This window comes from Selaginella moellendorffii, unplaced genomic scaffold, assembly GCF_000143415.4.
Source record: "Selaginella moellendorffii unplaced genomic scaffold, v1.0 SELMOscaffold_46, whole genome shotgun sequence".
NCBI classification, from domain to species: domain Eukaryota; kingdom Viridiplantae; phylum Streptophyta; class Lycopodiopsida; order Selaginellales; family Selaginellaceae; genus Selaginella; species Selaginella moellendorffii.
The window spans coordinates 758899-828121 of NW_003314307.1; the positions used below are offsets into that span (position 1 = coordinate 758899).

General features: G+C 40.8%; 9 protein-coding genes and 1 pseudogene across 11 annotated transcripts; 2 read left to right on the top strand and 8 right to left on the bottom strand.

The window, feature by feature from the left end:
* Positions 1–9384: 9384 nt before the first annotated feature.
* Positions 9385–10263, bottom strand: LOC9657001 (putative ribosome biogenesis protein slx9-like). Its single transcript, XM_024685939.1, has 7 exons — positions 10239–10263; positions 10136–10189; positions 10053–10084; positions 9916–9989; positions 9827–9864; positions 9634–9779; positions 9385–9575 (listed from the first exon to the last, which is right to left on the bottom strand). Exons 1-7 carry the CDS (start codon positions 10239–10241, stop codon positions 9449–9451), a joined length of 474 nt encoding a protein of 157 aa, XP_024541707.1. The 5' UTR covers positions 10242–10263; the 3' UTR covers positions 9385–9448.
* A 30-nt stretch (positions 10264–10293) lies between these two features.
* LOC112350142 (pentatricopeptide repeat-containing protein At3g09040, mitochondrial-like) lies at positions 10294–12507 on the bottom strand. The gene has a single exon (XM_024685822.1). The coding sequence runs from the start codon at positions 12505–12507 to the stop codon at positions 10294–10296; it is 2214 nt and encodes a 737-aa protein (XP_024541590.1).
* Positions 12508–13225: 718 nt separating this feature from the next.
* LOC9657344 lies at positions 13226–15196 on the top strand (annotated as a pseudogene).
* Positions 15197–19788: 4592 nt separating this feature from the next.
* On the bottom strand, positions 19789–20475 carry LOC9657002. The gene is made up of 5 exons (XM_024685947.1): positions 20387–20475; positions 20292–20332; positions 20141–20233; positions 19960–20081; positions 19789–19905 (listed from the first exon to the last, which is right to left on the bottom strand). The coding sequence occupies exons 1-5, from the start codon at positions 20457–20459 to the stop codon at positions 19842–19844; spliced, it is 393 nt and encodes a 130-aa protein (XP_024541715.1). The 5' UTR covers positions 20460–20475; the 3' UTR covers positions 19789–19841.
* A 4295-nt stretch (positions 20476–24770) lies between these two features.
* On the top strand, positions 24771–27162 carry LOC9657346 (protein G1-like1). The gene is given in 3 exon segments (XM_024685945.1): positions 24771–26348; positions 26351–26722; positions 26837–27162. Coding segments are annotated over 3 exon segments (942 nt in total). The 5' UTR covers positions 24771–25798; the 3' UTR covers positions 26857–27162.
* A 352-nt stretch (positions 27163–27514) lies between these two features.
* On the bottom strand, positions 27515–29430 carry LOC9657003 (peptide methionine sulfoxide reductase A1). Of its 3 annotated transcripts, none has more exons than XM_024685944.1 (3): positions 28195–29430; positions 27711–27966; positions 27515–27648 (listed from the first exon to the last, which is right to left on the bottom strand). In XM_024685944.1, the coding sequence occupies exons 1-2, from the start codon at positions 28933–28935 to the stop codon at positions 27715–27717; spliced, it is 993 nt and encodes a 330-aa protein (XP_024541712.1). In that variant the 5' UTR covers positions 28936–29430; the 3' UTR covers positions 27515–27648; positions 27711–27714. The 3 variants fall into 3 exon arrangements, with proteins under 3 accessions (XP_024541712.1, XP_002980919.2, XP_024541710.1); XM_002980873.2 differs by having other exon boundaries at positions 27515–27653; XM_024685942.1 differs by having other exon boundaries at positions 27515–27966.
* LOC9657347 (DExH-box ATP-dependent RNA helicase DExH3) lies at positions 28965–32135 on the bottom strand. Its single transcript, XM_024685823.1, has 9 exons — positions 32124–32135; positions 31808–31967; positions 31612–31724; positions 31166–31486; positions 30911–31105; positions 30574–30847; positions 29680–30521; positions 29194–29461; positions 28965–29023 (listed from the first exon to the last, which is right to left on the bottom strand). Exons 1-9 carry the CDS (start codon positions 32133–32135, stop codon positions 28965–28967), a joined length of 2244 nt encoding a protein of 747 aa, XP_024541591.1.
* Positions 32116–33906, bottom strand: LOC112350179 (DExH-box ATP-dependent RNA helicase DExH5, mitochondrial-like). Its single transcript, XM_024685946.1, has 8 exons — positions 33662–33906; positions 33523–33597; positions 33076–33461; positions 32865–33013; positions 32697–32784; positions 32429–32644; positions 32277–32372; positions 32116–32222 (listed from the first exon to the last, which is right to left on the bottom strand). The coding sequence occupies exons 3-8, from the start codon at positions 33340–33342 to the stop codon at positions 32199–32201; spliced, it is 840 nt and encodes a 279-aa protein (XP_024541714.1). The 5' UTR covers positions 33343–33461; positions 33523–33597; positions 33662–33906; the 3' UTR covers positions 32116–32198.
* Positions 33907–34019: 113 nt separating this feature from the next.
* Positions 34020–35812, bottom strand: LOC112350178 (R3H domain-containing protein 1-like). The gene is made up of 4 exons (XM_024685941.1): positions 35150–35812; positions 34396–35086; positions 34286–34338; positions 34020–34232 (listed from the first exon to the last, which is right to left on the bottom strand). The coding sequence occupies exons 1-4, from the start codon at positions 35370–35372 to the stop codon at positions 34123–34125; spliced, it is 1077 nt and encodes a 358-aa protein (XP_024541709.1). The 5' UTR covers positions 35373–35812; the 3' UTR covers positions 34020–34122.
* A 99-nt stretch (positions 35813–35911) lies between these two features.
* LOC9657348 (probable xyloglucan endotransglucosylase/hydrolase protein 7) lies at positions 35912–37552 on the bottom strand. Its single transcript, XM_002980875.2, has 4 exons — positions 37282–37552; positions 37098–37198; positions 36828–37024; positions 35912–36544 (listed from the first exon to the last, which is right to left on the bottom strand). Exons 1-4 carry the CDS (start codon positions 37433–37435, stop codon positions 36160–36162), a joined length of 837 nt encoding a protein of 278 aa, XP_002980921.1. The 5' UTR covers positions 37436–37552; the 3' UTR covers positions 35912–36159.
* Between the last annotated feature and the right edge of the window lie 31671 nt (positions 37553–69223).

Sequence of the window (69223 nt, forward strand, 5' to 3'; positions counted from 1 at the left end):
GGAGGAAGTGGTCCGTGGCACATCTATAAAGTACACTCCTTGAGCTTCTATTGGTGACATGAAGACTGTCCGCTCAAAACATTGCTTTTCCTTTGTTGGTGAAGATGTTGGCACAAATCTTGGAGCAAAAAGCTCTCACATGCATGATGTTAAGTATCATTCTACTCCAAGATATCGCCTCTGAATTGAGCCACCTCAAATGGTTGATGAAAAAAGTGCATCACAACAGGTTGAAATTGTTTATCGTAGTGTGGAACCGAAACAATGGGCAATCTATCAAGTGCAAGCAAAATCAAATATAAAGTGTGTGGGAATGCTTCTGAAGGGTAAATGTTGGGCTTGGATCTGTGGTGACAAGTTTACTTCTGTTCCAGCTCCATGTTTCCATGGGGAACGAAAGCAAATAGGATTTTCAAGATGGTGTTGGCTATATTGCTACAACATTAATGTCAACCATACAAAGCGGCTTGAAGACACTATAGTGACTAAACCTGATGCAATACCTAAAGAATGGCCGATTGTTAATGGGGTTGCGCTCACCTCAGATGAGATTGGAAACCTTGAGAAATCTAGTTTCAATCTTGAAAAGAGAGTTGGAAACATGAGTGATAAAACTAGAACTATTCCTACAGAGATGCATAGGAGGCCAGCAAGAAAAGGTAAGGTAGTTAAATTTATTGGTACCGTCTCCAAGCAGAAGCAAGGTAAAATAAACTTGGCTCAAACACTTGAGTGTGAGATTCTCTCCACGAAGTACATCACTATGCTTATAAAGGAGTATATAGTCAAAACAAAAGCTAAAGAGTACACAATTGTTATTTAAGACTTTGTTTTGCACATGTCTAAACTTTACGAAGTGTAAGGAACATGGGAAGGCATATGCTCCTTGCAAGCATATATATTACATCTTCATCAACATCTTGCACCAAGATCCTAAAGTGGATATTCATATACACCAAGCAAGCTTTACTATTGCCAAGTTGCAGAAAACTTTTGGAGCTAATTAGATTTTCCAACACTATTGATGTTTATTCTCTATCAATAATATAAACTTATTATACCTTATATAATTAATAAATATTTTATTATTTCACTTTTCATTTCATATACTTACGAGTGTTCTTTTCACAATACTGCCCATAGTATTCATGAGTCTCCATTTTTATCTTTACCATCTCAAAAAATATTTCATGGTAGTCTTTCAGGTGCGTGATATTGCAATGTGTTGCAAGAGCATATATACCATCATAGTTGTTTTTTTTTTCCTTCAAATGGTTATATGGCCTTATATAGAATCTTAATTCAAATTTAATAATTTTAAAATTTTGACAAACCTGACATTTACTAGCCAGAAAGCACAGAGTACAAATTTAAAGAAGTGATAAGAATATTCTTTTTGAAAACATTTTATTTTATGTTCTAACAAACGTCCCTATCATTGCATGTAGTAAATATTTAAATTATTAGAACAAGAAGTGTCCTTTAGAACATTTTTATCTATATAATATATAGAGAGTTATGAAATTATTAGGTTCGCCATAACCTTAAAATTTCAAAGTTTATAATGTTTGTACTAAATTACAATTAAAAATTGAGCTCAACTCGTGAGCTCAAGTATGGTCTACACTCCCTTGAGAGCTTTGCTGTACTTAGAGTATTGCAAGGCTGCCATCATCTCCTTGCTCGCTCCCTTTGCCATGGCCATAAAATCTCTCTCTTTAGTGACACTCTGTGATGTTTAAAACTTACATCTCGTCCTTCTCCTTCTTATACTACAAGAGCTCATGGCAAAGAGCCACTAGATTCACTAGAACCCCAACTACATAAGTGATTTGTAGCAGGAGTTCATTGGATTGTCGAGACAATGTGTCCTCACTCCATTCTGTATCATCCTCCCCAACAAGAGTTGCCTTGAACTGAGTGCTTTGCAAGAGTTGCCTGAGCCTGGTGCCAATGGCAAGCATGAAAGTGGGATGAGCTTAGAGCTGTAATGTGCGATGAGCTCCTGCAACTTCCTCATCTCCTTGCCCAGGATCTCGGCAATTTCAAGATTTCTTACCATTGCTCTATGCTGGCATTGGAGATTCTTGAGCTATAGCAACCGACCTGACACCGCTGTGGCTAAGGCAATGAGAAACCTTGATGCCTCATGATGCTGTGGAAATCCTAATCTCCAAAATCTGTATTCAGCACGTCACAATTTTTTAGCTCTTGCTTCACATAACCCTAAATCTCATGATCAGGTTTTGGACTACTAAACTTGCAGTAAAGGTTAGTCTTTCTTCTTAATTTGTGGTACACCCTTCTCCAGCAAGCAATTGGAAAACCCTAGACAAGCACACAGAACCAAGCATACACCATGTCTGTGTTTGTTTATATCCTTAGTCTCCATCACATACTAAACACTGTTTCAGATTTCTATTACAAATTCAAGTCTATTTATAAATATAAACCTGCATAAGTTATAGTTTTCTAGATTTGTACTTGAAATTTTCAAATTATGCCTTGCTTTCATCATCTTCTTAGAACTATAAGAAAAACCAATCATTTTGATAAGAATTTCAATCCTAATAATTCTGATAAACATCCTAAGCCACTTCAAATTACTTCAGATTAAAAATGAAATATATACACATCAAGCAATATCCACTATACCATCTCCACCTTCACACACCACACTAGCAAGTCACACTATTTACAAAGATTCACAAATTTTAAATTTTGAAATTGATTTCTTATCATCTATTTGTGTTTTTTGTAATGCATCACATTTTAAAGATGAGAACATTGCTATATGTTGTCAACATGGTCAAGTGATATTGCCACTTGTATTACCATTGCCAAATACTTTACTTACGCTTTACAAGCAAAACAAAAACTCTAATTTCAAAATTAATATTAGACACTACAATAGGGCCCTTGCATTTGCATCAATGGCTGTTAATATTGAAACTTTAAGGGGTAGTGGTCCTTATTGCTTTAGAATTCATAGACAGATTTACTATAATGTCATGTTGTCACACTCTTCTGGAAATCAAAATCCATTTTATGGGCAACTTTATATGCTAGATACACAAGAAGCCAAAAATATAAGGCATCAAAACCTATTTAATACAAGTTGTGAGAGAGATTTATTATTACATCTTGATATACCCCTCCATAAAATTAATCCATATGCACATGCTTATAAAATGATGTATGAAATGGAACAAAAAGAACTTCGTGAAATAGCAATTACAGGCCATCCTTTACATGATGTTTAAATGTTACTAAGGAATAAAGGAAGTAATCATTGACACTATAATATACTATATTGCTATCGTTTTTGTGAGTGAAAATGGAAAACCCTTATATAGACATGAAATTTGTATATAACCTATGGTAAATCTTTCCAGAAAGATTTTCAACACTTGATGCTAATTGTGATCCTATGGTTTATCCCTTGATATTTCCTTTTTGTGATAAAGGATGGCATGCAAATATTTTGAATACACAATGATATTAAAGTACATTACTTCTATATTATAAATATTGTTTATCTAAAAGAGACACACTACAATTAGGTTTTGACCAAATCTTACATGTTGGCAAGCTTACTCAACAATACATTGTTGATACTTATTGTAATAACTTACAATATTATCATATCCACTTAAAAAAATTATGAGTAGAAATGTATATTGGTCTTATTGATTATATTGCAAATTTTGCTTTAAATGAAAATATGAACCCTGGTAAAATTGTTATACTACCTTCAAGTTTTGATGGTGGATCTAGAGTAATGTAACAAAATTATCAAAATGCAATGGCAATTGTTACTCATTACTCAAACTAGATATTTTCATTACTTTCACTTGCAACTATAAATAGCTAGAAATTATAAAAAACTTACATCCAAATGAGGGTTCAAAACAGTGTTCTGATTTGGTTTCTAGAGTTTCCCATATTAACTTAAAGAATTGTTGAAAAATATAACAAAAAGACATGTATTTGGAAAATGTATAGCATATATATGTATGTAATTAAATTCCAGAAAAAAGGTCTCTCATATTATCATTTTCTAGGAATTTTATCTCATGAAAATAAAATTAAAAATTGTAATACAATTAATCAATATATCATGGCTGGATTATCAGATCCTTATGATGAGCCTAAACTCTTTGAAATCATTACATTGCATATGATGCATAAACCATGTGGAATTTTTTTATCTTAATAGTCTTTATATGGAAAATTGTTCTTGCTCGAAAGGATTTCCAATACATTTAATTATGAAAACACATTTTCTATTAATGGATTTCCAGATTATCATAGACTAGATAATGAATGTATAGTTTTTAGAAATAATTGTCATATGGATAACCATTAGGTTATGCCTTATAACAAGTACCTTTATAAAAAATATAAAGCTCATATAAATATTGAGATATGTGCAATTATAAATAACTATGTGACAATTGAAATCTATTCAGCAACTCAACAACATAATAATAGCTTAAAATAGGATGAAATTTCAAGTTTTTTAAACACCTATTATGTTTTTGCTCCTAAAGCTATATGAAGATTTTTTCAATTTAAAATGGCCATTTAACACTTAAAAATTCATCTTTTTATTCATCTTGAAAATTTTCAGAATGTTTATTTTATCGAAGGTAATAAGAAAATTGCACTTCAAAGAGGTACTTCTTAAAATGGTATTATATTAATAAAATGGTTTGAATTAAATATGCATGATCCAAATGCAAGGCAATATATATATCCTAAAATTATTTTACATTATACATATAATAAATGCATTCACCGTTGGCAGATTATATACCAATGAAATATTATCTCATAAATATATTATGTTTCCCCTATCTAATACCGAACTTTATCATTTATGCTTTATATTGTTTCATAGAAAAGGGGCTACTTCTTTTAATGATATTAAAATAGTTAATATAATTTATTTTGAAACATTTCAACTTATTGCATCTACTATGGGACCTTTAGTAGACAATACAGAATGTGAAAAATGTTTAAAAGATGCTTGCTCTTTCAAAATTTTATCACAATTAAGATAACTATTTATGTTTTTATATGTGTTTTGCAGTCTAAAAAAATTTTATTCCTTATGGGAAAACTTATTTTAAAAAAATCTGAAGATTATATGCTAACAGATCTATTACTTTGTTATGAATGCATTTTACATTATATAAATAGCAAATTCAATCTATATGGAAAATCTAATCAAGACTATAAATTGACTTTATCTTATACAAATTTTGATACAAATAGTATTATTAATTCAATACAACTAAAGTATTTTTTAGAACAAAATTTATTTTGATTTAATGATAAACAAAAAGTTATATATTATAATATTCTCAACACAATTAATAACACAACTGAACAAAATTGATGTTTTTTCATCAGTGGTTCTTGTGGTACTAGTAAAAATTTTCTCCTCACACTCTTATATATATATTTCAACTTTTAAATAAAAATGTAGTTAGTATAGCCTAGACAAGTATTGCAAGCACTTTACTACATAATTATCAGACATTGTGTATAACATTTAAACTTTTTGTTCCAATAAATGAAATTTCTACTTCTATTATTACTACTAATAGTGAAGCAAGCCATAAAATTAGGAATGCATGTGTGTTAATATGGGATGAAATTAGCACATTTTTTGCAATTAATTTAAAAATTAAAAGATATAAAAAAATGTATTACCTTTCAGAGGAATTGTTATTATTACAAGTGGTGACTTTAAACAAACATTACCAGTTATTCCATATAGTCATTGAGTATAAATTATTTTATATTCAGTAAAAATAAATAAATTATAGAAATGTTTTAAAACACTTCCATTAAAAAAGAATATGAGACTAATTTAAAACAACTCTTCATGGGCTGATTGGCTTCTATAAATTGGAAATGGTGTTAATTATGTGAATTTACCAATATTGCCTATAAATTTACCAATCTATTATATTACTTTACACACAAATAATAATATCCTCTATTGTTGATTTTATTTTCCCATCTTTATAAGATATTTCAAACCCCCACATTGCATCTACTAGTCATACTTACCCCACTCAATGATGATATTTTTCCCATTAATAACACTATACTTCGTAATATACACATTTATGTTAATACTAAATTATACAGCCCAATACTATTCAAACCCAAAGACATTTAATCCCAAATATCCCAAGACCTTTAACCAATTGGAAAAGGGGGTGCACTTTTGTTCATGGGTCCTTTCCTTCTATATTTAAACCCCTATGAATTGTCTTTCGAGTCGTTCCCTTTAGTTGCTTACAATCCACCACGCTTCCCTGCAAGTTCATGCCCACGTGAACGGAAGCTGAGAGCCGCAACTCTCTTGAGAGCCCCACTCTCTTGACACCCTACCCCTCGGATCAAGCCCAGTGGGAATAAACTGGACCCTTGCCAGATGTCAATTAACATGTCGTGTGATTCCTCTAGCCAACTAACAGAGTCGGACTCAAGACTAACTTCAATACCAAATGTAAGCTCCTGACTTTAGATTTCTTGAGAGGTCACCCAGCCCAATACTATTCAAACCCAAAGACGCTTAACCCTAAATATCCCAAGACCCTTAACTGATTGGAAAAAAGGGTGCACTTTTATTCATGGGTCATTTCCCTATATATTTAAACCCCTATAAATCATCTCTCAAGCCGTTCTTTTTGTGTAGCACATGTGATTATGGGATGAGATTTGGATATATTATCACCGTGGATCCTTGGAACCTTGGGGGATAAATGGGGATAAAATAGCCACTAAGGGTTCTCTCATCAAACAATTGCCTCTTTTCCAGTTGGCTTAAGAGGAGAGAGATAAAGTGTGCTACAATTAGTATCGGAGCAAATGGCACGAATTCGATTCTCATTGATTAGTGGCTACTTAAAAATATAATATACCTTTGAACAAGGTATATTCCTACCCCTAAATTTGAAATTATACGTATTGGGCATCCATGCGTACATCCTTCCTCTTGTGTGAAGTATCCACGGACGAAGATATCCACTATGGGACTCGTACGTATTGGGCATCCATGCGTACATCCTTCCTCTTGTGTGGAGTATCCACGGACGAAGGTATCCACTGTGGGACTACGGTACGGGTGGATGACTAGTTGCTTCACATGGAATAGCTGATCTACACAATGGAAGGATTAGTAAATTTAGTGCGGAAATGAAAGTGTTGATTCCCTTTGGCTCAGTAGGGGTTGTTAGGCAATAGTCAATAAGGACATTGACATCTTTGAAGGGGGGGTGAGTGTAGCATATGTGATTATGGGATGAAATTTGGATATACTATCACCGTGGCTTCTTAAAACTTTGGGGGATAAATGGGGATAAAATAGCCATTAAGGGCTCTCTCATCAAGTAATTGCCCCTTTTTTAGTTGGCTTAAGAGGAGAGAGATAAAGTGCGCTACACTTTGGTTGCTTGCATAAACATCCAAAAGATCTTTTAATTGAATTTCTAAATTCCATTACTTCTTTTAGTCTTCCACTTCATAAACTTTTGCTTAAAAAAGGTGTTATCCTTATTCTATAAAAGAATATATGTCCATCAAGTGGACTATATAATGGTACACACCTCATCCTTAAACATCCTTATTAACAGTTGTAAACTATGAAATTGTATTAAGCCAATTCAAAGGTATGTGAGCTTTCATCCCTCAAATCACACTCATATGTTTAAACAGAAATTCCATTTAAAATGTCTAGAAGACAATTTCCAATTATTTCCTTACTATCTCTAATTGTAAGGGCTAAACATTTGATCGAGTCAGAATACACTGGCCATATCCAGTTTTCACCCATGGCTGGCTTTATCAAGATGCACATCACCAACAAGACTAGGTATTAAAGTACGAAACACATCACTCCAAGGACATTAAGTCTTTTTACTTTCACTATCGATATAGTATATAAAGAGGTTTTATCTTAAATATTTTCACCTCCACCAATTTCCTCTTGAGTTTGATTCTTGCTCCATACATTATTTGTGCATTGAAAGCAATTCTTGATATAAGTCTTATGAACAAACAAAAAGGCCTATCTAGAATACTCCAATTCTGATTCCAAAAAATAGTCTTAAAAGGTTTGTATTATAACTATAATATTCAAAACAGTATTTGCTAACAAGATAGCATATGTTGGCAAGTATTAGTCTATGAATAATTTCATGTGTGTTGCATGTATGAATGCTTGGTTTGCTTAATGTTTTGTATTATTTATTAATCCAATTGATCAATTGGAAGTTCATAATTATAACATGTTTATAATTTTTAAACACAAAACTAATCATATTCCATATCGACCATGATATGGTAGAATAAACTTGAATATACTAGAAAGTGTTTATAAAAGCTTATAAATTATAAACATGTTTATAAATTAAAAATACAAGATTAAAGAATAACAACTATTAAATAGTAAATATCCCAGAATATCAAAGAATATCTACCACCCCAGTCCCCTTTCAAGTTATGCTTAAACAAACCAATACCTTTAGAATTTTCATTATTTTATATATGAATATGTTTATAAAATAAAGTTAACAGAGCTTTAGCTAACTACAACTCACATTTTGTACAAGTTAATATAAATATATTTAAAAATTATAATTCAATATTTTATTACTAGAAACACCATTCATCCAATGTTTTATTAAAAAGATTTTAATAATTTTAATATCTCTTTTGAAATGATACATATAATTTCTATTAACTTTTAAAATATTTAACTTTTATTGTAACTTTATAGAAATAGACTAGTAAAACTTTATTGTATAATGAACTCTAACAAATTTAAAAAAAATTCAACAATTTGATTGTTTATACATTTCCAAGTTCCAATAAATGCCCAATTTTGCTATTCATACCATCCATCAGTTTGAAAATATCTATATCCATTAAAAGTAACTCCTATAAAATATCTATTATGCAATTTAAAACTACATTCATCATAGAAAAGATGACTATATCCTTTACTTTTAAAAACATTACCATAGCGCCATACAATTGCATTTCCAAATTTATTGCATCTTTCAACTTCACCTATCATTTGAGGAGCCCAATCATAATCATTAATATAATCTGTTTGATTTGTACTAATTGAGTTATTCATTTCTTTATATGTATTTAAAGAATGCTCTACAGGAAAATAGCAATTTACATGTGATAAAACTAGAAACAGAGAAATATAAAATGCTGCCATATTGAATAACTGGATAAATATTGTTCTCTTTATATTGCATTTTTATTATTGTTTAATATTAAGCTTCATTATTATTTGTTGACTATAAACATAATTTGGTATGAATAAGGACAAGGAATGTTTTGTTTGAATTTGATTAAATCTAGGTTATCGGGTTTAGGGCCTTCGTTTCTTTTAAGAAAGAGAATAATGCTGCTACTTTGCTTTTTTGTGATCATATTCTGGAACTGTGTTCACAAGATGCTGGTGCACTGCTGCATAGGGATCTTGTTGAAACTGTGGATGTGATAAGACAGCTGCCAGCTGCTTGGTTTCTCTGATTCTGTGTGGTAACGTATCTGATCAGAAATTGAGAAAAGTGCAGAGAAATGACTGCTTACATGAGCTGTTGTCGATGCTTTTGTTTCATGTTAGATTTCTTGGTGCAAACTCGGTGCTGGTTTGGAACGTCAGGGAGAAACTCTCCCAGTGAAGATAAATCCTGCAGAGTTGTTCTTGTGTTTCTTCGTTTTGGCTTTGATTTCTTCTGGAAGTCCGGACTGTTAAAACTTCACACAAGAATGAGCTCGGTACCTTTGCCTTGGCCAACGCAGTCTGTGTCTCTCGCAATTCTGAAAGAAAAGAGAAGTAAAACAAGCATTTGCAGAAAGAAGTACACTCACTTGCTAGAAACCGCTCTTGTTTCGCCAGTTTCCTCCTGACACTCGGCTTGATTTCTCTTTCAGCTTCCACATTCCTAAAACAAGAAAAGAAGTAAAGAGTTACAAGATAAACCAGATCACATCCATGCAGTGTCTACTTTGTCTCGTTCTCTTCTTCGGTTTTCTTTTCCTGAAAATCAAAATCGAAACCGCAAACCCAAAAACACAAAGAAAAACGGACCTGGACTTTTGCGGATTTCTCACGCACTTTCTGCCGAATCGTCTTCTTCTTAACCTGCACAAGGGAATAATCGCTGAATGCACACACACGCACAGCGCTTTACCATTTCTTCCCCAAAGCTAAAACCCCTGCCCTAGCTCCAAATACCCGGATATTCTCTACCACCTTTTGTGCGTTTGGACGTACAAGTTGGACAGCAACAAGTATGGCATCTTGTCTCCGGGCAGCGAATTCACCGCGAGCTCTGCTGCTCGCTCCCCTCGCTCGCCATCACCTTGCTCCTTGCAGGAATTGAGGAAAATCTTCCACGACGCCGGGACTTCCATGACCGGTGGGAGCTTCCGGATGAGCTCCTCGGCCTCACTCAGCCTGCTCGATCGTCCCAGCAAATCAATCATGCACCCAAGATGCGTGGCTGCTCGCCGGAGACAGTGATCCGTGGCCATGGACACGAACAGCTCGATCGCCTCATCCAGGAACCCTGCATGGCTGCAAGCCGCCATGGTGACGAGAAAGGAGATTCCATCGGGCTTGACACCCTCTTGCTGCATCCTCCAGAGAAGCTGGAGCGTTTGTTCTCCATGTCCGTGCTGGGCAAACGCGGCGATCACCGCGTTCCACGAGACAAAGTCTCGGCGGTTTCTCATCGACTGGAAGATCTTCCAGGCGAGCTCCAAGCCGCCGCATTTGCCATACATGTTGACGAGCGCCGTCTCGGTGACGAGATCGGGCGTGATTCCACTCGCTTTCATGCTCTCGTGGATTGCTTTGCCGGAAGTGAGAGCTGAGAGGTTCGAGCAAGCGTCGAGAACATTTGCGTAGGAGATGTTGTTCGGCCTCACGCCTTGGAGCTGCATCCCATGGAATGTTTTCACGCAATCACTGTCAAGACCCAACTGGGCGTAGATTCCCATCAAGGTGTTGAAAGAAACCACGTCTTTGTTCTTCATTCTCTCGAACAGGCACTTCGCGGCGTCCAGGTCGCGTGACTTTGCGTAGACGTTGAGGAGAGAGTTTCCAATCTGGATATCAAAGTCCCCGTAGGAAAATCCCTCGCCGAGCTCCTCTGCGAGAGCTAGAGTTTGGGAGGTTTCTCCACAGGCATCCAAAACCCGAGCAATGGTGAGGCCGTCGACTTTCTCTCCTTCCAAGTCCATGCAAAGAAAGAGATGGATCGCGTCCAGAGCCCGTCCATTGTGAGCGTAGGACGAGAGCATCGCGTTCCAGGCCACCGAGTCTTTGGCTTTCATCGAATCAAAGAGGTTCCGAGCTTGCTGGAGCTGGCCACACTTACCGTACATGTTGATCAGCGCTGTCCTGAGGAACAACTCGTGCTCGAGGCCAAGCTCCACAATGCAGGCGTGGACGATCTCCCCGAGCTTGAGATTCGAGAGAGTTACGCAAGAATCCAAGGTCGAGATGAGTGTCAGCTTGTCCGATTTCACTCCCTCGAGTTGCATCTGAATGAATACTCTGGCAGCCGAGCGATCGTCGTCGCAGCAAGAGAAAGAAGACAGCAGCCCATTCCAGAGAAGCGCACTGTAGCCACCGGAAGAGAAAGAGACTTGATCGAAAACTTGTCTCACTTCGTCCAGGCTTCCACAGGCCCTGTAAGCGTTCATGAGAGCTCTCCCCAAGACCTCGTCGATCTCCAGGCCACTATCTCTCACGGCTTCGTGGATCACTCTCGTCTGATCCAGCTTCCAGCAAGCATCTAGCGTCGTCACAAAGGTCACCTTCGTCGCTCCAACGCCCTCTAGATCCATCAACTTAAAGAGCTCCAGAGCCTCGACGTTGTGGTTGTGGAGGACGTAACCAGCGATCATGGTGTTCCAGGACACTGCGTCTCTGTCCGGCATTCCCTCGAAGAAATCCCTCCCAAGCTCGACTTTTCCACACTTTCCATACATGTTGACAAGAGTGTTGCCGACGACTCGATTGGATTCCAATCCCTGGCTGGATGCTTGCCTATGAGCGAGAACTCCTTCGTCAAGAGCGGCTAAGTTGGCACAAGCATCGATGAAGGTCACGAAGCTTACCTTGTCCGGTTTGAATCCCTCGAGCAGCATCGTCTTCCAGAGGACAACGATGGCCTCGCCACGCTCGTTGTGGACGAGCGCGGAGATCATCACATTCCAGGAGATCAAGTTCTTATCCCAGATGGAATCAAACACAGACTGTGCATCATCGATGCTTCCACACTTTCCATACATGTTTACCAGATTGTTTTTCACCATGGAATCGACCAGGAATCCATGGCTGGCGATGGCGCTGTGGAGAGCGCGGCCCTCCCGCAGCGACTTTTGATTCGTGCATGCCTCGAGGGCGGCCGAGATGGTGATCGTGTCGGCCGTGACGCCTTCTAGATCCATAGAGCGAAAGAAATGTAATGCCTCATCACAATGCCCATTATGGGCATTTGCTGTAATAAGCACTGTCCAAGAGATAGTGTTCGGACTTGCAATATTTTTGAAGACCCTGAGCGCTTCTTGCAGCTCCCCGCACTTGCCATAGAATACGATGAGGAGGTTTGCCAGCAGCCTGTCGTGGATCCATCCGAATTTCTCCAGGAACGCATGGATTGCTTTGCCTCGATCGAGGGCCTTGTGCGCAGCGCAGCGCCGGAGGAGGTCGGCCAATGTCGAGGCTGTGAGATTTGCACACCCAATGCCGTCGACCAGTTCGTCTTCTTTGCACTGATTTCTTGAGCCTGATTCCTTTGGTCTTGTCACAAGAATTGTAGAGATCGATCGAGAAGCCTTTTTTGGTGCTACTACTACATTGATCCATCTCCCTTGAAGCATGAGCCATGCAAAGTTAGATCTTAGCTACATGCTTCTTTCGATGCAATCTTGAAGCCATGCATGCCTTTTGACCTTGCCGGTCTAATCGTTCTTGGAACCACCATGGTTGTAGCAAGTGCTGTAATGTTTTTGGCATATCCATATTATGGTGGATTGCAAGATAAGTTAAAGCTTGGATTTCCCTCCTCCTCTACAGTGCATTCCATCAATGGGCATTTGCTCTTAGCAAACACTACAACATGGCCCAAAAACCCTAAAACTTTGATTTTGGCGCGAAAAGTTTAGGGCTCTTGAGCAGATTGGTAGGTCTAGGTTTCGTGACACAGCGCTGCCGGTGGTGCAATGCGAGAGGAAGAATGCGCACGGCCCGGCCAGGAAGCAGCTCCACAAGCAGTGGGATCGGCAGTGGCGGGGCAATTCCAAGCAAGTCTCTCGCCAGTGGAATCAACAGGTGCGTGATGTAACGACATTGCCCGATGTGCTTTTAGCTGAGGAGTCGGTCAGGTAACGTCGGCGCAGGCGAATTTCATGACTGCCGTGGTGGAACGAGCTGGAGCGCTCGACGATGGCTTGCAAGAGGATGGCTTTAGAGCAGAGGGATGAAGCTTCTTTGCGTGGTGAGAGCGCTTCTCAAGAAGATCAGGAGAAGAGTCATGGTCGGTGATATTGGACAGACAAACGTGGGATGATTGAAGATGTTCTACCACAGAGCCGATCGGAGACTTCAGATCCAGCAGTGGCCAATGTCGATTTGTTACTGGTGTTGTTCTCACTCGATAGGCCGCGCTTGGATCCTGTGATACTGAATAATAGTCCTGGAATACCTCTAGCAGTGGTGCTCAACAAGGCGGATCGTGTTACTCAGGAGGTACCCGTTTTGTTTCTTTCTTTTCGCTTTTGCAAAGCTGACAGAAGGATCATTTTTAGTTTTCAGATGAAAGATAGTGGCTGATGGAGTCGGGATATAAACCATACATATGCAGTGAAGAGTTTGGTATGGGGCTTCATGGCATGGCTGCTCTCCTCGAAGATAAAACATCAGTCGTTTTTGGCCCAAGTCGTGTCAGAATTCGAGCTTGATAAACTTTCTACACGGAAGTCTTGCCTTCCACCCGATGACATCCAGGTCTGCATACCTTCGAAGTTCGTCTAGAACTAACTTCAATTGTCGTGTGTAGAGGCACTAGACGAAGTCGACGATCAAGTCATTCACATAAATGAGGTGTGGTATCGGACTGGATCGGCACGTTCCTCTCTTGCATCTGCCATTAGAGGGGCTATGCTCGCTGATACTCCAGGTTTCAGAGACAAGTAGCTCATTAGCATTGCTTTTCCCCGAGGTATGTTTTGTCAGCTTCTGATCGCGATGCAAGTAGGTACGGGCACAGAGCGAGGGATTTGCAGATTGCCAGCATATATCGGAACCGGACTGTGGTGGGTGGTGACTGGGAAAGATATCCATACTACGTTTCATTGTGGAATGAAGTTCATAAACGAGAAGAACACGTCTTTGGCACAAAGCAAGAAAATGACATGAGGTAAACTTGTTTTCGATGGTTTTTGAACTCTGTAATTTGTCTGGTTGGAGGTTCAAGGTATAAGCTATTGCTTTTCAGGGCGGAGTATGCACATGACCAATGGCGAACTAGGCCACACCAGCACCAGAGAGCCCAGGTCGAAGCTATTCTTTGCTGCATTTCCAAGATTGCTAAGCTTTTATTCTTTCAGGGCCGAGCACTCAGCGAGCTTATAGCCAGGTCGAAGCTTATTCTATACTGCTTTTCTTAGATTCGTAAGCATTTTTTTCTTTCATGGCCGAGCATGGACGTGAGCCATGGCGAGACGAGGACCAGCCAGCTTATGCACCAAGGTCGAAGCTTATCGAAGCTTACATTCTCTGTACCTCTTTGGAGCTATGCACGTGGGAATGGTACTTTCATGTGTTTTTCTTCCTGGAAGACTGGTTTTTTCTTTTTTTCTTTTTTTGTTCTAGATTGCATGAGGGAAGAACACCTGGAACTTTGATTGACACCACTGGAGTCTAGAGCAGTGGCAAGACATTCTCTTGTGACTACTCTCGTCAGGCTGCTGCTTTACCAGTGGCTAAAGTTAACAAGAGCATCGATCTCTAGACATGGTTGCGAGTTCCTCCTTTTGAGATCGGGCTGGCATAACTAGAAGGCAATGTTCCTTTGCACGAAATCTTGCATGTAACGGAGCAGTTTTAATTCATTTTCCATACAAATAATCAGATAAATGCCAAGGGCATTTAGCAAGAAGAAGAGTGAAAAGAACGAAAGATTGACACCACTGGATTCAGCACTTAGGCTGTCAAAAGACGGGGGCTATGCAGCACACAAGCCTTGTCCTTTGGAGAATCAAGCTATGAAGTCTCTTCTCTATAAAACTCTCCAAAAACACTAAAAGAATTCTGGTGGTTATCCCATAGAAGTGTTTCCCTTTGAAACTCTAGAATCAAAGTTAGTGAACTGTGATAGTTCTAGCAGTTTCTCCTCAATGCAAACATGGCCATGATGATCTCTCTGAGCAGCATTTTTAAAATTGTCACTGCATCAATGATGGAACAACTACTCTGTTGTGTCTCTGCCAACTGCTGAGTTGTTGTTGAGTGTCCCTTAAACTTCCAACTCCAAGCTTGCAAAACCTTAACACTCTCGAAAAAATAACATACTCTATCCTTTGTTGGCTAGTAAAGAACTAAAACTTGATCTCATTCAATCTTGTGGTAAACAAAATAAAATAATTAATATATTTTGTTATTCTAGATTAAAGACATATTACATAATTAATAATAATAAATAAATAAGAAAACTAAATGTCATTGTTAGTGTAACAAATTATTTTTACTTGAAGTTATAAGTAATCAATATTTGTGACTACAAAAGTTAATATATAAAATTTTTTTATAACTATGCAACAATGATACACAAAAGTGATAAAATAAATAACTTAAAACCACTTCAAAACTACTTTCTTAACTAGTTATGTGTTTTTAAAATAAAACTAGCTGCAAAATTTTTATTTTTTACTGAAAAGTAGTTAATTTTCATAAATATAATTTATTTTATTTTATATAAATGGTCTTCTTTATATACTACCACGCGGTTTTGCCAGACTACCCACCACATGGCATGCATGCACGTTGCTAAATAATAAATTTTGATTGTCATCCAAAATTTAAAAAATGCAAGCATGAAATGACAAAGTAAAATTTTTTTCTTTCAAATTTATATGTAATAAATCTATTTTGCTAAACAAAATCTTTAATCTTATGGGAAAGATATTGAAAAGAACAAGTAAAACATCTGAATAGTGATTTTGAAAAATTAAAAAGAAGATCAATTAATAATTTTACTTTGAGTTTTGCTTCTTTTTATAGTAATAAAATGAGAGTGTTGTAAATTATATTATTTAGTTAAAGTATCATTAGAACATTCTTTGTTCAACATTTTACAAAAGTTTAAAAAACCATTAATATTTATATTTATTCAACATTTCAAGCTAATAATTCAGCATATGGTTGCCAAGTGGCATTATATTGAATATACTAGCAATTTATAACATTCTATAATGGAAGTGTACTTTTTAACAATAGTCATTTATACATCAATTGACTAGGTCTACACAACATTTTAAGTGTCTTGTAAAAATTGTCATTTCCATTAATTGTAATAACTTATCTACTCAACATAGTAATTGTTTCTCATTGTTATATTTAAATTCTAGTAACATCTTTAAAGAAGTATATCACCAACTTTGGAGGCTAAATAGAAATTTATTATAATAAATAATTGAGATATAGCACATTTTCATTTTATAGTGAATTCTCTTTAAGTCTTCTTTTCTTTGTTTTTTTGTTATCTTTAGTTTTTCTTCTTTTATATTTCTTCTTTCTTTTATAGGTTGTATAGCTTTGCTTGAGTAAATATTTAACTAAGTTTTTAGTCTTAAAAATTATATTTTACCTTAATTAAAGTTTTCTCTCATATCATTTTGTTTGCCACCAATTTCTAAAAAAATCTCCATCATATTTTTGCTATTTACAAAAAGTTGCAAAGATCCTTTGACACAACAATTTTATAAGCCATTCTTCTTTACTCCACTTTCACTTCTCATCACATTTATCTTTTTAATCACTTTTTGTACTTCACTTTATTTTTGAGTAAGTTTTTGTTTGATGCAAGACAATTTTTGGGATATGTAAAAGCTTTGGAGTTGATCATTTCACTTTCAACTTTTAAACTTTTTATTCTCTTTCTGTCTTCTCTTTTTCTCTTCTCTTTCCCTTTTTTAATTTTCCCATTAAATTTCCCTTTATTTTCCATTTTTTTTTCTTTCTCTTTATGCATCTAGTTATTCCCATGAGATCGATCCATATATCTCTTCACTTTTATACAAAGAAGGATGGATATTAAATAGATGTGTCTTACTCTTTTTGGCAGAATTACCATCCTCAAGCAGTCTTTTCTTATAAACTTAGATGACATTAATATGATTCTTATCATATTGTATATATTAAATTTCAAGTGTAGCCCTTGATATGTGAAGCTAAATTATATTTTTGAAAAGTATTTTATGCAATAAAGAAAATAAACTCTATTTGATGTATATGAAAGAAAGATTTTGAAACACTACTGAAATAAGCACTAAGAAATTCGAAGGCATGTTTCTAGCTAGGTTATCTAACCATGAAAGCTTAGCATTTCTTGTTAAAAAGAAAGGAGGATCAATGCAGATCATTAAAAAAAGAAGGTTATAAAAATATGCTTATAAAAAACTAAGAAATATTAGAAGCATAGTACTAACTTATTAATTGTTAATTATAAAAAATATTTTTTAAAATTTTATTCTTATCAATTTCATGTGTGCAATCCAAAAAAAAATCCATCAAAAACCAATAACAAAATGTGTCAGATTCCCGAAGGGTTTCACTCTTAGGTGTTTTGGAAAACATGTATAACACCAAATTACAGTCATTTTCTAAAGAAAGATATGTGTTTGTTAAACAATTTAAATGAGGCCTACAATATTTATTAGGTGACCAGACTACTACCTTATATTCATTATATATACTAAATTTCCATCATATTGAAGTTTAAGATAGCAATTTTTGTAATTTTTTTTGATTGACCATTTATCTATATTTCCCACATAAAGCGCTAACCTACAATTATAATGTCAATAAAGATACGTTTTTTTTATTTGGAGAAGTTATGAAATTCATGGGTATGAGAATATCAAAAACTGTAGAACCAATTAAAGTATAGAGATAAATCTGACAATCATTAAAACTATATGTATTTATTCTTGATCTATATCCTCTAGATCTTTCATTTGGAGGTATATTTCGAATAAAATAATAAATACCATACATCTCTATGTTAATCTAGAACCAAGATCTATAAGATTGGGTTGATAATCCATTAGTATACTAGCTAATTCTACTCTAATTCTTTCAGTGCTTTGAACTTGTCCTAAATTTGGTGAGCATATAAAACTACTTACCAGGACTAAATATCCAAATTTGTGTATATTCTGGATTATAAATAGCTATATCATTTCTTATACCTTGTCCCGATGGTATTCCAGAATTACGTGGAATTCGATTGACCATCAAGAGTAAGTGTGAGATAATGTTATTTGTAGTATTTGCTCCTACAAGATTCAAATCCTGTTCTCCGGAGTGAAGTTCATCAGCCTCAAGAAAATTGTTGAGAAGCAAAATAAATAAAATAATTACAAACACCATTAATCTTTATTTTGTAGACAACTTCCAAATATTTTTAATTGGCTAAAATTTAAATGAAGAGAATTGTTCTCTTAATCTACGCAAGCCTAGTGCCTATTCCAGTATTCCTAGAAACTACTATTGCTAGAAACATACAGCTTTAGAGTGAGCAAGAAGCCTTCTCTCGTGCCTCCTTGAGGCTCTCGGATCCTTGTCCACAGCCTTCTGCAGCCAGACACACGCCTCCTTGTACTCCCCCAGGCCCATCAGCCCGCGGCCCTTGCGATACAAGCTCTTGACGTGCTCCACGTCGATCACCAGCGCAGCATCCGCGTCAGCCACAGCCTTGCCAAACTCCGCCATCCTCAGGTACACCTCAGCGCGGTTGGACAGCGAAAGCAGCAGCACCTCAAGGACGCTCGCCACCCGGGTATTCGACGTCAGCATGTCGAGGCAGCCGTTGATACACGCCGTGTAGCAATCCACGGCGTCGGCGTAGGCCTTGGAGTTCCCCTACAGCCGGAACGCCACCGCCATGGACACGTCATTGACTCGTACGATGAGGTCCGGGTTGTCCACGCGGATGCAAATGGAGCCGTCCATGGCGGTCTTGAAGTAAGGGTCCTTGATCGCCACCTTTGTGCCGCTTGGGTAGTGACACTCCAAGGAGAGCCTCGCATGGCCGGCTTGATCCTCCAGAACCGTGATCACGGAGGTGGCGCGGAATGGCTCACCGATGAGGGTGGCGAAGAGGACGCGGTTGCAGTGGACGCGCTCGAGCTGGAGATCCTGGAGCAACTTGGAGAGTGCCAGGAACTCGGGATCGCCCAGGGAGGCGGCGTGGGGATTGGACTCACCGCGGAAGTTGAGCGACGTCTTGTACAGCCCGGTGTTGTCGAACATCCGCTTCCGGGCCACGCCAGCGTTGTGGCGGCGCAGGACATCGGGCTTGGAGAAGTGTGGCAGCGGCAGTGGCTGGGGCGGCGACGCCACCCTCACGCCGCTCAGCCGCTTCACCAGATCCTCCATGCTCGGCGAGTGAGAAGCGCTACCGCCACCATTCTCACCACACCTCTGCCTGCTAACAACGGAGAACCCTAGAAAAAATGCGAGAATATTCAATATCTTTGAAAATATATTGATATGGACAATCTTATTTGGCGTGGAGCTTCTTAAGCAGCATCATCTTCAGCTTGGAGGCACTCGGCTTGGAATCACTAGAGACAACAGTAATTGTGAAGTAGTTTTAAAGAATGCAGTAAGAAACTTACTGGAGCTTTTGCTTTTTACCAACAAGAGTAACAGCTTGAGCTCGAGCTTTCACTTCGGCCGCTTTGGCAGCAGGGAATTTCTGGCCATCTCCATTTCCACTCCGAGCTAGAGCAAACTTCCCCTGTAAAGAAAGAGACGTTTTTTTCTTTTTAAGAAGAAGAAAAACTCGGATCATTTTACCTGTCTCAAGGCCGACGATCGACAAGCCACCGATTTCTGGAGCACCAATCTTGCGGCAGATTTGCTCAACAATCCTCTCTTTCTGCTCTTGTTCTATAGAATGTACTGTCCTTAGGATTAAAAAAAAAAAAACTATAGAGAACAACTTAACTGGAACTCGCGGCTTGGATGAAGACAGGCGAAACAAGTCATCTGTAAAAAGGCCGATCGACACGGCGCCCAAGAAAAACCAATACAAGATCATACCCATCAACGCGTCTCTATCCCAAGAACCGATCGAAAATTTGAGCTCCGCAACCGCATCCATCTCCCCAAACATCGCAAACCCTAATTGTTTTCTTTTATCCTTGTTTTTCCTTTGTTCGGTACAAAGGGAGCTGCTTCTAGAATGCAGGAGCTTAGCGCTCTAATCGGGGGGAATTAATTAGCTTATCTGGGCGGTGCTACGCACAAGACGACATGGATAACTCGACAAAGAACGTATTTCAAAGTTGCGACACACCGTTTCTTCTTCCATGCATACGGCATACGCCATGTTCTCACCCTCATTTTTTTTTCCTTGAACGATTCTTCTACCTTTGGTGGCATGACATGACATAGGAATCAATCAACACTTGCCTGTGAAGAACTATATTAAAATCCCATTTTCTCGTGAAATTCATATGGGCGTGTATACAAGTATTCTATGCAAAAGGAGCTAGAGAAGTTGAAGACATAGGTGCAAATCTCATGGAGGCAAATTGACCTTGCCACCCTCCCCACTTGCAACTTTGATAATGCACAACGAACAATCGTACCAAACCACTAACAAGGATTAAAAAATGGGTGTTGTGATTGAATTTGCGGACCTCGCTTTCAAAATATGGTATTTAAATTGTGGGTGATGTGTATGGAGCAACGATTATGGGAGACAAGAGAAGCAACGTAACCTAAAGAACAAACAAGTGCTTATTGTGATGGCCAAATTCTCCTCCACTAGTGCCAATAATTCCTCCTCCTCAGTAAAATAGAAAAGGAGAAGCTGGATTCACGTAATTTATAAGGTTGATACTATCTTAGACCGTAAGTGTAAGTCTCAAATTCCCACTATGAAGCTTTCCAATTTATAATATTTAATAATTATAAAACTTTTTCCTCTGTGGAGCGGCTTGGAAAACTACCTCGGATGGTTTACTGCGGTGGAGCTTCTAGAATCAACAGCGGCAGGGTGAAAAAGAGAAGAAATATTTGTTTGAAACAAATATAAGATATTCGTCGCACATTGACTTGGGAAGCATATGGGCCTTCGAAAGCTTCAATGTGTGAAAGAGAGATGTGCTTGTCCTTGCATATCGAAAATAAAAAAAATACATATAAAAAACTCGTGGTTGATTTGATCAGATCAATCAATCAGTCCCACACACAAAGAAATCAAATCACTTTGATTTCGTCTTTTGGTTACTTGCCATATCATATTGAAGAACACAAGGAAAAGAGAACTAAAGGTCTGATCGTACGTTGGTTCATATTCAGATTTCTGTTAATAGTACATGATTTTTAAAATCGTTAGTAAAAAAGTAGCGAGAGTAATACTGCTGCGAGCTAGAATCTCTAAGAAATTAGCTGTGATCGATTTAAAATTCACCTCCTTCGGTGGTCGTTTGATAAGTTTAGATTAAGATATTTAAAACTGACAGGAAAGTTTTTGAGACGAGTGAATTCGGTAATGTATTTCCATATGTGTGTTTGCGGGAGCGAATCCACATCCCCACTAAGTGTTGTGGTGTTGGTGCATTGTATGATCTGACCATTTAGAAATAATAAAATATTATTAAGAATAACTCAGAGCCAGTGCTTTGCTTCACTCGAAAAAACCTGGGCTTGTTTCCTCCCCACCCAAAGGAGAGGCGAACGAGTCGAGGCAGTCACAATTATTTCCACATCGCAACCCACGAGACTTGGAATTCAGTGTAAGCACTGCTGACATTGAACAATACGAGGTTGCTTGACTACTGTTTGACCAGTTTGACTTTTGCTTGACCCGTTTGTTTCTACAGCGGTCAAGGGTCGGTTATGCACTGTTTAGTCAGATCAGCTTTGAGGAAAAAAAAGAGAATAAAGTGGAAGAAGAACGAAAAAAGGAGTGGTCAAAGTCAATTATCTCCCGCCGCGCTTATATATGCTTATGGACAGCGTCTGACCAAGACAATGACCCAAAGCTCGGGGGTGGACTACACGAGAAGTATATATGGTACCGATCAAGCAATGAAGCCCAAACGAAGCAAATCTGAAAGACCTTTGCGGGCACTGTGCAAAATCTCTACAATGGCCAACCGAAAGACACTTTTGTCTTAGTTTTATTGAATTTTCGAGACGAACTTTGAGGTTTAGTGTTTATAGGGCCCAGCAAAATTGAATTCTCAGAATCTGAATACAACCGCCATGAATTTACCAAAATACTAATATTACATGTTTTTGGGTTTTACGGCACCCATCTTGAAGCATAAGACCATTGAACTGAAATGTACAATAGGTGTGAAAAAATTTGGCTGCGTTGCGGAGGACAGGGACACGGCTACCTGACGGATCCGATTCTCAAGCTGCTTTTTCCCTCAGGCTCTTCCGGAGAAGTTTCGTCTTTGATTCAACGTACAGTGTACACAAGATTGTACGCACAATACGCCCACTACGCAACGTAACACTAAGAACAACGACCTTAAACATCGTTTTCTTTCTTATAAAATAAATATAATTTTTTTCTCATCTACTCGTCTACAGTCCATATTGGAGGCCATCTTTCTATTTGTGTTAGCAAAAGCGTCCACCAGCAAAGAAGTGCTTCAAAGCCAGCACAGCTAAACAACAAAAGCAGCCAACCCCGCGAAAAACACTAAAACACTTTAATAAAAGCCTGGAGACCCATTGTTTTACAAGGGGGGATAAAAAAAAAAACTTTAAGGATGAATTCAACTTACAAGAGGCTTTGTAGCTTCAAAGATCCAAATGGGGTCACTCTTTTTGTGCTTATGACTCGTGCTAGATATACTAGCAACCAAGTCCGAGAATCAAAGGAGATTTGATGCTACACGGTAATTGCAGCACAGAGTCGTGTGCTTGCCTGCCATTGTCCGGTGAATTGGGGCCCGGCATTCTCCTCTTTTCCTCTCCTCACTTGCAAACAAGCATCATTGTTTCGTCACCCCTCCTCCACATATATTTCAAGTTTAATCGCCGTATCTTTCTCTCCAAATTCGAAGAGGAGAGCTCATTCAAGCTTTTGTGTGGGTGTGTGTGTCGTGTGTGTTTGTGTGACCCTACCACCATCGCCCAGGAAACTCTAAGAAAATGCTTGAAAGATTCACATATCATAAGGGGAGGTTTAAACTTCGCAATATAAACATACACTTAGATGGAGCCAAGCTAGTCTAGGCAGCTACGAAACGATGGGGTTTGTTTATACAAGACTCAAAACACTGGGACCCCTTTGCCCCCCCGGAGAAACCATTTTGTTTAGTGGATCCATCCATCCATCCCTTCCCGCCATCTCCATCCAAGGAACTAAAAGATTTATCTTTAGACAAGGAAGAAGAATTGTTGCTATCCTATCGAGTAAGGTGGCAATTACAAAAGGAAAAATGGAAGAAAAGAAAAAGGGGAGAATACGATACAAAAGGTGACGAAGACGAAGAGGCCGAAGAAGCATTTTTAAAATTCCTAATGTTTAAATTCTATTAATTTATATGTATACAATTTTTTTGGACATTGAGGAAGAAGGGAGGGTGGTGCTCATGGGTCACGTCAATTTTTGAGCACGACTATGGGTCCACCCTGTCTGATTCCTCTTTGTCCATCTCATCTCAAGAGTGGCCCAGCTAAAGGAAAAAAAAAAAAAGGTGGCTTAATCGCGGATTAAGCCGGGCGATTAAGCGAGAGAGCATCTTGGAAGGAATTTGGACTATATAGTGCGGGGCGGGCGTCCACGTTTTTCATTCCGGCTAAAGACACAGAATGCAACGCGGTGCGAGAAGCGTACACCATTTCTCTCTCTTTTTCTTTGCTCGGAGCATCTCTCAGCGCTTTGGCGTTTTACTTGACCAAACAGGAGCTCACGGATTCTACTAGTGACTTCTCACAAACGTACACGTATACATTGCACCGAAAAAAAGACAATTAAAAGCGAAGATAGAATTCAAGCGCTTACCTTTCGATCGATCTTACTTTGGTCTTAAATTCCGAGTGTGGTGAGCTCTTCTTCGGTTGCAAGCGTGTGTCACCGCTGTGACAAGATCGAGAGATCAAATTTCGAGAGAGCTACTGTAGAGAGCTACAGTACCTTGTTTGTGTCGACACCGGATAGACATATATAGAGGCCGGCCCGAGAGGCTGATCAACAGTGGTGCCAAATATTTGGAGTGATACGCTTGCTTGCCAATGCCGGCCCCCCATATACCCGTCCATGTCCGCTTGGATCTGGCAATCATTCATGAACAGTGAGTAGCTATATAGCGAAGTCGCAAAACGAAACGCAACTGGAAGCACCTCGAAGCAGCAAGCAAGTAAGCAAAGCAAAGAGAATTTAAAGAGAAAGGAAGGAGCGAAAAAAAAAAAAAAAGAAGAAAAAGAGAGAGAGAGAGAGAGAACTTACCAGTCTGTTGGCCTCCAGTTGGTACTGTATCTCCTGCACAGGGGAATTTTTCTTCGCGTCCGGTCACTATAGCGTCGTCACGACTTTGATCGGTAGAAAGCGGCATGTAGACGCTTCCCTCCTGGATTTTTCTGCGAGCTCGAAAATACCCCCCGCGGCTCAAATCAATCAATCCCCTTCCTCACTACTGTAGCTCCTCACTCGAATGTACTCCAGTGGCGAGAGTCGAGCCAGAAATCTGCTTGCACGGGAGTGTGTACACAGCACTTCTCTTTCCTCCTGAGTGGTGGTAGATCTCCAAGTTTCTCTTTTCCCCCTCCTTCTCTTCCTTGAGTCGTCCAATTCTTTTTCGTTCGTGTCAGTTCAGGTGTGCGTTCTGAGAGCAACCAGCCAGCCTCCAAGTGTCTCGCACTGTTCCCTTTCCTGTTCAATAGCCTCCTTTCCTTCAAAATTTTTCCCCCTTTCTCCTGTGTGCTGTGTGTGAGTATATATATACTCGGCCTGCTCCTTAGCTCACGGAAGCTCTCGTCCTCAATTAAGTACCACTGTCATTTTTCCTCCTCATCCTTCTCTGCCTGCTGCTTCTCGCTTTTAATTTTCTTTTTTCTGTTCCTCCAGGACTGTGGTCCTGTGCCATGGCGGCTGCTGCTGCTGCTGCTTGCTTCTCCTGTTTAGATCTCCTCCAAGAGCTCCTCATTGGCTGACAGTGCTCCCAGGTTTCACTGCTCTGGCTTCTTAACAACTGATCTCCCGGCTTCCCCTTTGCTCGTTGTCCATCCTCGAACGCATCATTGGTTTGTTGGCTTGCGCGCAGCTTTTCATCTCATCTCGGTATACAGGATCGCGGATTCGAAACAGTTTGGTTGCAGTCGCGCCTCGAGCACACTAACTTTGTGTGCCAGGATCCACTCCAACACCACCGTCTGTCTGTGGCTGTCTTGTCTGTGCGGCTGCAGTCTAGCGGTAGCTTGCGAAGCAAGAAACGTGGACAAAGAGAGAATTGGTCTTGCAGCTTTGGTACTTGTCGATCGGCAATGAGCGGTCTAATCCCTATTCACGGAGGAGACGCGTCGCCTATCGCTGGAAGTGGCAGCAGTAGAGCTTCCCCATCGTCTGGAGATGGAGGAGCCGGCGGCGGAGCAGCAGCAGCAGCAGGAGCTGGGGAGGGGTCGGCAACAGCACCACCATCCAGGTATGAAGCTCAGAAGCGGCGGGACTGGAACACCTTCGGCCAGTATCTGAGGAACCACAGGCCCCCTCTCACTCTCCCTCGCTGCAGTGGAGCAAACGTCCTCGAGTTCCTGCGCTACCTGGACCAGTTTGGCAAGACCAAGATCCACGCGCCGGCCTGTCCCTTCTTTGGCATCGCCCATCCACCAGCGCCTTGCGCCTGCCCGCTGCGTCAAGCCTGGGGAAGCCTGGACGCTCTTATCGGCCGGCTCCGAGCAGCATTCGAGGAGCACGGTGGCAAGCCGGAATCCAATCCGTTTGGAGCTCGCGCCGTCCGCCTCTACCTGCGAGAAGTTCGTGAGATGCAGGCCAAAGCTCGCGGCATCGCTTACGAGAAGAAGAAGCGCAAGCGTCCGTCGAGCAACAACACCGGGGCTGCAAACGCCGGCACCAGCAGCACCAGCAACAACAGCAGCAGCAGCATCACCAACAACAGCTCCGGCAGCAGCTCCACTCCCACCTCGGCATCGCCCACCGCGCATCATGCTCACGCTGTTCACGCTCAAGTCCAAGCCCAGGCTCACGCTCACGCTCACGCGCAAGCTCAAGCCCACGCCCAGCAACAGGCCGTCCACAACCTCCACCAGCAGCACCACGTCCTTCAGCAGTCCCTGCCTCTCATCCAGCACCAGCAGCTCCAACACCATCACCCTCAGCAGCAATTCCTTCCTCAGGGACTTCAGCCTGGTGCCAACTGCTTGCAGATCCACAACTGAGAAGAGGAAGAGGTGAGCACATCACTTTCCTTTCAATCTTTCTTCCTTTTCCTGCAAAAGAACACCACTTATCTTAGCTCAGCGATTCGTGAAAGTCAGTGACTTACTTGTTCATCTCTTGCACAGATAGCTGGCTTTTCTCGTGATTGTCCAATACATTCGATTCCGGATTATCTCGAGAAAGATCACTCTGCCAGTACGAGTTCCTGCACTTCCAGAAGCAGCACCTGCACCAGCAGCGCTACGAGATGTGCAGGAGGTACACAATATACATATACATAACTACGCATGGTCAGTCTCGTAAAGTTCCTTCCAGTGTGAGTTCTTTCCGCTCCGATCTCTAGCTAGATGCTGTAATTAGCTTCAAAGAGGATGAAGACTTGTACTGCAAGTTCGTCCGAGTTTGATAGCTAGTAAATTTTCAATCACTCTTTTGAAATTCCTGCAAAAAATGATCCCGTTGGATGCAAAGTTTCGAGCTGGTTGCAAATGAAGAAAGGATACCTGTGCCGCGCGAAGGCTAGAAATTGCTGGCAGCAGGATCACAAAAAAAGAAAAAGGACAAAAAAAGAAGAAGATAAAAGATAAAAAGGATTATGCATTACTAGCATGAGGAGAAGAACCTGAGCGTATGATTATCATATATTGCGCTGCAGCATTGTCTCCTCGAGTACAGGTGATTATAATCCAGCCAGGAGGCAGCCTGTTTCTCATCCAGCACACGTTAGTTTTACAACAACACGACGACGCTAGATCTGCTCTGACACAAGTCCTGAGCCAGCCAGCGAGTGAGAGAGAGATCTCTTTTCAGGAGAGAAAGGGAAGTCCCATTTCTTTTTAAGTTCCAGCAACTGCACAGCGCGAGGGTGGCAGCAGCGTGTGTTATTTACAGGAAGAGCCGACGCCGCTTTCTTCCAGCTTTTCATCATCTACAGCTCCTGAGCTAGCAAAAGGGAAGAAAAACGAGAGTAGTAGTACACAGGCAATGCGACAGGCGTACCTGTCTAACCATAGCAGCGGATAGGATCGTTGCAGCCCTTTTCAGCTGACTGCCTGAAGCCAGATCTGCCACCCTTGGCCAAGTATTGCTGGTGGTACTCTTCGGCGCGATAAAACTTTGTAGCTGGCAAGATTTCCGTCACGATCTTCCTCTTGATCTTTTCCTCGTGCTTTTGCATGGACTCTCGAGCGGCTTTCTCCTGTTCCGGGTGGTAGAAGTAGATTCCCGACCTGTACTGGGTGCCAACATCGTTCCCCTGGAAGATGTCAAACCAACCAACCTTAAGCTTTTAGCTACAAAAGAGATATCTACAAGAGAAATAGGAACAGCTACGCAGCAGCATACTACTTGCAAAGAACAAGGACATATTTTAAAGGCTAGAAAAGAAGCAGAACAAGAACAAGGAGGAAAAGGCTAGAGGGATAGAACAAAGCTAGCAAAATTCTTCTGCAAGGAATATAATAATCTGGAAGAGAGCTCTTACCTGACGATTCAAAGTGGTCGGATCGTGGCGGTCCCAGAAAACATCCAGCAGCGAGGAGAAGCTCGTCTCCTTTGGATTGTATTGCACTCTCACCACCTCCGAGTGCCCGGTATCGCCATTGCAAACGTCCTCGTACGAGGGATTGTGCACGGTGCCCTGGGAATAGCCTACCTCTGTTTTCGTCACGCCCGGGGTTCTCTGGAATGCGAGCTCCACACCCCAGAAGCATCCGGCGCCAAATTGCGCGAATTCTTGCCCGGGCGCCGGCGCGTCGTCGTCCGGCCCCTGCGCGATCTTGGCGCCTTCCGGATCGCGGACCCTGGCAGTCGCGGGCCCTACTCCCAGCTTGGACAGCCATCCCCCAAGATTTGCCATCGGCGACGCGACGCTGCGGCTCGACCTGACGGAGAATCCGAGCGCCCTGGAGTGGATCCTCGCGGATGGAGCGGCAATCGGTGGGAGAATGTGGGCGCAGCCGTGACCCAGGACGCCGAGAACGCTCGCCCCAGACATGATAAACCCTAAGAAATATCCATAAAAAGTATATTCAGTTTTTGAAAACGAATATTCACCCTGGTCGTGGCGGGAGAGAGCACCCTCCAAATACCGGAGTCTCGCTCTTCTCCACAAGCTTTTGGAAATTCGCTCTACGCTTTGCTCGTTGCGTGACAATCTCCTCGTTCGCTTTCCTGCTCTTCCTGATCTTCGAATTCTTTTTCTCGTCGATTGGAACGAGAGCATTGCTTCGCTGCTTCTTGCTCTTGGGATCTTCAAAGCTTCGCAAGCGTTCTTCGTCCTCCGGTGGAAGTTTTCCCAGGAGCTTCTTCAGCTGTCCCATGCAATCTCCAAGCCGGACTTTGGTGAGCTTTCCTCCCCCCCACATTAGAAGCTTCTTCTTCTCGGCGTTGTCTGGATTTGCGAGCCATGCCACCGCCTCGGCGCAAGCATTCCTCTCAGCTTGCCTCTTAAGCCTGTCCGGCTCGCCGATAAACTTGAGACCTCGGAACTGGATCGTGGAGACGTGCTGCTTTGCTCGGTTTAGCTTCGTGGACACGGACGGCCTTCTAGTCAGTCCTTCCCGAAGGAGAGCTACTCGGAGTGCTACTTTGGAGTCCTTGTCGCCGATGAGACCATCGAAAGTACCTACGTCTGTTCTCTTCCCATACATGAACTTGCCGGCAAGAGCGTCGCCTCTGATCATGAGCATCACTGCTCGCATGAGCAGACCATCTCGGTGTTTGTAGATGTCGAGGTCGGGCCTTGCTAGCTGCAGAGAAGAAGTTTTATAGCCGAAAGAATAAAGTTGAGACGTGGTACCTTTAGCTTCAGAAGCTCATCCAAAAGATCTCGCATTTCCTGGAATAATTCGGCCTCGCTCTCACCCATGAAGAACTCCAAGCACTTCCCACACATTTGCAAATGTCCTGGCTGTTAGCAGCAACGGGATTAGCACCAAAGGAAGACAACAAAGCGTAAAGTCGTCACCTGGCCTATCGACACCAACGCTCCCCCGAACAAAAGTAGCATCGAGTCCGATATACCCGTTGAGTCTCGAATGAACACGTTAGATGTCTTTATCTTCTCAAGGAACACCAGCCATGGAAAGCAGCTTTCCTCGTGCCTTGCATTCACTGAGTGCTGCATAAATCCGTGTATAATGTCAGCTGAAACATTGCAAAGACAAGCGAGACTTACTGGATGAACGTGCACTACAGTCCCGTCCATTGTCTTGTGGGTCACTGATCCAGGAGTTGCCTGTGAACGAACGAAGAAATCAACACAAATGGACAGTTCAAGAGCAAACATACTTACCACAACAGCTGCAACTCCCGGGAACAAACCAGCGCAAATCACAGCTCGGACAATCATTGGATCAGATGAATAAGCTTCGCAACTCGCCAAGCCGCCGTCGAGATAACCGGCTTCCTGCAATAGTGATAGGAATTGCTTTCTCATGGAAGTCATTCCTATCAACACTTGCATGGAAAGAAAGTTTGCACGGCAGAACTCCGATGCCGTATTGTGCTTCATGCACACTTCCCAGTCGTTGAATGCTCGAACAACCGCGAGGTGGTCACTCATTTCTCCTATGGAAAACTTGAACTTGGCTTGATTGGAATCCTGGCAACTCAACTTTCTTAGTAATGTGCTTTGTACTAAAATCAATCCAGCACAAACCTCTCGCTTGTCCACGGGAAGAATAAATGGATCCCGGGACGAAAGTGCAGCAGCAATAGTAAGCATGGGATCAAGGCATTGAAAAATACACCCCATGATCAACATTTTTCCAATCTGCGGTTCAACTGGAAGTATTGCTAGATGTTTTCCTGGACGAATCCAATCAATACCATAAGTCGATAAAATAAAAAAAAGACTTACCAAGAACCGTCAGATCTTCTGTTTCATCCAATGCACCAATCACCTTCAAGAACTCTATGGCGATGTGCACTGCGTGTCGGTTGGGAGGCTCTATAGCTTTTGCCAAGAACGTCTGGATATCTCCAAGTTGCAATCCCTTAATCCTGAGGCATACGTTGTGTAGAGCTGTTCTCAATATCTCAGGTTCATTGTGGTCCTCAAACGCTTGAAAAACGGATTCTGGATAGAGATGGTAACAAACACCTGGTTTCAAACGCCCAGCTCTGCCTTTCCTCTGCCACAAAAACCACACAAGTGTATGTCAAAGAAAAGATTTTTTACACTCCCTCCTATTTACCTGGCGCACAGACGACTTGGAAATCCATCTTGGCAACAAACATGCAGTGTTTGTTGCAACATCATAGCTCTTCTCTTTGGCTTTTCCTATATCGACAACGTACACAACGTCCTCAACCGTGATGCTAGTTTCGGCAATGTTTGTTGCCAGGATGATCTTCCGTACACGTGAAGGTGGACGCTCAAAAATTCTCTTCTGCAAAACTTCGAAGTGTTAAAACCAGCACGTAGTTGAGAAGATAAATAGATCACTAACCTGTTCGTCGGGCGACATGGTTCCATGGCACGCAAGAAGCCACACCCTGCTAGGATGGCCTAGCACAGGATGGGTTCTTAGCTGACGCCTCAAAGCAGAAATATCTTCCCAGCCAGTCATAAAAACCAGCACCGCACCTTCTTGGCCATGCTCGCAGACGTGACAGAGTAGCTTCTCTATCAAGGTGAAATCGATACTTTCTTCTCCAGCATTGCTGTAATCTTCAGCATTGAGAGCTTCTCTGACGATATTCTCCTCTGAAATATGGGCCCGCAGATCGGAGGCTTCAGGCGCTTGCCGTAGATACTTCCACATTCTTGACTGCATGCTCAATTTGTATCCTGTTATGTTCAAAACGTCTTCTAAATAGTAAGATTTCACAGTGTATGCAAATCCCTGAAACAGTGATACGGAAGTCAAGTAAACAAAAACAATACACTATTTACCGGTATATCCATGCAACGAGTATTCAAATCCAAGAAATACTTCTCAAAAAGCTTAGCGTCCACAGTAGCGCTCATAAGAATGAGTTTCAAATCGGGACGGCGCTGGATGACATCTCTTAAAACAATAAGAAGAAAATCTAGAAAGGACAAGGAAGTTTAGAATCTGAAAAAGAAAAACAAAGAAGGTAAAGCTAACCTTCGTTTAAACCCCGCTCATGTATCTCGTCGACAATTACGTGCGTCACTCCGTTCAAGACTGGATCAGACATCAACCGCCTTAGCAATATACCCGTGGTGCAAAACAGCAGGCTCGTAGACCGGCTTCTCACTGAGTCGAACCGCACCTGATATCCTACCTGTGGATACAGAAGTATGTGTAAGGAAAACGCTCTACAGATCTTATAAACTTACAGATTCACCAAGAACTTCACCGCGTTCTTCCGCCACTCTCAAAGCGACAGAGGAAGCTGAGATACGCCTGGGCTGGGTGCAAACAATCTTACACGACGAACCGCATCCACCATCAATCTCAGATTCAAGTATATATTGTGGAAGTTGTGTTGTTTTGCCACAGCCAGTTCCTCCAGTTACCACCAGAACCTGTCCAAGAACTAGTATGAAAAGTTTCAACAAACATTTCATGTTTTAGATCATCACTCCAGTACCTGACAACGGGACAGTGACTCGAGGAATGCAGACCTTAACTGAAACGCTGGAAGTTTACTACGAAACCCAAGAGCTATTTGTCCCTCTCGAGAGTCCTGAATATCATCAGAGTTGAGTGAAAAACAATCAAAAACTAATTTTGAGGCTGCACCTGCCATGCGCGTTGTCTATCAAACATAAGCTTGCTCTTTTTCGCATCGCCAAAAATACCAGCTAGCGGATCATAAACATCCGGAAGAGACTGAGGGGGCTGTTCTGGAGCAACGATTGGAAAGAGCTCCACCTTGGCTTCCTTCTCTTTCCTGTGCCGTTTATACTCGTCTAGAAACGCTTTAACCCTGAAAAACGTGGCTGGTGCAACATAAACCTGGAAGTGAAAGAACATAATTTCCAAAAAAGATGAAGGTGAAGATCCGAACCTGTCGTTGCGGACGATCCGGATCCAAGTCCGGTCTATACAATGGTAGAGGAAGCTTACTGACAACGATGGTTTTCCAGTAGAGATTACTGCAAAGAACAAGAAAATCCACAGAGAATTTTTTTCAAAGACCAGAGTGAAAAAGATCGATCGAAGGAAGCTTAGTTACATGTAGAGACCAAGCTCTTTGGCAATGTAGCTTATAGCATTGTAGCACTTGAGATCTTTACTTTCCATGGACATTATCTCGTTCTTGGAAGACTGAAGAAGCAAAGACATTCTTCGTCTCCATCTATCAATGTACGTGCTTGTGACCTCCTGTTAAACAGAGAACAAACGATTCCATGCTTTTCTTCTATGGAATTCTACCACGAACTGACCTTCTGCAAGTAATTGAGAAACTCGTCCTCGTCGTCGCTCTCCTCCAGCCCCATCTTGAGCTCATACAGCCGGTAGCTCTTGCGGACGCCGCGTTGCATGAGATGGGGGCGAATCCTGTTGTGATACTTGTGCCTGACAAATGCGACGCGGAACACGATCGACTGCAATGCAGGCGCCTGCCATGGCAGCTGCGATGATCCATCAATGGGAAGAAACGATCGAGAATGGAGCAGCAGACGATCAAGCGCCGCCCTCGTCCTCAACATCAGGCATTGCTCCTAGGGTTTAAGAAAAAAGAATATGCTCGAATAATCTTTGAAATTTTTTTGCCTAGCTAACTGGGTTGGGTGGCTTTCCAGGGAATTTCACAAGCTTCATACATATCCTGTAAATCAAAATGGATCGATTTTAAGAACCAGCGCTCGCGATAGCTAAAATTCTGTTACCTCAAATTTTGCCAACTCGAAACTTCGGTGTGGTGTGAGAGATGGATGATCAATCAATCAATCCCACATTAAAGCCTGGAAACGAAAAGGAAGAGAATCAGTCCTGCAACTAGAAAAAGAAGAAACAAAAGCGAAGTACCATTTCGAAAGATTGCGTGATGCCTTGCTTGCTCGCTTGATTGCTTGCAGCGGCCTCGCAAGTTTTGGCTTGTGGCTTCTGTGGAGCCACCACGAACACCGTGAGAGTTGCAGCGCACTGGCGTGACGAAGAGCTATAAACAGTGTAGCTCCTCGAGAGATTCCCTGCTCCGTCCTCAGCATTGAGCCGACGCATCGATCGAGTCTATCTTCTTCGTTGGACACCGACGGAAGCAGGGAAGGCCTGGTCGTTTAATGGCGACGAGCCTGTGTAGAACCAGCTTCAGGCTGGAAAGAATCGGCGATTGTTAGAAAACAAAGTTACTAGAACGAGCAAAGAGATTTAGACTTGCCTGAGAAACTTGCGAAGAGTAGTGATAGGCCATAGAAGGCCGAGGATATGGGTACTGCGACATATAAGTCGCCATGTTGGTGTGTGGAGACACCCGCGGTGGCGGAGGATTAAACGGTGCCGGGGCTCGCATCATATCCTGGTGTTGTTGGTATGCGTGCCTCCAGCCCGATTGACTGGTTGCTTGCGGTGGCATTTGCCTTACAGGAGGACAGCCAAGCTGGGGAAACTCTGTGTTATAATTCACAACAGGAGTATACCGAGCTTGCATACCAAAGGCTGGTGGCTGGTTTAGTCCAAAACCTGGATCAAACCGCTGTGAATACCTGCAAATGCAAAGAAAGGCATCAACGAAGGTTGCAACCTCGGCTAAGAACTTATACCTGTCATAGTTCCGATCGTAATCGGGATCTTTGCGATCTTTCTCTCGGTCACGGAATATAGCAACCTTTTGCCTCGACTTGCTGGATTGATCTTTGTCTGTTTTGCTGCCGCTGCCACCGCTGCTGCTGCTGCTGCTGCTGCAGCTATTACTGCCAGATCCGGCGTTCATCCGCTGCCTTCCCTGCTCAGGGGTTGAAGCGCTCTCTCTTACTTCTACCACCTTTGCGGTTTTCCTCTTCTCTACTTCCAGCAGCTCGTCATAAGCTCTCTGTTCCTGCTCATGCCGAAAAATCCTGGCTCGGGCCTTGTTATACTCCTCGTTCCGTTCCTCCATACTCTTGGAGGCATTGCTTCCGGATCCACTAGCAGCCCCGCTGCTATCTCCACCGGATATAAAACTAGCCTGTGGTCTCTGCTTGATCACAAACTTGGTGTTGGAGTTGCTGCCACCATCCGCGGCAACAGGAATGTCCGCGAGCCTGATCGAGGGAAACTTATTCTCCCCACTCTTCCGGACTATGATCCTGCATCCTTCCACGTTGCTGTCAATCACCGAAGTTATAAGGTAGTAGTGTTGCGCTACCCTGTGAACTGCTAGGCGCAAGTAGGACGACGCCATAGGAGGGAACTCAAGCTGAAACTGCTTTGGATTTCTTACGAATCTCTCCACGTCGTGTTCTAGCCTTAGAACTGGAAAAGAAAACACAATTATTGGTACTAGGAAAGAAGAAAATGCCAAAGACAAGGACTTACTAGTCATACGGTCGTGAGGATTCTGGAGCGCCTCACGCAAGAACTCGTCAATTTGTGCCGAATCATCGTCGCCGCCGCCACTCTCTTTGTGGAGGCCAAGACTGCAACCAGCGGGCACAAGCCGCTTCATACTCTCCTCCAGATCGGCCAGCTCCCAAGAATCCGGGCAAGCATCCTCATTCTCCTCGCTCCTGAGCTCCATTGGCGGGTTCATTCCGGCCATCACAATGGGATCCTCTTGCGGCAAGGTAGCAGCTTCATCGAGAATTCAAGCTCCCAGCCGCGGAATACAAACCCCTAGGCCGTAGCATTTCCTGGATCGCTGGAAACCGGGGCGCTAGCAAACTAGGGAAGCGAGATTCTCACCAGATCTGGCGCCGTAACGGTAGAAGCAGCGCGCACGAATGGAGAGAAGCGGCGCACCCGCACGCCATAGCCGCGACCGCACACAAACAAGCTGATCAGGTTAAATTTTTTTCCCTTACTCTTTGGTCCCATCGCCACCGTTCGCGACTGGACGGCGGGAGATCTGTCTGAGGCAGCCCCTTATCGTGACCGTCCATCTTTCACCATTCGAAATTTAGGGTTTCGCGTGGCTGTGCGCATTGCATTCATTTCCCACCAGACGAACAAGCGAAGATCTCATTTCCTTTTTTTTCGCATCGCCACTCCTTCAATTCGATCCAGTCTGATCGCTCCAGCGTTCTGTTGGTCATTGAATTCGATCGGGTAAAAGTCCGCCACGAAATCAAACGAGTAGAATGAAACAAGATGGTTTTCTCCGTTTATTCTTTTACAATCACCACACACAGCGGCTTTCCGCGATCCAGAAACATAGCGAGCAAGGGAGAAATCCTGCGAGCGCGAGCGCGCGCGGAGGGGAATCGATCGAAGCGATGCGAACTATGTATACGGATGGATGGGTGGATGGATGGAATGGGAAGAGGATTGATTTTGGGGGCGCATTTCTTCACAAATCGATCGGATGGATGGATGGATGGATGGATGGATCAGTCACGCGCGCACTCGGCAGGTCTGGAGGGGAATCTGGCCGAATCGGTGCAGTAGTCGTAGATCATGTAGTTCTTCTTGACCCATTTGAGCTTGCCTGCGTCGCTGGGGCTGAGAGCTTGCCAGGCGGACGAGTCCCACCATTTGCCGCTGTTTGGGCCGCACGATCCCGACGATGCCTGACACGCGTCAAGATCAAAGTTCTTGTAGGAGGCGATGAAGGGGGCGTGGCTCCAGTCGGTCTTGACGAGTCCACCCCTGGTCGCCCAGTCGTCGGCGTTCCACAGGCTCGAGTAGACTCCCATTGACTGCTTCGTGGGGAAAGGCAGGCCCATGTCCTGGTTGTTCTTAAACACGCGAATGGGGGTGGAATCCACGAAGAATCTGCAAAGACAAAGCCCACGATCAATCAGTCTTTCTAGCTAGCTTGCACCAAGCAAAGGAATCCCAAAAGAATCGCAAGAACATTGAGCACAAACAGTGATCCAGAGGACCCAGGAAAGAATAGGAAACAGTGGGTCGATCGAACAAGAAATTTGCGGTGATGGGCGATACCACATTGCTCGATCGATCCAAAGAACTCGCCAGGAAAACAGAGCACGGAGAGATGGGGGGATCGAAAGGGAGAGAATCGGAGGAAATGGGCGAGATGGGTGTGATCACGTACACGATCTGCTTCTGGTTCCAGAGGATCGAGTACGAGTGGAAGTCGGCAGTGGGATCAAACCAGAGGTAGACTCGCTGCTCGCGGTTGCCGACGCCATTGGCGTAGACGTTGGTCTGGAGGATGTATGGATTGCCCGACGTGTTGCCCAGAAACTCGAGATCGATCTCGTCGCGGGTCCTGTAATCGTCCGAGGACATCTGTCACAAGCAACTCCACGGTCAGAAATGCGGAAGAAATGGCGCTGGATAGGCGCGAGTTTGGGAGATTTACGTAGTAGGCTGCCACAGTTCCAGCAGAATCACCGGGAACAAGCTTGATTTGCATGCTCACTCTGCCGAAGAGATACTTGTTCTTGGACGCGAAGCCAGCAGCTGTGGAAGAGAAGGAATCGAACACCCAAAGCCCGAGAGAGCGTGAGCATTGCAATGCGATCGATCCAAGCAAAAGAATCAACCTGATTGATGATCCAAGACGAGACGAACTTGGCCAGAGCCATCCACTTTGACGTGATCGTTGTTGGAGGTGAAGAGATCGTTGAAGTTTCCAGGGGCAGCCTGGGAGACGATCACCATGGTGGCGATCAACACGCAGAGGGCCAGCCTCCCCATTGCCGCGAATGCGAATCTCAAAAGAGCCACACACAAGATATTCCCTTTGGAATTCCCAAGAGCGCCTTCTTCTTCCTCGCTGTTGCGTTCTTCGATCGATGTTCCAGCTCCACGGCCCGGCCACGCTTATAAACGCTGGCCATGCTGGCGCCACGTCACCATGGCAATGATGACATGTAGTATGGGTTCGTAAAGGTAAATTAGTTCAAATTTTCTTACCCCTTGCCCAGGAATTTATTCCCACAGGATGGCATGAGCTGGAAAAATAAAAACAAGACAATCGCCACGCCGGGATTCGTCCAGCGTGTTACGTACGAGCGTACGGCCCGTGCTTAACGTAAGCCCAGGGTCTTTGTTTAGGCAGCTTCTTTGCTGCCAGCTGCGCGGTCAAGATATTCTCCAGCGCTTTTAAGCAGGTGGAGAAAACCCGATTACTTTAATCCCAAAGTATTATTACTTTAATCGGGGCCCGGGGGCCTGCCTGCCGACGACGTAACACACTGGAAATGTTAACAATAGTGCCTGGATTCGAGCCTGCCACTGGTGCCTGCAGGGCCAAAAAAATTCCCCTTAAATATTCCAGGAATTTCCAAATCTTACCGCTGGACTGGCGGCTTGGCTGCCGCTGAGCTGCCACCTTTCTTTCGTAAGCAGTGCAATGATTGGTGACAAACCTTGACTAGCATAGTTTTTACGTGTGCATCTAGTTTAGAGGAGAAATAAAACTATATTTGGTTTTGGAGGCCATGGTTCTTGATGATTCAAATTCGAGATTTAAATCTCGCAGGGAAGCTTCCTGGTAACTTGTCATGCTCTGGCACACATATCATGGTGACTTGCCATGCTCTGGCACAGATATCACATTCAGGCACATATACACATACGGCATGGTGTGTGTGTGTTGAGCCTGCAAAACGCAGTAAAAAAATAAAGTAAAGTGAGTTTGTTCACTGCAAAAGCAAGCCTGTTTGTTGTCACGGACGCTTTCACCACGGCTGGAAATGGGCTGGAGGGGTGTGTGGTAAAAAAAGCGGAGATTTTAATCCCAGAGGGTGAATTTTCAAACACAGGCTGGCTAGCTGTGCTGTCGGGTGATCTGATCTCCTCGGAAGGTTCATCGCATTCAAAGACCGGATATTCGGAGAGCTTAGGTCAGAAAAAAACTTTCCCTGGGACCAACAAACGCGGTCGTCACCTTTCCAAAAAGGTGTCCCCAACCTTATAAATTCTTTTCGCGTCCTATCTACTTACATTGTTGTTGTTGGTGTGCTGGATTCAGCTCATTCTGTCAAGAAAGGGACACTCCACTGCACTGTTCATGTGAGATGTTCTCTCTCTTTCTCTTCTATTTCATAAATCAATCAATCAATCCGTCCCACAACTTGTCTTTGGCAAGGCACAGATCGATCTTCATTCCCAACCATGCGAAAATTTCTCCCCAGCTATAACGCTAGAGACGACTGGGAAAGGGACCGGACTTCAGAGCTTGATTAAAATTTCTTGTCATTGTTTGATAGATCCCTTACGATTATTGGTTCCACCCAAATCCAGCCTGGTTCCCATATCCTCACTCACGGGGGATCTTGACCAGCAAAACCAACCTAGAAACTTTATAGTGATTGGCAAACAAAGTCTAGTATTTATTGTTTGTTGTACAAAAATTACTATAATTTAAATAATACATTTTAAACTTGATAATATTAGTATACAGTAAGGTTTAAGTGTATGGTTACGATACTATATACTAATATTAACATAGTGGGATTTGATAATTGTCAGATTAATTTCAATTCAGACCACTTGCTCCTATATATTAATTAAGGTTTTTGGGCTAATTAATATACATATTTCTATATTCTATATTCCTCATATTAGTGAAGATGAGAGGTAGCTTTAATTGTCTCTAAGGATTTATTTTAGATCTAGCTATAAGCAACCAAAGAAAATGACTTGAAAAACAACCTATAAAGTTCAAATATAAAGGGAAAGGGCCATGAATAAATATGCACCCCTTTTTCCAATCAATTAAGGGTCTTTGGGTTTGAATAATACTAGGCTAGATAACCTCCCGGGAAGTTTAAATTCAAGAGTTTACATTTGGTATTAAAGAGGTTTTGGGTCTAGCTTTTTTAGTTGGCTTAAGGAAATTATAAGATTAACATCTAGTAGAAGAGGGTCTCAAGTCCGACTCTATTAGTTGGGTTAAGAGAATTACACCATATGTTGAGATTGACATTTAACAAATCTAGTTTACTTTCGGCTAAGCTCAACTCGAAAGGTAAGGTGTCAAGAGAGCAAGGCTTTTGGGAAAGCTATATGTGAGACACAAAATCCCTATTCCCCAAAGTGGAGCCGGAAGGGTGCCATGTGGTAGTGGCCGAAACAAAAGCCAAACAAACGTAACACGTTTGGACCAAAAGCTCCGACTAAAAAGGTCGAGAGCGGGAGTGGAACTCCCAACAAAGTGCTCAAGGAACGAGCCCAAAGCGAGCAATAAGCGAGGCTCTAAAAACAAACCCAAAAGGACCAACACAGGACACATGGAAGTGTCCAAGATGGAGTCCGAGATGGACCTGAGTTGGAGTCTGAGATGGACCCGAGTTGGAGTCCGAGATGGACCTGAGATGGAGTCCGAGATGGACCCAAGATGGAGTTTGAGATGGAGTTCGAGATGGAGTCCAAGATAGACTGAGACGGAGTCCGAGATGGAGTTTGAGATGGAGTTCGAGATGGAGTTTGAGATGGAGTTCGAGATGGAGTCTGAGATAGACCTGAGATGGACTTGAGATGGAGTCTGAGATGGAGTCCGAGATGGAGTCTGAGACGGACCTGAGATGGAGTCCGAGAGAATCCGAGATGGAGTCCGAGATGGACCTGAGATGGAGTCTGAGAAGGACCCGAGATGGAGTCCGAGACTGGGACCGAGACCGAGATCGAGACCGGGACCGGGACCGAGACCAAGGCCGAGGCCGAGTCTGAGTCCGAGTTCGAGTCCAAGTCTGAGAGGGTGAAAGCCCAAAGCATTCGTCTCCCAGACCTAGGGGGTTTGGTGAGCTCCAAAAGTATAGTAGGGGGAGGATTGCAATGGAGCCAGTTTGGCCAAGAAAGGCTAGTTTGGCCTAAGAAGGTTGTATGCAGTGTTGGGTGATAAGCTATCCACTGGGAAGTCTAAGACTAGAGTGAACACAGACCAACAAATGGGGTAGCTTGGTGAAGTGTTCAAGAGCCGGCTCTAGTTCCCCCGGGAGATCGACTGGCCAATGCTCCCAGTCCAAGTGTGGGTGGCACTACCTACTTGGATACCTGGTGTGGCTTAACGGAACCTCACTCTAAGCCCATAGCTAGAGCACCCAAAGGTAGAAGGTGGGGAGAATATCTATGAAGCTCACGTAAGGCCACAGTGTTCCGAAATGTTGTCCTAAAGTCCCAGACGATGAAAAGGAAGAGGAGCAATCCTTTAGTGCAGTGACCAAGGACACGGTCACATGGTGAGGAAGTCCCAAAGGATAGTGGACTTAGAGGTTGGGCCTACGGGCCTCGATTTAGTGGCAGTGTTGGCGAACCTGGCCATGAACAGAAAGGGACTTGGTGGGGACTGGAAAAGAGATGTTGGGGAAGGCTATTCCCCATGTCTGTGGGCATATTAAGGATGTTAAGGAGTGGATCTAGGATGATCATACAGAAACAGATGGCCTAGTTTTTGAGAGATAGGACTGCGATGCAGGTGGTGTCGGACCACCAGTGTGACCAAGGTAAATGGGCATGGCCTTAGCATAACGGGATGAGAGGTCAGTGGAAACTTGGGATGTCGATCATGGGGTCGGACACGTGGAGCACTTGGACCAAGTGCAAAGGTTAAGTGGTATGGATGCCATTCTAGGGGTGAGCAAGTCCCAAGCCCTGAATTGAACTTATGGAGGTTGTGAATGAGACTCCTCCAAGTGGTCAGAGGTATGGTTAAGTGACTAAAGTAGAATGGAAAAATTTAGTCATTTACACTATGGCTCTTAACTTCTGTTTATGAAGGAATGAATTTGAAAAAAAATATAATGGATTGTAAACAATCAAAGAGAACAACTTAAAAGATGATTTATGGGGTTTAAATATATAAAAAAAAGGGCTCATATGGTTTTCACCTTTTATTTTATAACTATAAAGTAAAACCTAAACCCTCTATGTGCCATATGCCACATATCACATGCCACATATCCCTAAAGACAATGGAGTGGAACTCAAGTTTTAGGGTTTTGGGCCACTAAATAAAGGAACTGTAAGGAATTAACTCCCCGATGTGTTATAGGCTAAAAGATTCCCGAAAGCACAACCGAAATAATAAAAAGTTCATTGAATGAGATTGAGTCTGAGATCGAGTCCGAGACTGGCTCTAAAACTGAGTTCAAGACTGAGTCCGAGATTGAGTCCGAGACTGACTTCGAGACCAAGTTTGAGACTGAGTCCGAGACCGAGTTCGAGATCGAGTTTGAGATCCGAGATTGGGTTTGAGACTGAGTTCAAAACCGAGTCTGAGACCGAGTTTGAGGTTGGGTCTAAGATTGAGTCTGAGACAAAGTCCAAGGTCAAGTTAGAAATCGAATTTGAGATTGAGTTCGAGACCAAATCTGAATACTAATACAAGTTATGGGGTGAAAGCCCAAAGCATATGTCTCCCGGGGGGGGCATTGCAGAGGGTTCCAAAAGTATAATAGGGATAGTAGGAATCAGTCTTGAATGAACTTTTTAGTGGTGTTTCCAAACTAACTTGAGGTTGAGGTTAGAGCTTAGAGGCCTTGGGTGGAAGTGAGTATATACTCAGGAGGTGCCAGAGGGGCCATCCAAGGAAGTATTCAAAAGTAGCTCCCACTCTTGGAAAGGAAACTAATTACGGTGCTCTCAGCTCATATGGAGTGATACCCCACTTAAGTACCTTATAACTCATTAGTCCTCACCCCTCTTAGAGGCTTGGGCCTTTCCTTTGGGATGAAAGTGGGCAAGTAGGGGTATTCATACTAGGTTGTTAAACTATTGTGTTTCCCTCTAGTGTCCTAAAGCAAGTGTTGCACCGAAGGCTTAGGATTTAGAGGGTCCTATGATCAAGTTTTGTTGTACCAAAGGATGTTAAGAACCTGGAGGTTTAGTGTGCTTGGCTACTTATGCCTGTAGGGAGCATAGCCGAATCTTAAGTCCAATCTAACCTGGGGAGGGAGATTGGGAGAGAATTTAGGAAACCATGGATGAATAGCTAATGCTCTATTGCTCATGTAGTGAGTTGCTAAAACCAAGTAGGACCAAGTAGAAGCTGGTATAATAATAGGAACCTTAATGAGGGAAGTTAACTAAAGCCAAGTACCTTAGTACCTTAGTCAAATAGATAAGGTAACCTAGCAAATTGGAAAGAAAAAAATTTATGGCTTATAAGAACAAAACTAAATTTCTAAGCATAGAACCAAGGAGCAAAGGTACTGGAGCATGAAACAACTCTCAAGCGTATAGCTCAAGGAGCAAAGGGACAAGAGCACAAAGCAATTTGAAATAGTTATAAAGCATCTAACATCCTAATGCCAGGACCAGTAGACAAAATAGAGCCAAACAGAGTCTAGCACTATTTCAGCATGTCAGTGGCCTAATGTGAGGATATAGGTATTCTACCAGCTAGTATGGTGTGGAACTTAGGCTTAGACACTTTAAACATGGTAAGTTATCATCTAGCGAATATTAAGAGACTAAGTTTAATATTGTGGGGGTTCCCAACATTAGTAATTGCAAATCAATGCCAGGAGTTTCTCAAACTAAGTTGAGTCTGCTTAGCAAGAAATAGGAGTTCCTACCTTATGTTTATCCAATTTAAGTACACAGGCATTAATCAGTTTCTCCGCTAGCTTATGTGGAGACTAATAAGGATCTAGCAATACTGACTTCCTACCATCGTGGCAATAAGGAAAGAATATTCGAAAAAATTAGCCGACAAATAACTTTCAATACCTATAGTCATATTTGCAACATAATGAATAAAAATGCACCCCTTTTTCTAATTGGTTAAGGGTCTTAGGATACTTGGGATTAATTGTCCTTGGGTTTAAATAATAATGGGTAAAGTAACTTCCCAGGAAGTCCAAATTTAGGAGCTTATATTAGTTTTTGCATCATTAAGATCTCCTTTTCTTGATAACTTTTTCAATTTTTTCTCTTTTGGTTTCTCCTTTTTGTTCATCTTCATGATAGAGCATTAGCCTTCTCCTCCTTTGACTTTGGAGCAACAATTGGTGCAATTACTTGATGCTATATGGTTATAGTTGAACAATCAAACTCAATTAATGGCAATATTTATGACATGTGGTACAACTCCTCTTGCTCTTACTACCAATCCTCACATTCAGCTAAAGTTCTTTCATGGGAGTCTTAGGGATGATGTGTACCATTGATTCAATCACTTTATAATGATTGTCACATGTCATTCTAGGGATGAGTTAGTGTTTGCGTGAGTTTCCCACATATCTCCAAGGGATGACACTATAGTAGTAGAATGGTTTGAGTGCAGCCACTCGTGAGGATTGGAGCATTCTTCTAGACATTTTCAAACGTGCATTTAGACATGCCGATGATTGAAATGACGCCTTCTAATAATTGCATCATCAAAAGCTATTTAATATTCATTTCTAAAACTTCTTGTTTCATGCGGAGTCAAATATGTCAAAGTGGATCAAGTTAGGAATGTTGTGGTCAATATTTTGTCAAGATTTTGTAAAACTTGTGCATACACTTACTTCAGCCACCTTTGATGATGCACTTCACTTGACACAACATTATGAAACATCACATCTTCCAATTCTTATTGCATGTCCTTCAACTTCATTTCATATAAGAGATGGTTTTGTTCTAATTAAGGTTAATCCTATTATTACTTGAGTTCAAGGACAAGGGCAAGGACATGGTCGTAGTCGTGATGTCTACTACTAGTCATATGATGCAATTGGTCACACTTATCAGCATTATCAGTGTTTTCCATATTGATAATCTCCATTTTCTAGGTGGAAACCTTAGCATCAACAACGTCCTATTAATGCTATTGTATTAGAAAGTTTGGACATTGAGATGCTTCTAGGAAATAAAGAATCATACAAGTAGCAAAGGGTCCTTGTGCAAATAAGTTGGTGACCCCTCCATGTTTTTTTCAAGAGTATTATCAAGGGGTTCATTTGGCACCAATTCATCAAATGTTTACTTTCCAAGTTTAGTTTTGTAATAAGAAGTCTCTTATTATTTTTTCCATATTAGTTGATATAAACTTGACTTTATCCTTTATTGCTTAGTCTGTTAACACAAGTTGCCATCTCTATTTGCGTCATGTGGTAGAGCCAATTTTCATTCTTTATGGCCATATGCACGAGATGAGGCAAATGTAGTTGTGCATATGGGCAATCTCAAGCTTCAGTTGGTACTGCTCGATGGGCTTTAAAACTTTATATATATAATTTCAATGTTATTCATCACCTGGGGAGTTTTATGACACCCTTTCTTGAGCTTTTCTTCCTTCTTTGCTCTCTTTTTATATTTTTAACAAGTTTGTTGTTCCAAGGTTTGTGGATTTTTTGGACAAGAATTTCGTGTCGTTAGCAGTTGTTATACTTAATGTTTAGTATTCATAAGGTGCAAAGCAAAATTTACTTTCTCTTGATGAGGTTCATAAAGCTCAAAAAGTTGAGTTATGGATCTAAAGTTTTCACAATAAGTTTGAGAATTTTGCATCACTTATTGATAACTTGCCATTTTGGCATTTGTATTCTCAATATCACATTGAGGACAAACTTCTTTATTTTGTGGGGATGAATTTCAATGATCATTTATGAGTGGTGGTGCCTTCAATTTTTATTTTATACTTTCTCCATACCTACTATGATATGTAGGAATATGGGACATCGTCATATGATTTAGAAGTTACTAAGTTTTTCTATTAACTGAAGATATGACATGATGTTATATGTTTAGTGTCAAGCTTGTAATACTCTTTTTCGTGCTGCGGAAGTACAGGCATTTGATTTGATGGGGCCTTTTCCACATTCAACTATTAGCAATGAGTATGTCATTATTATTTTAATTACTTAACTTGGTAGAAGTTGCTAATTCGTCTGCAATTGTTATTAGATACTTCCTCCTCAATCAAGTGGTGTTCTAACATTATTATCTAGAGTGAATTCTTTCAGATAATAGTCTTGCATTTATAGCTGAGGCATTTCACATCTTAACATCTTGGTTGGGGATATACCACACTTTCACGAGTGCTTATCATCGACAATCATATAGTTTGGTAGAATGGTTTATTCGAATCTTTAAAGGGATGATTGTGAAGTACATGAACTTTTAACATTTGAATTGGGATGGTTATTTGCCATCTTTTTAGTATATGGATTTTATAGAGGTGTTATTGGTGCTTCACCATATAAACTCTTATATGGTCATGATCTAATACTACTAATAGAATTGAGTTTATCTTTGTAATTGCCATGAGTTGTTGATACTAGGTCTTGGGATTAATATTTGACAAACATTCTTCCACTAATCTAAGCATAATCTACTAAACACTTGAGCCATATACAAGTGGGACAACAACAACACTATAATTCCCATCATCATCCACATATGGAATACAAAATAAATGATTTAGTATTAATCTATTTTCCTAATCTTACAATACATGGTTTGTCTAAAGGGCTTTTTACTCAGTGGAAGGGACCATATCATGTGTTGTGGCAAGTTGGATCACAAGTTTATAAGATTTGGCATAATGTCTAATAAGTTAATCCTCCAAAAATTATGCATGTATAGAGGCTGAAACACTTCATATAAAGAGATCAAGAACAATTAGCACCACTTACAGATCTACTAATATCTCCTTCAAATGTTCCTCCAGATCTTGGCCCATCCACTAGAGAATCTTGACTATCTTCTATCATTCCGAGAAAAGGGGATGATATGAAGTCTAAGTGTACAACTATGATGCCATATACTAATATTAGTGTAGTGAGATTGTTTTCAATCCAAACCACTCATTCATGTATATCAGCTAGGGTTTTTGAGCTAATTAATATATATTTCTATATTCCATTTCCATATTCTATGCATTCACATTTTATATATTTATAAACAAATATAAGATAAACAAGTAAGAAGTTTACATTATATTAGATAAATATAGTTTTATATTATTATTACATGTTTTATATCCTTTTGTCCTTGGTCCTTTATGGCAATGAACCATAGGATAGGATATGTATATATATTAATTATAGAGGGGCAATTGGTTTTTTTCCCAAGATCATAAACCTATAAAGCTAAACCCAAACATTAAGGTCCCCCTGTTTCAATTTGCTGCTCAGAGGCAAACCTCCCTACCCTCCACACCAATCAAAGTAGTGGCTTATTGGTCTAGAGTGCCTGAGAAAGATTAAAGTCACTATAACTTATAAATGTATGTTTTGGTAATAAAAGGTATTTGTTTATATGATATATTATTTCAGTGAAGTACAGAAGTTATGCCTGATTTTACATTATGAACAAGAGGCACTAACTAAAGAAACTAATCAATTTCAATCTCCTTAGCAAGCAACCTAACTAAAAAATCCAAGAGATTCCAATCTCCTCAACAAGCAACTTGATGTTTGGGAGAAGCCCATTAGCCATTAGTTTATGTAGCATATATAAACTTGCATAGAAAGATTTGTGGAAAGACATGTTACTTAGTAATAAAAAATATACCTAAAACTAGTTCATACCTTACATACTGTTTGATTGTAATTTTGTAATTGAGAGTTATCATTCACTCTTTATGCCCAATAATTCCACATTCTCCATAGCTAAAATTATGGTGAAAAGCTTTATCCAAACTAGGAATATATTTATAGATTTCTTTAGTTTATTATTTCTTTTATTACCTCTTTTGTATATATATATTAATTTATATAAATATTAATATTATTTTAAAATGTATTTTAATTCATACAAGGAAATAGAGCACACTAGTTGGATTTTGAGTGTCTTCTAGATACCACAAGATAAACTCATCATCATTGTGTGCTTGGGGCTATTTCCTTGGTGAAAGTAATGAAAAACACTTTTCAGATGATTAAAACACAAGAAATTTATGAAACTATCACAACTATAACAAGATCTATTTACTCACAAAAAAACTATTGCGCTTGATGCCTCAAGCATCTAAAGAAATACTTTGAGGGGAAGTACACCTCCTGAGGGGAGGTATACCTGGGGTAAGCAGCCATGCAAAAACTTATGGTAGCCTCCAAAATATATGAAAAAAGGCATATATGTGCTTAAATTGTTGTAATATATATTTATGACTTACAAAATAATATTTTGAACATAACAATTTTTTTATGCATGGGCATGCTTTAGTGCTTACCATATAAAAGTCCAGACATATGCAATTATTTCTGCTATGTAAATTCCAACTTTATATCAATTTTTTTTTATATATCAGCAAGATTCATGATATTTTCTAGTGGGGCAAGTTAGATCTTTGAGAGTATTTTGGATACCACGGGCTAAACTCACCATCTCTATGTTCTTGGGGTTATGTGAGAAATCCACTTGAGGATGAGTAATATGATATAACATTAGAACTACTTCAAGCCATGCAATCCAAAGGTTATATACTAAATTCACAAAGTTATATGACTACTCTCAATGTATGCTTGAGTTTTGCTACTAAAGAAGAAAGCAGGGAGATAGATATAGGTTTTGTGAAACTAGTGGCACTGGAGTGAGGCATAGCTTTGCACTGTTAGGCAACTCAAAGCAACAAAAGCAACAGTGGGGACTCAAAGTTTGCAGCAGTATTGGGGCCTAGCAATAGGGAAGAGCTTACGTAGAGATTTGTTGCTCTGAACTAGAGAGAATCCAAGTCATAGTGATGTGCTTAGTGGACTTTTACTACAAAGCTGGAAGTGTGGTCTTAACTCAATAGATTATTGACTTGATGCCATTGAAAGATCTTGTGGCCTGGACAGTGGATACAATGGCTAAGAAGACACTACCTCCATGTTTAAAAGCTTTCACAGCATGTAAGATCTTGGTCTTCATTCTGATAGCTTTATGTTCCTTTCAATCATTGGGCTTGTGAAACAAGGAAATGAGTATTTGTATGCAATGGAGATAAAATATAAAATTTATCTTGGATGTGAGTACTATTATGGAGTGATTGATCTTTTAGGATGAGTAAAATCATTTGGATAATGCAATGATAGTGTTAAAATCTATGTCTCTAGAGCCAACTTGTATAACCTAAACTACCATTTTGAGCATGTGTAAGAAATAGAAAGATGTGTAGGTTGGGAAAATTGCATACAACACTTTAGTGAAGATTGATAAAAGGAACAATGTTACATATATACTTATGGCTAATTTATATAGAAATTAACATTTGTATGTCTGTTAAAAGAACAAAAGTTAGCAGCCATAACCAAGAAAGCATTAACTAAGCACTATTGTAATGTGTGATGTTGTGACAAGACAAAAAACTCTTATTTAATACCTTAATTTTGGTGTGGTGCTTCTCATCCCATTTTTCCACAGATTGCTTATGAATTTTGCTTGTGTAAAACCTATGTTGCATACTTGTGTAAAACCTTTGCTAACTTTGTGGTGATGTCATATTTTTTGAGATGATATGGCATTAGTATTACATGGCAATCTGAGGTATTATAATCTATACACACATAACATACTTTATAACAAAAATATTATATACATAATCATATTTCAATTGTTTATATAGTAATCAAAAAAATAATTATGTGTATACAATCATATATTCATTACTATACAAAACTCACTTTTAGAAAAAAAAAATTATAAAATTTTCTTCTCAATTACCCATGCCTGATATCATATTTATTTTTCAAATCCATTAGCCAAAACATTTTTTTAATGAAATCTCAATTTTACCATTAACAAATAATAATAAATTACTACACATTTCATGTAACAACACTTAATACTTAATAGTAGTATTATTAATTGATCAAATAAAGTTTATATTTATAAGCATGTTTACACAAGATTAATCTTATTGCATATAAACTAATGATATAAAGAAGAATATACTAAAAAAAATTATAAATTAAAAACATGTTTATAAATTATAAATAAAAATTAATCTAAATAAATAATAACCGTTAGATGGTAAAATATTCTAGAACATTTAAATATATCCTAAGTATATTCACTACTATCCTAGTGCCTAAGCAAACCAGAAATAATTTATAACTTTTATTTTAAAACATTGGGCGGGAGCTAAAGGGAACGAGTACTTGTCACTAAGCCTTTTCCATCAGCGGGTCTTCACTGCATCCAGGCTCTTTGATCCAACCGGCCGCCCGCCTCTGGCATACCTATAGATCCAGGTACTGGCCGCCACGAAAGCGATGAATGCCACTGCCGCCCCCGTCGCCATCGCCGCCAGGACCGCCAGCGGCACCAGGATAGGACTAAAAAAGAGGAGTATCGGCGAGATGAGCAAGAGTGCCACGGCGCCACCCCCCAGCGCCATCGCTCCCACCGCCAGGATCGCCAGGATGCCAAGAACGCGGCGTGCCGAGGGCGATCGCTGCTTGAGATGCTGGAGCGTGATGCCGGAATCATTGGATCTGGACTTGGCGAGATCGCTGTAGTTGGAGGCCATGGCGATCGAAGAGCTTGTGATTGATGGATTGGAGATGGAGAATTGAAGCTGTGTGGGAAAGAACAAGAGATCCAATGGTTTTTTATTTTGATTTGGGGCTGGCATGGGCGTCGCACCTGGCAGCCTGTGGCTCACACGGAGGATTGCATGCAGCAAAGGTAAAATCTTTTTCTCGAAGTTCTTTCGTAAAAATTTATTTGTCTGCAAACTTAGCTCTACCAGTTTTATTCATTCGAGTCATCATCAGAAGAAGAAGAAGAAGAAGAAAAAAGAGAAAACGGTTTTCTGTCAATAGAGAGATCCCGAGCCTGGAAATTGATCTTACTGTAAAACTTGGCTTGGGCGAGAGGATGAAAACGAAGCCACCGGAGAGCCTAACGTCGTAATGAGCAACGCGCACAGGTTCGTTCCTTCGTTCGCTTCCTTGATTTGTCTTCCCTTTCGTCGTCACTCTTTCTATAGCTTCTCGCAAACAGCATTCGTGTACTCGGTTGTGCCAGCGTTGCCTCCCAGATCGCCCGTCAGGTACTTCCCTTCCTCTATTGTCTTTAGCACAGCGTTTTGGATCTTCTCTGATTGCTCATTCATGTCTCGACGACGTCTTTGTGGCTCTTGTCTACTGTGATGAGAATTCGTTACAAAAATACCTTCTCGACTGTGTGTGTCGTTGGGAGCAGCCTTCTCTTCTGGAGAGTGACAATACTCTGGTGAAGAAGTGGCAAAATTCACAAAGGATGGCTTCCTCGTTTTAAGAGACCAGAATGTTGAGATATGTTTTATTTGTACTTGCGGTCTTGGCACGGTTGCGCAAATATTATGGCTTTGCAAAGTTACAGTGGAATGCAAAATCTATATCAGCACAGTACATGATCACCCACAAACACGACAAGCTTGCACATAGTCAAATCCAGTCTTGAAAATTTCTGATGCAAATTATCCAGGTTAGTGAAATAACTAAAGAACCTTGTCAGACTTGATTGGTCTTGTTTCAAAGTCAGTGCATCGTCTTGAGCACTCAGAAAATATAGTTTTTCACTATGGCACTTCATGGCATATGATCAGGTATATAATTCTGAAATTAAGATCTCTTTAAGGTGTTGTGTTTATAAGAGATGGAGATAGATAGATAAATAGATATTTATAGTCACTGCAGGAAATGAATTCAAGCAAAACATTTTTCCCCTTTCCTAATTGGACACTCTTAACCCAAAGATGTATGTGCATTGTAGGGGTTCTTTTTGGCATTTTCAATATGTAAGTTTTAAGTTTTTCAGTCAAAGGAGAATATTTTGTTGCAAAAACTTTGAATAATATGAGTGGTGGTGCTTAAAATCGACAGTCACAATGCAGCCACCTGTTTAAAATATTTTTAATGGTTGTGACCACATTTACATTTTAAGGGTACTGAAATTTTGCTTAGCAAATTCAAGAGTGATATGGAGAGATCTTGATGATGTACGGTGCAAAATAAGAGAAATAGAGGGACTAAAGTAACACTTTGTGTCCTTTTGGGAGAACAGAAAAAAAGGGAAATAAAAGGGGAGAAAGAGAGGGATTAGGGTAACAGTTTGTGTCCTTTTGGGAGACATTTTCAGTGGTGTGTATGTCTTTGGCCTCTTGTGATCACTACCTAGCTTGCTTTTTGCTACATTAAACAACCATTACATTGAGAGGTATGGATCTTGAGTTAAGGGATCTTTGTGACTCAGGGGATTAGATTGGTGCAGGCAGATTTGGGAATTTAGAGGGTATTTGAGGGTTGAAAGATGGATTAGAGCTTGCATGTATACAGAAATTCATGAACTGCCCTGGGACGCTGAGGGGGAGGGTGTGCTTTTCTGTACTGGAGTCAACTTGCTCCAAAACCGATAAACATTTCAAGAAATCTACTCTTTGCTGCTTGCAAGGAAAAGAAGGACAAAAGCGATGGCAGCCCTGAGACAATAAAATGCTCTTGATGCCATAGTAGCAAACCTCCCTAAATTCATAGGAGAATTGGAGGAAGACCTAGGCTGCATTTGGAAAGTGTGAAATCATTTCTAGCAGCGATGGAGGACTCACAGGTGGCATACTTCTGCTTGTCACTTTCTGGTGAGGCTCTCTTGTGGCAGCTCACACAACAACAGGCGGTTAACTTTGAGTCTCTCACAAAGCTTTTCCTTACTCGTTTTGAGATGCTAGAGAGCAAAGATCATGTGATGGCAAAGCTTGATTTTATCTGTCAGCAACCGCAAGAGCCTCTAAGGGCTTCTAGATGTATATCTGAAAATGAACCTACATTCATGTGTTGCATCCTGATCTGGCTCAGAAAGTACATTACAACAAACCAACTATAGTGAAGGCTGTGACATTAGAGGCAGAAACTCAAGAGCCAAAGTACTTGATCGAGATGGGATCATCTTCCTCTATCTTTATATTCTCAGTGCATCAGAAATCAACATCATCATTGGAAATTTGCATGCAGGACGTTCTCACTACCATAGACAAAGGTCAAGAGAGAGAAGCTGCTAGCTTGATTGGCATCAACATGACTTGGATAGGAACACATTCCTATAAACTCGGTTGTTACCTCGACAGTCTCAGACCTAGTTGCAAAAACGTCTATTTACCAACAGGATGGCTTGCCTCTGGAATTTTTTCTAGCTTATCATGTGAACAGTTACTATAGACCATGAGGTCAAGGATGTGGTTTCCCATCAGACTGCTGTGCCTCCTAGTTATCACAATTCACCTCAGTGGCCACCACCACTGGCTCCGGTGGCTTGGCAACCAATGGTGTATTCAGTGCCATATTAGTCCCCAATTTTTGTTTCTACGAGGCACATAGAAGATCGTTGTTTCTGAGAAGCACAAATCTGTGGAGGCTTTATCCAAGGAGTTTTTAGACATGTTTGTGTGGAGTTATAAGGACTTGAAAGGTGTAGATCCTGATGTTATCATGCACCATATTCTACTCAAGACTAATGCAATACTGATTCAACAACCAGCTCACCAGATCAATCTTGTTCTTAAGCCTCTTATCAAGCAAGAGATTCAATTCAACTATATTTAGCTGGTGGAGGTCGCTAATTGGAGTGCTAGTACTTAAAGCTAATGGAAACTTAGAAGTAAGCAAGGTCCCGACTCTGTGTATATACTATTCTTGATGTGATGGCAGGAAAGGAAGTACACAGTTTTATGGATGGGTTTTCAAGTTATAACTAGATTCAAATTGCAAAAGAGGACCAGCTTAAGACTTATTTTCACACGTCATGGGGAATTTTTTCTTATCAAGTTCTCCCTTTTGGAACTCTATCAACCTTTTAGCAGTTGGTGATGTTCATGTTTCATGACCTTATGTTACACTTTCTTCCTATTTATATAGATGACTTTGCCACAGGCACTAGCAGAGGTCACCTATCCAACTTTCTAGGCATTTTTTGTGTCCAAACTCAACTCATAATAAAAGTGTTAGTTTTTTGTACTAAGGCTCTTAAGGCACCTTTTCAATGTGTGAGGCATTGTTAACTTCAGCAACATAGTTAACATAAGTCAAAGGAAAGCTCAACAGTTACATTAAGGCATTGGGAAAATTCACCTAGGGTAAGTAACTTAACCTACCTTAAAAGCTTGGGGGTGAGGAACCTCAAGATGAGGCCTAGGGAGGCTAGACATTTTTATCTTTTAGTCCTGGATCATAGAAAGTTTTTTTTGGAGATTTTATAAATTATAAACATGTTCACAAATTACAAAATATATAAATTAATGTGATTTGAAACTCTTTGATCACTCTCATAAAATCCTGGACATGATGACAAGAATGTAATCTCTTGAGATTAGAGAGGTCTCATTTTGCCACAATTCTAAACAACATTGATTTAAATTTGAAGTTTGATCTAGTGTCTAACCTTCCTCCTCTCCCCTGAAACTTCTAGAAGCATTCAAGGTGAAACATTGCGACATTTGAGTTTAAACCCTGAACAATTACATATTTTCTTCCAGAGATCGTTTCCACTGAGTGAGGAAGAATATCTCCTACACTTGGACGATGTGGCCAACGCTCTCCAGTGCTGGGGAGCCACGGTGATTCGCTCCAGCCTCGAGAAAACAGAAGAGAGGCCACGCATTGGCAAAGCCGTGGACGAGTCGGATGGCCATGCCAATGAATGGATCAACCGGTAACTAAAAGCTCTTCGATAAACTCTTAGATCGATCCACTCGATCTCTTACAACAGTTGATGAATCGAGCTCAGGTCCACCGAGTCTGGCTTGAAAGGCATGCTGAAAACAAACTCGCTCGCGTCTGCTGCCCGACATAGTGTGTCAATGACGCAGCTATGGAGTTTCTTACTGGACACCACGAAGAAATCCGAGCTTAGGCAGCTAAAGCATCGACGAGCAGCATCAACGTGGCCGGATCGACTGCAAGCCAGCAAGATCGAGACGAAAGAGCTCTCATCTGGCCGTAAACCATCGCAACTCATCGAGCTCAAGATCTGGAACGCTCTTTACGAGCAAAGGCTAGCGGTCTGGGATTGAGCGCAACAGGCCAGGAGAGAGTTCACACTGAGACGTCAGCCAAAACTAAGAATTCGCTCGTCTTTCTCGAAAGGTGGCGATGGCATTCTTTGCGAGAAAACGTAGAAGCCATGACACTCCACGCAACGAAGTTTCTCTCCGGCATGGAGTGAAAGATCGAGGCAGCGTTTCGAATGAATCCATTGCGCGCGTATCCGTCGAGCATAGCAGTCCAGGAAACCAAGCTCGCCTCCTCCATCGCCGGGAAGATCTCCTCGGCCTTGGACAGATGCCCGTTTTGGGCATACGCTGCGAGCATCGCTGTGCAGGCGATGAGATTCCACTCGGCCATGGCACGAAAGAAGAAATCCTCGGCGCTCGCCAGATCTGAATCTTGGATGTAAGCCAAGAGCATCGAATTCCAGGAAGAATCGATCTTGGCGGGCATGGAATCAAATAGCTTTCTCGCTTCGACGGCATGCCCGAGCTGGGCATACACGGTGATCATCGCGTTCCAACACAGCTCGTCCCGGACGGGGGTAGAATCAAAGAGAAACCGCGCCGATTCCAAATCCCCGAGCGAGCGTGTGGATCATGGTAGTGATCGTGATGGCGTCGTGCTCCGGCATGGCGACGAAGAGGATACGTACACGGCACAGATGCCCTCTCTTGGCATACGCGTCCAGCATCGCATTGCAAGAGACGAGGTCGCGGTTGGGCATCTGGGCGAAGAAGAGCTCTGCCACTTTGATCGCCTCTTCTCCCTCCATTTCCCCTGCCACCAAGAATGCCGAGAGCATTGTGTAAGGAGACGAGGCTCCTCTCGGGCATGGAATTGAATTGGGATTTGGTAGCAGCCAAATGCCTAGCTGTGGCATATGCGGCAAGCATTCCATTCCACGCAATCAAATCCCACTCTGGCATTGACTGGGCTTGATTTATTAATTTTGTTTCGGGCGAGATTGCACACATGAAGTCATATCCATTTTTCCCGTGCATAAATTTTACAAATTGTACATGTGGGACAACAATGCATTATAAATCTCTTCGGTATATAAAAATGTCAGAGAGCGAGACGAAAATTTAAATAAAAAACAATTACCATTACTCTAGCAAAGTTACAGGCAGGGTAAATTCATCTTATCGAGACCTAAAGTAAGCTTTGGCTTGCAAAAGACTCAAGCACTTATTATATAAAAGACCAATCACCATAGATCTTGTATTGTCTCGGCATATATAAATATATGATCCAGAGCACAATTGTCTCTAATATTTGACCATGATGTGCTGCCTAAGATCCTTTCGCTTGTTTTCACGAACCATCTTTGTTTGGGTTTGGTTGACAGCTCCGTCAACATTGTATTACACTATTTCTTCATTTTTCTCGAAAAGTTTACTGGAGAAAACCTTTTCTCTCATTTTTTATTAAATTCTTCAGATCCATAAAATTGGCCTTCAGTGATAGTTTTGATGCACCATTCCTAGTTCTCAAGCAGCTCCTAAACACCTAAATTGGAAGTATGATAAATATCTTCCAAGGTGAGATGTGCAAAAGACTTTTTAATACCCTCTCCACATTAAAATTACATCTTGTGAAACAAAAAAGCTATGAACTAGTGAAAAAAACTAGAGTACCTGTGAACATCAGTTCTCAGATGCTTCGTAAAGCGCTCTCTAGTTACTCCAAATGAGTAGTGCAAGAAGAAGTGTGTCATCGTGACAGTGACATCAGAGTACTTCTAAACTTGGGGTGGAAAACTTCTCGAGCAGCAGGCATGTCTCCACACTGAGCAAGCATGTGAGTAGTGGATTCCGCTCTCCCGGATCTGCGAGTGGAGCTATTCTCTGCTAAGTCGCCACGTGCCTTGAGCGCCACCATGAAAAGTCTGAGCGTTTGGCTGCCGGTTTGCTCGTAGCACTCAAGAGCAAAGGTTGTTCTTGGCATATCCCAGGAAACAATGTTTTGCTGCTCCATGCAAAGTCTCAGCGTTTGGAGGCAGGCCAGCTTCTCGTTGCATCTGATAGAAGACGTGCATGTTCGTGTTCCAGGCAACCAACGTCGTGTTTCTTTGTCCTCCTGAACACTTCTGATGGTTCCACAGTCCACGAGGCTGCTTGGGACGAATGCATACGGCTTTGTATTCACAATTTGCGAGGTAGACCAACCTATCCTGTTCTTCGTCCCATCCTGTTGAACAACCTGTGTTGCAAGCCGCAGTGTAGACTTCGACCATACTATCACAATTGCACTTGCTTGATTCCCGGCTTGACTCTGGAGAAACTTATCTGGCTGCTATGCCCTGCACTGCTTCTTCTCATTGAAATTGAGATTTGAGCGCCTGCAAGAACAGAGAGCAAAAGTAGTACGTTACCTTTTCTCAAACCTTTCGTCTCAAGAAACTTCTCTGGCCTTTGGAGGTGCACTAACGTCTGCTCCCCCGTCACTCTAGAGGATAGCTCAGTCAAATCGAAACTTGGTAGGTTCTTGCTCTATTTTCCAGTCCATGTTCCGAGCCAGCTGTGAAATAACTTCCAAGTCTGGTAGTTGACCCTTGTATGTGATCTGAGCAAGAGCCTGCTGTCTTCTTGCTCTGCAACTTCATCTCCTTGAAGATTGTTTGTACACAATCTTCCATGTGACAACGCATGTACTGTGCTGACTTACGCGTCATTGCCAGTGTTGGCAAGACACTTTGAGGAGAATCTTAGAGTGCCATTGCTGTGCGAACCACGAGTGTGAGCTTCCAGCTGTTTCTTCACAACGATGGTGGTGGTGGTGGTGGTGGTGGTGGTGCTGGTTGTGGCGTCCTCCATGGTGGTGACCATGGTGGTGAACAACCAGAGGAGCTCCATCACCGTGATGATGATGGTACACTGCTGCTGCTGGAGCTGGATGGTGGTGGTGAGCATGATCGAGGATAGCAGGCGCTGGAGCTAGATGAGCAGGGTGGCTGCGCTGGGGCTCGATCTGGAGCGTCACCTTGAAGAACTGGAGCTAAAGCTGGCGCTGGCTCGTGGCCTTGGTGTCCATGGTGGTGTGCTGGATGTGCTGGAGCTAGAGCTGGAGCTCGTGGGTGTGAAGCTCGGTGATGGCCGCCATGCCAGGGCACTTGAGCTGGGCGGGCAAGCATTGGGGCGGCGTGAGTGCGAGAGACCATAGCTTACCTGACGAGAGCTTCGACAATAGAAAAATCCAAGCGAGAAAGATTATAACCTAACCCTTGACTTAGAAAAAATAAAGAGGTACTTTTGGCTTTGTGAAAACAAAAACAGCTGGTGACGCTGTGCAAGGGTGCCATTGGGCTTGAGCATGCCAAAGAGCCCAAACCTAGATGATTTAATCTCACAATCACGAAATGCTCTAGGTACAAATATTTCAAAAAGAGAAAATAATTTTAATTTGATAGCAACTCCTTTTTAGGCTCAATCTTAATGTAATAAATGAAACTTTTTTACTTGTTTTTCAAACCTTTGGAAACTTAGCACTCATTGAATGCAAGTCATGGAGCTCATGGAAACATAGAGCATCAGCGTGAACAAACTATTTCCTTTTCAAAAAAGTGGGAAAAAGAAACACAAGATAAATGTCTATCCATTGTTATTTTGATGGTCTCGGGATGTACTTGATGAGTTTTCTGATGTTTTTCCATTTGAACTTCCTCATGGGTTACCTCCATTACGAGGTGTGGAGCATGGGATTACATTGGAGCTGGGGACGCGGCCAATTTACCGGCGTCCATTTCGGTTAAGTTATGCGGTTTACTTGGAGAAGGTTTTTCCTGATTTTGGTTTGTCGGAGGACATCATTAGTGATCGAGATTCAAAGTTCACTAGTGGATTTTGGAAAAGTTTTGCAAAGGCTATACAAGTGACTTTGAAACTCTCGAGTGGAGATCATCCTCAGACGGATGGACAAACTGAGCATGTGAATCAGGCGGTGAAGGATATGCTACGTTGTAGCATTGGTCAAAGGCAAGGACAGTGGGATTTATATCTTCCGTTGGTGCAATTTGCTTACAAAAATAGCCAACACAGTAGAACCAAGCTAAGTCCTTACTTTGCCATGTTTGGAAAGCATCCTCGAACAACAGTGGAGTTGGGATTGCATTTGAGTAAGGACGTTCAAGATAAGCTTGATTCCGAGGCAATTGATCTAGCCACAGAACTTGATGAGATTTTGGTGGTGTGTAAATGGAATTTGCAAGTAGCTCAGGAGCTTGAGCAAGATTCCCTAGAAAGGGTGATCACCGGCACAACTCGTCCTTGGGACAAGGACTTTGTTGGGGGGGAAGAATTGTTAGGCGTCAGCTTTGACTACATGGTCAACGTCGGTTAAAGGGAGGCTCAAAGGTATATTAAGGCATGTTAGGGTAAGGGACTTAACCTACCCTAGAGCTCACAGTGGAGCTTTTGAGGAACCTCAAGAGGTGGCGTAGCATAGTCTAGGGCAACTAGATCTTTGTCTTTGCACCGGATCATAACATTGGTATTAGACGGTGCAACATCCATCCATAGCTCCCCCAAAGGTCAACACCAGTAAAATTGCTCAAAACACCTGGAACGATCCAATAATTGAACATATTTGGAGATGCTGGGTATCGATCTCGGTGCCTCTTGCATGCTAAGTGAGCACTCTACCATTTGAGCTACATCCCCTTAGCAAAGAAACAAAAATGCTAATCTTTTCTCTTCACCATTCTAATACTCATTCTTGGAGATTCTGGCATCTTTTGTTGCATTTCAAGAGCCTTTTGAGTGATGAGCTTTGGAAAGACCACCATCTCCAGTAGGTTTCTATAGGCAAGCATCTGCATCTGCAGGCAACCATGAAGAATGTTACTAATGCTTATAATAATAATAATAGTATTCACAAGAGGGGGACGAAAAGAGAGTGTTATTCAATAGGATGAGTAAAGCAATTGGTAAAACCAACACAATATAAATTAATTGGTATGATCTTCAGTAGCAATCAAATTGTATAAACACTAATATTATTTGGTATTTTGGTTTGCTAGTAAACATATTTAGCTACATAATTGTATAGCTAAAAGTCTTTTAAACTGAGTAACTTTTTTTTCTTACAAAATTTCAAAATTGGAAACATCACCTTTACATTCTTTCAAAGTTTAAATGCATTTGCTTTTGGTCTCTCATAGCCTCTGAACAAACAAATAGAGATATTGGGCACACTTGATCAATTCAAAAAAACTAATTATTAAAAGCTTACTAGGTGATGGATTTGTTTCAAGGTGGCCTCTCTTCATTCCTTGTATTCTAAGCATGTTGCCTACCTGGATATTGCATAAAAACCAAAGTAATGCCTTTAGAACTTGTAAGTTGTAACAAGGAAATCAATGCCTTCCTATTGACCTCAAGAATGTACAACTTAATGTACTTTCAAGCGGATCTGGTAATAAAGAGAGCCAAGTCAACAAAAGGAGTCATTAAGAATATTTTAAAAATATTTTGGTACACTAAAGAATATTTTCTTAATGTTTTAGTGGCAAACAGGTATTTTAAACAAAATAGTAATTTAAATAATATTTAGATCTTGTGAGGTCCAAGTGTATGGTTACGATGCCATATACTAATATTAGCATAGTAGGATTTTGGTAGCTGTTAGATTGGTTTCAATTCCGACCACTTGCTCCTGTATATAAACTAGGGTTTTTGGGCTAATTGATATGCACATTTTCTGTAAATGAGGGGCACCATTGATTGTCCCTGAGGAGTGCTCAAATTTAGGATTTTTGATTTAAATATAACTTTTGCATTGTCTAGATATAACTTTTTCCATTTCCTTTCTTTTGTTCTTTCCTTTCAAGATCTAGCTTTTTGCATTGTTTAGATCTCCCTTTCCTTTTAGCCTTTTTTCATCTCTCTTTTTTTGCTTTTTCCTTTTTGTTCATCTTTATGGCAAATTAGCAATCTCCTCCTTTTTTGACTCTGGAGCAGCAGTTGGTATAATTGTTTGATGCTATGCGATTATAATTGAACAACTAAACTCAGTTGATGGCGGCATTCATGGCACGTAGTACAACTCCTCTTATTCTTAGTGCCAATCTTCGTGTTCAGCTAGAGTTCTTTCGCAGGAATCCTAGGGATGATGTGTACCATTGGTTCGATCACTTCACGGTGATTGGTATATATCATTCTTGGGATGATGTTTAACATTTGCATGAGTTTCCTACATATCTCCAAGGGACAGCATTGCAGTAGTACAATGGTTTGAACGCAGCTACATGGGGATTGGAATATTCTCCCAGGCATCTTTAAACACACATTTGGACATGCCGACGATTGTGATGATACTTTCCAATAATTGCATTGTTTTTGTCAAAGGCCATTTGAGTTAGTGATGCAATTTAGCATTCGTTTCTATAGCCTCTTGCTTCATGCGGAGCCAAATATGTCGAAGCGGATCAAGTTAGGAATGTTGTGGCCAGCACTTCCTCAAGATTTTGTCAGACTTATACATGCATTTGCTCCCACCACCCTTGACGATGCTCTTCGCTTGGTACAACATTATAAGACATTGCCTCTTCCACTTCTGGCTTTACATCCTTCAGCTCCACTTCCTATGTGTGATGGTCCTGTTCCAAGGGAAGTTAATGTTGCTACTGCTCAAGTCCAAGGACAAGGGCGAGGCTATGGTCGTGATATTCGTTGTTAGGTGTGTGATGAAATTGGTCATACTTATCGGCGTTGTTGGTGTTTTCCAAATTGGTGGCCACCATTTCCTGAGTGGACACCTTGGCATAAACAACATCTTGTTGATGCTGATGTAGTGGAAGTTTTAGACACTAAGATGCATCTGGGAAACAAGGAGTCACGCGAATAATGAAGGGACCTTACATAAATAAGTTAATGACCCTTTATATTTTTTTCGGAAGTATCGTCAATGGGTTCACTCAACACCAGTTCATCTAGTGTTTACTTTCTAAGCTTATTTTTATAACAAGCAATCTCCTATTATTTTCTCTATGTTGGTTGATATAGGTTTGAGTTTATCTTCTATTGCTTAACCTGTTGCCACATATTGCCATCTACACTTGTGTCGTGCAGTGGAGCCAATTTTCATTGTTTATGGCAATGACCGTACATATGCATATGCATGGGATGAAGCAAACTTAGTTGTGCATGTGGGCGATCTCGAGCTTGGGTTGCAATCATTGTGGGTGGTGCCAAGTCAAGCTTTTAACTTCATCCTTAGTATAGATTGGTTGCAACGCAATTATACCAAGTATGACTTTAACACTTTTTCCCTTTGTCTCATATTTCTTTATATTTCATCCATTCCTCTCACTTCTGTACTCTTCGTCCCTCTACTTCTACCTCTACTTCCATTTCTTTTATCCCCGCACTACTTCCTCCTATGTTTCCATTTTGTTATACTCTTCTCTTTTTCGATCCCTCCGACAATCTTTGTGTTGCAGCAGTTGACCGGCTCATGAAAGAGTATTTTAATCTATTTGAATTTGACCTATTGTCTAGGGCCAAGATTGCCACATGTCATCTAATTCCAACCAAGAATGCTCGTCCAATTAAGGTTCCTGTTTGTCATCGATCACCCAAAGAGATCAAGATTTTTACCTACAAACATCAAGGAGATGTTGGAGAAGGGTGTTATTTGGATGTCGTGGAGTCCTTGGGCATGTGAACCTCATCTTGTGATGAAGCCTGATGGGAGTATTTGTTTTTACATTGACTATTATCCATTAAACGAAGTGACAATCCCGGATGTGTACCCTTTTCCTTACACGGCTGATCTCTTGGATTGTCTGGGGCAAAGTTGTTAGTTCACCAAGTTAAATCTTGCTTCTGGTTATTGGCAAATATTGATGGCCAAAGAAGATATTCCTAAGACCGCTTTTTGTACACCGTTTGGTTTGTACGAGTTCTTGGTGATGCCATTTGGTTTGAACAATGCTCTTGCAACTTTTCAATGGATGATGGACGAGGTTCTTTGCGATATGTTGGAGATAACTACTGACTTCATTAATGATATCTTGATCCACTCAGAGGGGACATGGGAGGAGCACTTTCATGATGTTTGTAAAGTGTTGGATCAGTTATGGGATGTTAGTTTAAGTTGAAGCGATTGAAGTGCATTTTTGAGTCCAAAGACACGACTTATCTTGTGTACTATATTTCTCGTGAGGGTTTGCAAGTTGATCATGGCAAATTTGTGGCTATTCTAAAGTTCCTTACTCTAAAGTGTGTGAATGATATATAGCGCTTCCTAGGCAAGGTGCAATATCCCGGTCGTTTTGTGGATCATTTTTCTACACCGTTGCAAATATTGCTGAAGTCATCAATGTCATATTTCATCTAGTCTTCAGATTGTGAGCAAGCATTTGTGGATCTCAAAGAGATATTGACAACTCCTCTGGTTTTGGCATATCCTAACTACACTCGACCTTTTATTTTGCATGTGGATATTTTTGATATTAGTCTTAGAAGTGTATTGATGCAAAAAAGCCTGAGTGTGCCTGGTCAGTGCCATCCCATTGTATATATAAGCCGTACATAGCAGCACCATCCCATTGTATATATAAACTGTACATTACAACTGACGGAGGTGAACTACTCCACGATAAAGAAAGAGTGTTTAGCAGCAGTCTAGGGTTTCGAGAAACTTCATGCATATCTACATGGTTCTTGGATGTTACTTGAAGGTGATCATGCTACTGTTACTTCATTATTGAAGTAGAAAAACCTGGTTGATCATACTGCTCGGTGGGCTTTAAAGCTTCAGATGTTTGATTTTGATGTTATTCATCACCTAAGGAGTTATATGGCTAATGTTGATGCCTTTTCTTGAGCTCTTCTTCCTTCTTCTCTTTCTTCTCATATTTCTAACAAGCTTGTTGTTCCAGCATCTGTGAATTTTCTAGACGAGGATTCTGTGCCGTCGGCAGTTGCTATACTTGACATTCAGTATCCACAAAGTGTAGAACAAGATTTACCTTCTCTTGATGAGGTTCGCGAGGCTCAAAAAGATTCAAATGCTTTGAGATGGGTTTGAGAATCTTGCATCACTTGCTGATAACTTGCCATTCTGGCATTTACATTCTCAATATCACCTTGAAGACAGCCTTCTTTATTTTATAGGGACAGATCCTGATGATCCTTTATGGCTAGTGGTGCCTTTTATCTTTATTTTACAATTTCTCCATGCCTACCATAATTCTCTTATTCTAGACGAGCATATGGGATATCATTGTGTGATTGAAAAGCTGCACAAGTCTTTCTATTGGCCAAAGATGCAACGTGATGTTATCCAGTATATATGTAGTTACATTTGGTGCTAAGCTCATAAGACGTTCAAAGGGATGATCACAAAGTACGTGAACTTTCAGCATTCAAATTGAGATGGTTATTTGCCGTCTCTTTGGTATGCATATGTCACAGGGGTGCAAAATTTTGTTGTTGCTTCACCATATAAACTTCTATGTGGTCATGATCTAATATTACCAACAGAGCTGAGTTTACCTTCACAATTGTCATGAGCTACCGATACTAGGTTGTGGGATCAGTATTTGATGAGCATTCTTCCACTTGTTCGAGTAGAGTTTACCAAACACTTAGGCCGTGTACAAGTGGGACAACAATAATGCTACAAGTCCCATCATTGTCCGCCTGTGGAGTACAAAGTGGATGATATAGTGTTAGTCTGTTTTCCCCATCTTACAGTATGTGGTTTATCTAAAGGGCTCCTTGCTCAGTGAAAAGGATTATATTGAGTATTGCAGCAAGTTGGACCATAAGTTTATGAGGTTTGGCATGACATCCAATAGGCCGATCCTCAAAAAATTGTACATGTGTAACGGTTGAAACACTTTGTATTAAAGGATTAGAAATAGTTAATACCACATATAAATCCGCCAATGCCTCCTCCTAACATTCTTCCAGATCCCAGCCCATCTACAAAAGAACCCTAATGGTCTTCCATTATTCTGAGAGGAGGGGATGATGTGAGGTCTAAGTCCAAGTGTATGGCTACGATGCTGTATATTAATATTAGCATAGTGGGATTTTAGTAGCCGTTGGATTAGTTTCAATCCGGACCACTTGCTCCTATATATAAATTAGGGTATTTGGGCTAATGCATATTTTTTGTATTCTCTTTCCATATTCTATGCACTTACAGAGGTTTTTATTTCTGACCTAATTTAAATAATAAATTCACTATATTTAGTATTACTAAATATTTAATTATTACTATAAAATCCTAATTTATATATTAATCTTTCTTTATAAAAAAATCAAATTCAAATACAATACCGATAACTAGTTCTTTTCCAATGTCTTTGATTCCTCTAACCATGCATTTGTAATGCTAAGGAATATTAATTTCTTGAGAAAAGTGAGATTGTTATTATAGTTGTAAAGTGTTCATTTCAAATTTAAAGCCTGTTTCAATGAAAGCATAAGACTTCAAATTCATCAATTTCACCCAAATAACCAAATATATAGTTTATTTTTTGGTTTTTGGATAATTGACATTGCACAGACCATGTGTGTAGAACTTTCGTAGGACATAACTATATGAATTGATCACATTGTTCTGGAGGATTGCCATATTGTTTTCATCTAAAAAAAAAATCAGCTAGAGTGTGTAAAGTTCATATAATAATTTGCTTACCACTTAATATTCCTCCAATCTAAATAAAATATTTGACCGTAGAACTTGCTCTAGGTTGACATATAGCTCACTAAATCTTATGAATATTTTGTTCTTTGACTTAGAAGTAGTTAAACTTTTAATTGCTCAAAAGTATTAGTCTTTTATGTTCTATAGTTACATGCTCATGTTTGGGATGGTGTCGCGAATGTGACTTTAGGTATCGAAAGTTACTTGTCGACTAGTCCTTACAGACACTTTTACCTTACTGCTATGATGGCAAGAGGTCGGTATTGCTAGACCCTTTATTAGTCCCTCTTGTGCTAGTGGAGTTAACTGGGCATTTCGAGTGTACTTAGAGCGGACAAGCATAAGGACGGAATTCCTACGTGTTATTAGCTAAGTATACTTAGCCCGGTAAGGAGTTCCCGTCTCGTTTTGTTTTGCACTTGCTAGTGACAAGAACCCTCGTGTATTGAGATTAATCCCTCAATATCGCTACATGATAGCTTACCGTGTCTGCTAAACACCCTCGCTATCATGCCCTTTGTGTTAGTCTCATTTCGGTCCCAAATGCTATTTATGAAAAGTGTCTAGATTTGCTCATTTGGCATATCTACAGAATGTAGAAATTGTCCTTAACACAATGGTGTTCGTCCCGTATCCAAATTCGCAATCTAAGGACATTCCATATTTAGTAAATTTCGAGCTTGTCCCAGAGACTAACTCCTGATACTAAGGGAGGCTTAGGGTGAAAGCCCAAAGCGTGTGTTCCTCAAGGGGGGGGGGGGGGGGGGGGGGTTTTTTGGGGGTCCCCAAATTTTAAAAAGAAAAAGGGGGGGGTTGGGCATGGCCGACCAACCTGAGGCATAGGCTAACTTTCGCTTGCATGCCTGTCCTTGTTCTGTGTCCGGCTTGGGTCTAAGCCCAAGTTCCATTCCATGCTAGTTGGTGGAGTACCCATATCCTCGTGCTAGACCACCGGTATGCCAAAATAGTGCTAGACTCTGTTTGGCTCCGTTTTGCGTGCTGGTCCTGGCATTGGGATGCTGGTTGCTCCAGGACTGTTCCAAATCGCTCCGGGCTCCTGTCCCTTCGCTCCTTGAGCTTTATGCTTAGGAGTTGCTCCATGGTTCAGTTCCGTCACTCCTTGGCTCCATGTTTGGGAGTTTGGCACCGTTCCTTCGTTTAAGGCCCAAGGCCCTAAACCTCAGATTCCTATGGACACATGGCATGGACATGTGGCATATGATACGTGGCACATAAAGGGTTTAGGTTCCGCTTCGTGGTGTTATCCTATGGTAAATCACCATAGGATAAAGGGTCAAAACCACATGCGCTACATTTAGTATCGGAGCATTGTCCACCATTGACGGGAACTCCTTACCGGGCTAAGTATGCTTAACTAATAACACGTAGGAATTTTGTCCTTATGCTCGTCTGGTCTAAGTACACTCGAAATGCCCAATTAACTCCACTAGCACAAGAGGGACTGATAAAGGGTCCAGCAATACCGACTTCCTGCCATTGTGGCAGTAAGGTAAGAGTGTCCGTAAGGACTAGTCGACAGGTAACTTTCGATACCCGAAGTCACATTCGCGACAGATGGTACTGGGTAGAGAGTTGAATCATTTTGCTCCCCAATTCGGAATAATGGCCAGTATCCATACATACGTCGTGGTCAGGAATGACTTGTCTGAGTGGAACTGATCCAATCGCGTGACCGGGGAAAAGAACTTTCTCGATTGATTGAGCTTACTTACTCATTGTTTTCTTTTGAGAGTTTTAAGGTTCTCAATTGGTTTTATTGTAAATTAAATTCCAATAGCATTTACTTTGTGAGGTTGTGACCAAGAGGTTGTGTCAATGTTATAATAAATAAATATTCCACTAAATCTTTAAAATGATATATATTTTATTATAACTTAGCCTTTTATATAAGAGTGCATAAAGGTCTATTGTAAGATAGAGATGACTAAATCATTCTAGAAAGTTTTATATTAAAATATACATTTAGAGCAACTTTTTCCAATAGTGGGTAGTAATTATTTTAAAACTCATTTAATAAAGAAAGAGAATTAATAAAGAAATCAATGTTAATAGTTCTTTATCTGAGAAATAATTAAAGTCTTTAAATGTAGAAAACAACTAAACCCCCATATTAGCTAAGTCTGTAGTTCTAAACTTATATTCCCTATAAACATTACCTTCAACCCACTAAAATGTATTAACTTGTTTAAATCCTTTAAAGTGTTCAAACTTTTTAAACTCTAGTACAATCAATTGTGCTTATTATGGTATTCACCTCGAATGCATTTCTTTATATGTCATGTAACTCTACTCTTGATAGAGAAGGCAACTCCTCTTTCAGATAATTAAAATTTTATTTTTGGAACCATTATACATAATTCTAATGCCTCCTCAATTTTTTTATGCTTCATTACTCATGAAATTGTAAAGCATTTGTGGTGTTGAAAATTTTATTCCAACATGGTATGCGTTGTTCAAAAAAGAACTTAAAATAGCATTTCTCTTAAATAACTATTACCATCAAGGATTATGCTCTATATAAAAGGATTTTCTAATAAAGAGAACATAAATAAAGGAGTTCACAAAAATATTTTTATACACTAAAGACTATTTTATTAAGTTTTTAGCTTTAATATTTTTATTAAACAGGTATTTTAAAAATAGTAATTTAAGTATCTAATATTTATGGGCAATACTTGCTATTTGATAGAGGCTTTGCATTATCACCTAATTTAGAGAAAAAATATAATTTTAATATCTAAAAATTAGTACTTATACTAATTAATAAAGTTATATATCTATATTATGATTTCATTACATTTTTAGTGTAATTATAAGAAGTGCTCTATATTTTTTTCAATGTCATTTATATATACAATTTATTTTAATTTCAAATACAATCTCAATATCTTTTTTTTACACCTCATATTCAGATGTTATAATGAATCCAAAGTTTAACACTTGGATCCATCCTATGCAAAGGATAAAATACTCTAGAATTTTAACATTTAAAGAATTATGTGTAATTGCAACTTTGTTGTAAAGCATTCTATTTAGTGTCACTTCCATAAATGAGAATCATATACTCGTGATGATGGTATTGCTGCTTAATGTTGATCTTTTACTTTTAATTATAATGCCTTTGAGTATGTTGTTTTTGCTTCCTTTGACCAAGTATTTGTAATCTCATATATTTGTTGTTTCTCGTCTACTAATATGAAATCAAGAAAGATTTAAAGAACTTGAATTGTAATTATAAAGTTTGTATATATGTACAGGGCATGGTTGAAAGAAGAATATAACATCTAATCTACAATAAAACCTTGGACAAAATTAAGTCCCATATACACTAATGAAAAAAGTTCTATATACTAATGTAAATACGTGTGTGAATAGGCTTGTACAGATTTAAAGTGACCAAACACTATAAATCTATAATTGGTTTGCTTAAGCAAACCTGCAGCAGTATTGACTATATTTAAATATGCTTGGAGATTCTAGGATATTTTAATAGCTAATAGTTGTTCATTTAGATTAATATTTTTATTTATATTCCTAAACACCTTCTAGCATATTCTTGTTTTTTCTACTATTGATATGGAATAATATTAATCTTGACTTATAAATTATAAATATGTTTATAACCATTGATCAATTAAAATACTCATACTACTGAAGAGATAAGTTGTCTCTCATATTTTTTATCCTTCACCATGGTGTGCCAGCTAAGATCTTTTCAGGTGCCATCTTTATTTGGGTTTTATGGACAGCTCCATCAACCTTGCATCACACTCTTTCCTTGCAAAGTTTACCAACCTCTCGAGATAAACTTTTCTCTCATTGAGCAAGCATGCTGAGTAGTGGATTCCATCCAGATTTCTCTCCCGGATTTGTGAGTGGAGCCTCTTCTCTGCTAAGTCGCTGTGTGCCTTGAGCGCCACCA

Coding starts and splice junctions, on each gene's coding strand:
- LOC9657001 (XM_024685939.1), bottom strand. Junction 9,780..9,826: donor CTGCGTTGGCCAAGGCAAAG/GTACCGAGCTCA, acceptor CCGGACTTCCAG/AAGAAATCAAAGCCAAAACG. Junction 9,576..9,633: donor AAGCATCGACAACAGCTCAT/GTAAGCAGTCAT, acceptor GTTACCACACAG/AATCAGAGAAACCAAGCAGC.
- LOC112350142 (XM_024685822.1), bottom strand. CDS start 12,507: ATGGATCTAGAAGGCGTCACGGCCGACACGATCACCATCTCGGCCGCC.
- LOC9657002 (XM_024685947.1), bottom strand. CDS start 20,459: ATGTTTGGGGAGATGGATGCGGTTGCGGAGCTCAAATTTTCGATCGGT. Junction 20,234..20,291: donor CATCCAAGCCGCGAGTTCCA/GTTAAGTTGTTC, acceptor TACATTCTATAG/AACAAGAGCAGAAAGAGAGG. Junction 20,082..20,140: donor GATCGTCGGCCTTGAGACAG/GTAAAATGATCC, acceptor CTTTCTTTACAG/GGGAAGTTTGCTCTAGCTCG.
- LOC9657003 (XM_024685944.1), bottom strand. CDS start 28,935: ATGCTCTCGTTCCAATCGACGAGAAAAAGAATTCGAAGATCAGGAAGA. Junction 27,967..28,194: donor CGACCACTTTGAATCGTCAG/GTAAGAGCTCTC, acceptor GACATCTTCCAG/GGGAACGATGTTGGCACCCA.
- LOC9657347 (XM_024685823.1), bottom strand. Junction 31,106..31,165: donor CCATGTCGCCCGACGAACAG/GTTAGTGATCTA, acceptor GAAGTTTTGCAG/AAGAGAATTTTTGAGCGTCC. Junction 29,024..29,193: donor CTCCACGATCCAGTTCCGAG/GTCTCAAGTTTA, acceptor TGCATGGGACAG/CTGAAGAAGCTCCTGGGAAA.
- LOC112350179 (XM_024685946.1), bottom strand. CDS start 33,342: ATGTTGAGGACGAGGGCGGCGCTTGATCGTCTGCTGCTCCATTCTCGA. Junction 32,645..32,696: donor CGGATCGTCCGCAACGACAG/GTTCGGATCTTC, acceptor TTTCACTTCCAG/GTTTATGTTGCACCAGCCAC. Junction 32,373..32,428: donor ATAGACAACGCGCATGGCAG/GTGCAGCCTCAA, acceptor GATGATATTCAG/GACTCTCGAGAGGGACAAAT.
- LOC112350178 (XM_024685941.1), bottom strand. CDS start 35,372: ATGGCCGGAATGAACCCGCCAATGGAGCTCAGGAGCGAGGAGAATGAG. Junction 34,339..34,395: donor TACGATCGGAACTATGACAG/GTATAAGTTCTT, acceptor TTGCATTTGCAG/GTATTCACAGCGGTTTGATC. Junction 34,233..34,285: donor AAACCAGCCACCAGCCTTTG/GTATGCAAGCTC, acceptor GAGTTTCCCCAG/CTTGGCTGTCCTCCTGTAAG.
- LOC9657348 (XM_002980875.2), bottom strand. CDS start 37,435: ATGGGGAGGCTGGCCCTCTGCGTGTTGATCGCCACCATGGTGATCGTC. Junction 37,025..37,097: donor GAACTGTGGCAGCCTACTAC/GTAAATCTCCCA, acceptor TGCTTGTGACAG/ATGTCCTCGGACGATTACAG. Junction 36,545..36,827: donor TGGAACCAGAAGCAGATCGT/GTACGTGATCAC, acceptor TTGTCTTTGCAG/ATTCTTCGTGGATTCCACCC.